Source organism: Phaethon aethereus (genome assembly GCF_964289735.1).
Source record: "Phaethon aethereus genome assembly, chromosome: 10".
Lineage (NCBI taxonomy): Eukaryota > Metazoa > Chordata > Aves > Phaethontiformes > Phaethontidae > Phaethon > Phaethon aethereus.
The window spans coordinates 13,570,395-13,627,772 of NC_138586.1; the positions used below are offsets into that span (position 1 = coordinate 13,570,395).

The 57,378-nt window shown below is 44.3% G+C and overlaps 3 protein-coding genes across 3 annotated transcripts; all 3 read right to left on the reverse strand.

The window, feature by feature from the left end:
- Window positions 1-10,745: 10,745 nt before the first annotated feature.
- On the reverse strand, window positions 10,746-27,640 carry CENPI (centromere protein I; the record flags this gene model as incomplete). Its single annotated transcript, XM_082004294.1, has 20 exons — window positions 10,746-10,877; window positions 11,707-11,748; window positions 13,372-13,605; window positions 13,762-13,810; window positions 14,886-15,010; window positions 16,775-16,910; window positions 17,330-17,427; window positions 17,908-17,972; window positions 18,071-18,188; window positions 18,524-18,615; window positions 19,663-19,783; window positions 20,069-20,236; window positions 20,497-20,625; window positions 22,194-22,283; window positions 22,986-23,032; window positions 23,368-23,416; window positions 24,650-24,757; window positions 25,907-26,025; window positions 27,016-27,153; window positions 27,442-27,640. 20 exons carry the CDS (start codon window positions 27,638-27,640, stop codon window positions 10,746-10,748), a joined length of 2,259 nt encoding a protein of 752 aa, XP_081860420.1.
- Window positions 27,641-33,170: 5,530 nt separating this feature from the next.
- Window positions 33,171-36,648, reverse strand: TMEM35A (transmembrane protein 35A; the record flags this gene model as incomplete). Its single annotated transcript, XM_082003952.1, has 2 exons — window positions 33,171-33,599; window positions 36,529-36,648. The coding sequence occupies 2 exons, from the start codon at window positions 36,646-36,648 to the stop codon at window positions 33,213-33,215; spliced, it is 507 nt and encodes a 168-aa protein (XP_081860078.1). The 3' UTR covers window positions 33,171-33,212.
- A 2,023-nt stretch (window positions 36,649-38,671) lies between these two features.
- Window positions 38,672-46,430, reverse strand: TRMT2B (tRNA methyltransferase 2 homolog B). The gene is made up of 12 exons (XM_082004022.1): window positions 46,223-46,430; window positions 44,844-44,898; window positions 44,241-44,360; window positions 43,719-43,818; window positions 42,943-43,013; window positions 42,344-42,490; window positions 42,109-42,203; window positions 41,355-41,569; window positions 41,125-41,226; window positions 40,807-40,926; window positions 39,709-39,808; window positions 38,672-38,927 (listed from the first exon to the last, which is right to left on the reverse strand). The coding sequence occupies exons 1-12, from the start codon at window positions 46,402-46,404 to the stop codon at window positions 38,801-38,803; spliced, it is 1,434 nt and encodes a 477-aa protein (XP_081860148.1). The 5' UTR covers window positions 46,405-46,430; the 3' UTR covers window positions 38,672-38,800.
- Between the last annotated feature and the right edge of the window lie 10,948 nt (window positions 46,431-57,378).

Genomic DNA, 57,378 nt, shown 5'->3' on the forward strand with positions numbered 1-57,378 from the left:
GCAGTGGCCGCCGGGCTTGGGGAGCGGGGACTGGGGCTGCCTCTGTGAATCAGCAAAGGAGCCCCTGTGACAGGGATGCATGCTGAGGCTGAGCGCTGCCGTCTGCACGCTCCCTGCCTCTCCTCCTCCACCGCCCCGCGCTGCTGTGTTGCTATGCAATCACATCACCAGGAGTAACAGCATCTCTCCAAGCCTGCAAAGAGATACCCTTGACTCGGCAAACGCAGGAGGAACAAGGACGATCCCACAAGGTGCCTGGCCCTTTGGAGGTCTCGGCCAGTGATCAATCCGGAGGAGGGGAGTGCAGATGCAAAGAGAGACACATGCACTGGAGGAGGAGACAAAAAACACATGGAGAGGGAGAAAGAAAAGGGAGGGGCGCAGAAATACAAACGCGCAAAAGGCTCCATGGTCTGACCTCCAGAGACCTGACACGGGCGGCTGGACTCAGACACGCTTCCCGCTGCTTGCTGACATCTCCCCATCGCCTCTCAGGGCTGGCAGCTCTCATTTTAGGTTAGATATGGCCATGCGTGTGCTGGAAAGTGCCAGGCACATTCGCCTCCTTTCTTAACAGCAAATTGGGTGTCTGGCATAAGATTTAATAACTTAAAATAGCCCATTTTAAAATTAAAGTTAAGGAGCAAAAATAGGATAATCAATTTTGGATATGCTTCTTATTCTTCTTAGAAATGAAAAATAAGTAAAGGAAGAGCCAGTTGTCCAAGATGGGGAGAAATCCTGATCCATGATTTTTTAAATGTTAGAGTATCTAGTTTCAGCTCACGAGAAATAGAAGGATTTGAGCTGCTAACTTGTCTGAGGACACAAGCAGACCTGGAGTCTGTATTTCAGTCCATACATAACAAATAGTTTGCAGGTCTTCATTCCAGCCAAGGGTTTCAAACTGCTCAAGATGTCAATGACGTTACTCCCATATTATACAAAATAGAAACAGAGTTAAATGACTTGGTCAGAAAGAGGATTCAAATCTGATCCCAGCCCCATGCTTTAGCCACTAGACTGTCTCAGCCTCTCCCTGGGAAAATTAAAACTTGGGAAACACGATCCTTCTGGTCCTTTTCAGAACAACATTTAATGAGCCTTAGCCCTTCTTTTCCCAGAGCTGACAACTAAAAATGTTAATTTTCTACTCATACAGTCATGTTCAACAGAAATATCACTGTTGTTTATAAAGTTTGCCAATTTTCATACATTTATTCCTCCCAAAGAGTAGGTCGGGTGTACCTCAAAACGCAGCTTCACCTGGCTCATTCAGACCCAGCAAATGGATATGTAACAACAGCTTCACAATTCCACTACATTTCTGAAAATAATTTCTGGCCAAGACAGCTCTCTCACAGCAATGGGAAATGCAACTGGCAAATGACTCGCAGCGGCATGGGGCTTCCTGTGGGCCGTGCATTGAGGAACGCAGGTCAGGAAACGCTATCGCATAGAGCGGCAGCGACCAGCGTGGTGGGGAGGACAAGCCCACCTTTCAGCCAGTTTTTGGACCCTAAGAACAAAACTTTCTAATCCCACACCTTTGTTGGAAGGTGGATGTGAACGGATCAAAAGATTTTCTAGGTCACCAATTTAAACCTGAAGACAACAGTCAAAATACAGTTGATTTTCAGGAAAATACATTTGAGAGAGTCTTCAAGAAACCAGTGTGCTCCTCACGGTGGTGCCAGCTAGAACCTCCAGCAGGCGGATGGCTGACCCCCAGGAAGCTCTCCTTTCATCCTAGGTAGGTGAACTTGTCAGGAGCAGAGCCCATCAGCACATAGTGAGGCAAGATGCACAGAAACCTCATGTAACTACACTGAAAGGAGGAGACTTTTAAATAGCAACCTCCTTACAGTTCGTTCCAAAAGGAGCAACACTGAAAACGTCAAGTACCAACCCAAGAATACGTACTCACTCCACACACCTGCTTTTAAAAGCTTCTTCAATAGCTTCTGCTTCCACAACAGCTGTACTGATGCAACAAAACTCATTCTGAAAAGCTGCATTTAGACTCCCCAAAAAGTAGATATGGATAGGAAGACAGAAACGAGCATAGTCTCTGCTGGGCTATTTTTGTGCATATATACACACACACACAATAATAAGTCCCGGGTTAAGTAAGGAGAGTGAGGGGGCAAAACCAACAGAGTGCTGGAAGGGTTATCCAGGCAACTCCAAACACACCATTCTACAGAGAGATGTGACCAAATCCAACTGGAGCATGCATCTGTCACCAACAGTATCTATAAGGGACATGACAACATGGATAAACAAAGTGAGTACACATCAAGCTAAGTTACACATGCACATGAGACAGACATCAGCACAGAGGCATTAACAGACAGCACGAACCACAAAAACACGGTGCTTTGCAGTACGTGCATCAATTACTGATGGTTTAGAGACAGGAAAATTCGGCAGGAAAAAAGTCTTGTATCAGTTTAGCTTAAATTTTGAGACAAATCAGAATCTGTGGTAAAAGAGTTGCTTCCATGGCTGGGAGCATCTTCCTAAGTCCCCCAATACCTTCTGTTTTAAGGATATAATTAGGACAAACAGCCAATTCAGAACTCAAAGAAAATCAGGGAGACAAACTCAGATTTGACATAAACGCGGCCTTTCACATAAGCACTACAACTTTTTAAAGTGTATGGGAAGGTTTATGAGGTGGGATGCTAAATTTGATATGCTTTGAGTTCTGAAGAGAACTTAATGCAAAAAAATTGCCCAAGGAACTCCAAGAACCCAGCTTCCAGAAGACACAGTGGTACCTACCGTATGTTTTTCCCTAACAAAACATTTCAGAAATGGCAAATATGTACCTCGTTAGCGAAACTAAGAATCTTCACCTACCCAGCAGGGACATCTCAATATGCACAATGCTCAATACAGTGTACAAACATCCAATAGATAAAAATGAAGCCAGGTTTTATTAAGGCATGAACATGAAATTGAAATCGGATTCTGATTTACACCAGAATCACTCCCTTGAACACACTGGAGTTTAAATCAATTTAAATCGTTGAAACGGCTTCCAATTTACACTTGTGAAATCAGAATCAGCCATGCTGACTAAACATACAAAGTCACAAAATGCAGAATACCCTGAATACAAATGCATTTGCTGAAAATGGCTGGTGAAAACTGTGTTGTATGAAGATATCCTAACAGCATTTTTAGTTTGAAAATTTTAAAAAGCTAGAAATAAGGTCTGTGTCTGGCTTGACCCGAAAGTCTCTATTACTTTCTCTTTATTCAAAGTCAGTATTAATTTGGGCAAATCACTTGTAAGCCTGAACATCCATAACACTAAGTAGCCATTACCAACCACTAAAAACATTAACTAAAATTCTAACATTCGCATTTTCAACACAATACTTCAGATGTTGATACAGTTAAATGCTATTACTTTGACATTTTTCTTCCCATAACCTCCCACCCGTTAACATCCTCTTCTGAAATAGTCCTTGTCGCAGAGAATTGTTTCCCAAAATGTGCACTCTCTCCCCTCTTCAAACACTGCAACTTCCCTCCTCGACATCTCACAGCTCCTGAAAGAGGAGGATCATCTTCCCTCTTGTAAAGAAGAGGAAATGTTGTTACCATCCGTTAGAAACTTTGCTAGATTCTTTCCCTTTCTGAGTAAATCTCAAATTTATCAATTTATCCCAATTAAAGTATTTTAGAGAATAAGGCTTTACCTAGGAAACTTAGAATGTAGGTTGTGCAAGAAAGATTACAATCTGCCAGTGTGGAGTAAATTCTCAAAAACCCCTCATATAGAGCACTACTGAGAAGACACCCAGAGAATGCAAAGTGAAGAAAGGCTTCAGGGAGCACAATGCAGCAGCAGCAAGGAAGGCAGTAGGTTAGAGCATGTTCATACACCTGTATTTAGCTGATCTTTGCCGTGCACAAAGTGCTGCGGCATTTTGTCAAGCAACCTCCGATGAGGAACCCACGTGGCATTTCGAGCAGAGAAAGCAGCTGGTGGAGCCTGATGAGCTTAATTCCCAAACTAGTGCTGGAGAAGCAGTTGGAGGTTGTGAAGTACCTACGTGCAGAAACAAGTCATTGATAACCTAACAGCCTCCAAACCCCAAACACCTAAAACAAAGAAGAGAGCTAAACATTGACTGAGAATATACATGAAAGTACATCCTTGCTAAAAGGAGAATACAGGAAGAGACAAAAAAAGAGAGCACTTTCTCTAGAGCCATACACTGACAGTGTCCTTGTGGATCCAACTGCTGAAGAAGGGTTTGGTGAAAGGTTTGTGAGCCGGGATGAGGTCCCTTATGGCTTGAAGAAATCCTATTTGTCCCCAAGAGCATACAAATCCCTGTTTTCCTGAGACACAGGCCTCCCTCATCGGGGTCTCCTCCTAGCTGAAGTAACAGATGGGACTGACTTCTCACACAGCCGTCCGTATCAAAACGACAGTAACTGGGTTTTGACGCAGGATCATTGATCTCAGTGGTTATGCTGTGCCTACCTGCGAAGGGAAAGCCGGAAGGAACAGATCTCGCACAAAGGGCCAGATCTGCCCATCAAGCCCCGTACCTTAGTCAGGCAAGCATGCTTGTGAGTAGAGCACAAAGAGCCTCTTTTCAACAAGAAGGAACCAAACTCTAATTAGGGGCCCTAAATTCAGCTTGAAAAGAATCTAAGAATGGTTGCCTAGATCTTAAACAAAAAAAAAAAAAGATCAGGATGGTACAAGTAACTCATGTCAAATAAATAACCACACCTCCTTTCCTAGCATCAATAAGCCCAAAAACCCTCCAAGCACAGACTTTACCCTGCCAAAAGCATTTAGAAAAACAGCAGGAGACTTTCTAAAAGCACAGTACCTGGGGTGAGAGAAGAATGGGTAGAGAACTGATACAAGCAGACAGCTGACATGCACTCAAAAACAGAATGAATCCCCCTTTTCCTTTGTTCCTGCATAGGGAAGGAAACAGTCCCCCCTGCATGAGAATTTAAGACTATAAGGGAGAGAGAAAATCTTTTCAGAGCAGCAAGCACCAAAAGAGTGGGTGTCGAGAGCGTAAAAGGATTTGGGGGAGAGATGGCGAAAGAAAAGAGAAAGGAGAAATGGTAGAAAAGAACACAAAAGCACGCAGGAGAGAAGGGGAAGGCAGACAGGCGGTTTTCAGGGGCCGTTTTGTTCTTCAAAAGCTGTCAATGCATTTACGATGTACGTTCCACCCCCCCTTATTTACTGGGCCGTGCACACAAAGGAGCAGGAAAGCAATCACACAGGAGCTGCCGAAGATTCACATTGACATAGACCAGAGGTGCCCTAAGAGAAAGGAAACTGCTTAGTGATCCGTGTACAACGAACCGTGATGGGATGTTACCGGCCTAGAGACTCCGGAGGGGTGGGAGAAAACCTGCAGAGAGCAGCCTCGTGCTGTAGGGATCACGCTCAAGACTTACAGGCAGCACAGATACTGGAAGAGAGAGAGTCAAACTGCATGGGGATACAGCTGCACATAAAAATATACATATGTACAAGAAGTTTATCACAAAATTCTTTAAAGAGCCCAAATGATTTAGGCAGAGAAGAAAATTTTCAAAAGTATCCGTTGCAATTTGCACTTAAACCCAGTGCCTGAGGCTCGGGAGCTCAGCCACTTCACAGTGACTTAGTATCCCAGCTAGACTAGAACAGTCCATTTTGTGTCACATTTCTGGCAGGTACCAAAGCTTGCCTGATGCATGTTTCCTCATTAAGCTGCAGAATGGGATCACGTCTGAGCCTACAGATTTCTAAATGCCGTCAAGGTTAAAATAGTATTTAGAGCCTGTGTATGGTACCTGCAGCTTTTTTTGAAGACAAAGCATTTCAGTTTCTACATTTGTGCAAGGCTGTAATGAGCCTGAAAATGGAAATTAGATGCCAAAATAACCAAGGCCCTTTTTTTTAAAATCTTGCCCTCCACTATGCAGACCTTTTACTCTTACAAGACTCAATGATCTTAAAGGTCTTTTCCAACCTAAAGGATTCTATAAGACAGGAAACTGAGAAGCAGAGTCTGAAGCAGCATCACAAGATAAGCACTTTACCAAACATCATTTATGTACTTCAATACCTCCCTTGCCAACTATAATTATTTGGGAGTTAATCAGGCAGGTCTAACAGCCAGATACAGATCTCACGAATCCTGTGCCAAAAACCACGTCACCATATGCTAAGAAGGTCATAAAATACCTTCTTAGTCAAAAAGCAAAGTTTGGTGAAAGCAAACCATCTTCAGACCAAAATCATTACTTTTATTCTAAAAAGCAGGGCCATAATGAGGGAAAGCTATCAGTACAATATAAATCACCTTTCCTGGAAGAAAATAGCTGGAGACTTTGTTCTTTCAAGATGTTCATCCTCCAGAGCAAGCTTGTTACCAACGCCTGTTGTTCTTCACCCAGACTGGATGTATCCTCTGACTAAAGAGCACATAACGCTCTCCCTCACACACTCCCTCAGGAGTCACAGCGCTACAAATAAAAGCAGTCCAGTGTGTATTATTAATGGCAAGTTATCAGAGGATCTAGGACCACAACTAGAGAGGAGTTTCACCGTGCTGTGATTCTGTAGAGAAGATGAACCCTTAGCTAGGCGAGATCCCTTAGTTTCCCTTATTCTTCTCTTCTCTGTGCAAGTATTTGCGATAAACTGTTTTGTCACAGCAGCCGGGAGGCGACTGCCCTGCCCAAAAGGGCTCATAACTGAGCTTAACTAAAAGACAAAGGGGACCAAGTGAGGAGACACTGGGTAGAGGCACAAAAATCTTAAGCATTATATAAAAAGGGCAAAGTGAATGTTATTTTGGTACCAGCTAAACGTTATTAGAAGAGTTCAAGAGCACACATATCAGCAGTTGCTGGAGCTGCAGTACAAGCCTCAGAGGTTCAGTTTTCTAAGTGGCTACAGCTGTACCACCTTCTAAATCCTTGGGTCCCGATTTATTCATGGCATTAGGAATGCAAAATGCAAACAGAGGGAAGTAGGCCAACAAGAGAATAGAAAGCAGGGACACAGAGGAACCAGTTTCTTCATTCCAGCCAAAACCAGGTTGAAATTATTAACTCTTTCAGAGCAAGCTCTCTCCGAAAGCACAACACAGCCTGATGCATAAAAATGCACAAATGAGTCTCTCCCCACAAAATAAAATCATGACTAACAGAAACACAAAGCAAATATGGCTTCAGAAAAAGAATTCAGCTTAACTCTAGCCTGAGGTATTTACATTTTCAGATGCATAATGCTCAGGCCAATGTGTCTGACAGGGGAGGGGTTAATGGCTTTGGTTCTTCAAGCTGTGGACCAGATGTTCAGCTGGTGCAACTCAACACAGATCCATTAGAAATTAGCAGAGCTATGGCTGCTTACCCCAGACAGGATTCTGGCCCTGTACTTCAAAATCCTATCTAAGCTCTGAGATTTTTGTAAAGGGAAAGCATCTAAACAGGCTGCTAGAAAAGCTGCAGAATGTAGTTGAGCTGGAATAAGCACTGCCGTGACCTGCTTGTGATATTACAAATCCCGTAAACTGAAAGCCTCCTGAGAAGGAAGGCCAGACAGATATCAGAGCAAGTCATCAACTTTTACTTTGGGACACAAACTGGCATTCCCTGAGATCAGCTGGTACTAGAAATTTGGACACTGAAACAGCATCCTCTAGAAAGAAAAAACACTCAGGAGAGCAGACTTAAGTGACATGAAAGCACATACTTTCTAGTGAAACATGTTGAATGTAATCCCCTCAGAGGGATGTTACAGGCCTGACCTAACCTTAAATATACTTGGGTGCAGACTGACAACATGAACGTGGGCCTTAAATGAACTTTCCATCCTGCGATGTTCCTATCAAACGGTACCACAAAACAGTTATTTCTGCTACACTTTCATAGCACGTACATATGGCGGGCACCTTACAACAGGCAGGAAAGGGCACTAGAGGTAAATCCCTGATTTGTCACTTACCAGGAAATGGATGGATCTTGACTATCTCTATTTTAGTCCTCAGAACAGATGCTGTGGTCAGCCAAGTCTTTAAGCATATGTTTAGACCCAGAAAAAAAATTTACTATGGATTTACTATGGTGGTTAGATAAAGAGTGAGCAGGGGGAGGAGAGAAGGAGAGTTACAGCAGCACATTCCTCCCTAAAAGGACCATTCTTCCATTCAAGTGGAATGCTAATAAAGTCAGACATTTAGAGAAAAAAAGAAGAAAAAATGACCAGATGTGAAAGACAACAAGAACTATCAAGGCATATAAAGAGCCTAACGGTCATCTCAAGTGCCCAGTAATACTAGGTGCATCAGTGCTGCACGGGAAGGATTTTAGACAGCCATCTTGACCAACAAAGCTGACCTGAAAGGAAAGTTATCTATCTGCCCTGTTACTTTATCTCTGGACCGCTAAGCATCCAGCCTGTGCACTTGAATGACAAAACTGTACACAATTTGTTTAAAGACTTTTGTAATACAGGGTATAATAAAAGACCCGTGATGCTGTGACAACAGTCTTCCATAACACGATTCTGTGTTTTCTCAACCAAACACCAACCTCAAGAGAAAACTGATGTCAGGAACCTATAACTATACAACATTTAGTATATCCTGAAAGATTCCACTATAGGCCTCTTTAGATACATTTACATATATCACACACACTCTTAAGAATCTAGGCACCTTTCACAACTGAAATGAAGCCTCTGGCAGCACCTTCCTCTCTGACAGGAATGCTACAGAGCTCTGCTTCTTCCACAAACATCAAACAGCACCCAGGTAACATGAAGTCCATCTTCCTGGCTAGAACTAAATGCTTCTTTGAGATGCTCTGTATTTGCTCCTTTCCCCAATGAATGAGCCTGCCATACACAGATCTATAACTGGGTCCATATCAAGCCCTCCAGCCCTATTCCTATACAGAATCCCAGGGCAGCAATATGGAAGTACAAGGCTGGTCAACATCTGAAGACAATTGTATGGTGTAAGGACAAAAGTTAAAGATTAAATTGTCCATAAGGAACACAGTACACAGGCCTTCCAGCATAAGTGCTAGCATTTCCAATATCTTTCTGAAGGTAGCTTCATAGAAAAATTATAAAAACAATTACAGAGCTAGAAAGCTCTCCTCCTTGGGTCCTTAGCTGAAACCTTTAACAAGTCTGACAAACAACAGTTTGAAGTCTAACAAACAACAAGCAACACTATGATAGGGATTGCCAGCCAGTGGCATCGGGATAGTCCTCAGTCAACAAGCTGATCTGGTCCAAAACAACAGTACCAGCCTGGTTCTATGTTAGGGCTGCATCTTGAAACACAGCCACTTGGAAGAATTTGTAATTTGTGGAGTTTCCCCTGTTGAGAAAATACAGTCAGGATTTTTGAAAATCTGTTTCTCTTGACAGAAATTACCAAGCAGCACTTACACTAGCTGGCGTAACACAGGCAGATGAGAAAGGGCAATACTTTAGTCTAAGCAGATCTCCCTGCAAATCTCTCTTTCAAAGTCTTCAGTGAAAGATCTTCTTATTCGCTGGAGATAATGTGCATATATATTTATATATTAACTGGATCATCTATTTGAGCCGAGAAGTATGATATTCAACCAAGAGCCAGTCTGATTTTGAGAAAATGAAGAAACCAAACACAACCTTAGAGGCTCTGGACTCACTTCTCAGGACTGATACCTTTACTGGATGAAAGTACAGATTCATGATGCAAAATTCACTTTCAAGTGGTTACAACCTTGTTTTATAGCAGTGAAATAAAGTTCACTCAAATTTTGGAGACCTGAGTTCAGCTTCTCCCAACTTCTACTCAGTATTAAAATGAAATGACAGGAGAAGATACATTTTGTAGCAGAGTTCCTTCAAAATGGCATGTTGGAAACATTTTACAGAATATAAATTATACGTATGTACACTTATACAGCATGTACAGAGCTAAAAACACAAAGAAAGCTACATTTGCGCTTAACAATAGAAAATGGTGAGCTTCTAGTAACATTGTTCAAGTGCTCATCAATTGGTGAACTTGATAAGCCATCAACTGAGCACCAGATTTTACAGCTGCATTAGAAGAACATTATAAGCAGTGTTAGCAAAAAGTCTCTTTTGGAAGCTTCATAATGAAAATGAAGTTCAGGAAGATCAGTTTGGTCATCCTGTTAAAAGCTGTTACATACACAGTACAACAAGGAATTGGGAAACTTGTAGTGCTTCAATCCAGTACATATATGGTATCCTGATTAAATTGTTCCTCATTACCTACTGTTGAGGAAGGCAAAGCAGGTCAGGGAGCAATATTACATATAAATGAAGGAGCACTGCTCATTGAAGTTTTGAGATTGAAAATGTTTGTTTCTCAATCAGATAACGCAACAGAGAAAAATGAGGATGAAAAATGTGAATGATATGTATGAGCTCAGCAGCTTCAGACCAGAAGAGTTCAGCAGGAACAAGAAGGGGTTCAGAGTTAGTGAACCAAGTCAGCCTAAGTATTCCTTCCATGTCTTCACTTTTCTAAAATAGATGTCAGTACAAAAATGCAGACAAGGGCAATTCCTCTGTTTCTTTCCTCCAAGGAAGGAAAAATTAGTGACACAGTCCATTATATTGCTCTGTTTCTTTCCTCCAAGGAAGGAAGAATTAGTGACACAGTCCATTACATTCTGCTTTCCTGTTCCAGATGACAAAAAGGCTCCAGTGAGTGCCAGGGTCACACTTGCACATTCTCTGCTTTACTGCGAGAGGCCTGGGAAACACGATTGATGCTGCTTTCAATAAAGACCTTCAGGCCCTGTAAACCTTGTGCATAGAGATATTCCAGATACCAATTCCATTTCTTTCCCTATAAAAACAGAAAGAATAGTCAGATGTGCCAGACATAGCTTTGTCTCTTTCTTAGGCTAATCTGAAAAGGTCTTCAGATATTACTTTCCACAGTTTGACAACATTCACTCTAGTCTGTAAACACCCACAGGTATACAGGGCCACATCCTGTTCCCAAATGCCCAAACTCTTCACTTACGTATTACACATGCTTAGCTTAAACATGAAAAATCATGATCTTTGTTTAATACTGAAGATGTTTATAAATCCCAGTTCTAAAAAGAGCAAAGTCTATTGGATCAACAGTGAAGATGTCAGGAACCAAATGAACATGGATATTAAAGCCTGCCTTCCATCACTAACAGTGATTCCTCCAGATCAGGTTTGAAGTACACTTGTGATACAGGAAAGGAAACAAACTGCCACTGAACTTACTCAGTGGAGGATCCTTGTTCAAAGCTGTAACCAAGCTACACATTCATCTCAGAAATTTAATATTAAGTTCATTGATAATAGAAATTCTGCTTCAAGTACACCAAAAATATAACTTTTTCTGGAGCTTGCACAGAACAATAAACAATCTTGTCCTGATACTTGCACTGACTTGTGGAGAAAATATGTAAAAATCTTGGACCACTACCCACAGATGGCTAGACACCTAACTTCTCAGACAGATGTTATGTCCTCATGTTTGTCCCTGTTAAGAGATTGAAACAAAGCCTACAGCTGGAATCTTCTCCTTTCAAAATTTTTATAGAGCATTTATGGAATTGGTAAATATTACCACCTCATCCTCTTCTATATAGCTGCTGAAAATTGTCTGTTTTCACTAAAACAAGAAATTTTACCTTAATTAAACTGAAGTTGAAGGTGGTATCATCTGGCCAAGCCTTAAGGAGAGAAAATAAAAACAGTATCAAGTCAGATAAAGAGTATGTCCAGAGTTGCTGGGCCTCTGCTTAGTCCCCTCCTAGATCAGGAATTGCAGGTGTGCAAAGAAATTCAGAGATGTTTAATCATGCTTCAGAATAGGCTTCCAGCATCATACTTTGTCCACAAGTGGCAAGGTAATGCAGAGACCCCCTTGCCTTGTGCTGTAGCATTACTAAACAGCAACAGAGTTAACACATCTTTAACCATTGTGTCTCTACAGTGTAAAAGCTACCCCCTTCAAAACATTAGATAGATAATTTCCAACAATGACAAAGAGCAAGAGGAGAGAACCTACTGACATTTACATTATTGCTTGTGTTCTAAGTGCGCTGCAAAGTAGTGCCCTCTGGTGCTCAGCACTGAAGTGTTTAAGAAAAGAGACCACTGCAGCTAAATATTTTTTCCTGTCTTAAGACACACCTGTGATAGCTGCTAAGCAACATGTCTTTCTTTGTTCTGCAGTAGGAAGAATGCAAAAAATTCTCCACCAGAAGGTTTTGGGTTGGGTTTTTTTTGCTTTGTATTTTTTTGTTTGTTCGTTTTTAGGTTCTGTTTTGGGTTTTTTATTTGTTTTTTACTTAGAAAAGTTAAAGAAGAATCAGGAAGCCTCATGAACAGAAAGTATCTAGACAAAAGATATGAAAAACTAATCCTGCTACAACAGCAGAAAGACCAAGGAAAAGAAGTTGCATATAACAAAAATAAAGTAGCCTCCTCTGGCAAAAACAAAACTTGGGTTTAATCAGCAGTGAACTACCTAGATTCAGGACACTGTGTATATGAATTACGTCAAATTTGTGAAGTGTTCCTAACCAGCATTCTTTGCCTCAACTTTAACCTCAGGTTTCCCTTGCTTCATTCTGGGAGCCACACCTAAGCACACCTTCAGTCTGCCAACCTTCCTCACAACAAAACAGCATCTTCATGCACCCCTTGGTTAGCCTACAGAACGATTTCTCAGAGCAGCATTGCACATCGTGGAACAGTAACAACTCCAGCCACTATTCACTAGCTGCACTGAACACATAATTACACCCAGAATTCAAGACAAGTACTAGCAGAACTCATATCAGACAATAGAAGACAACACCATATTTTCTTACTTCTGTAGTTGAGGTAGCTACTTGTATTTCTTTTTTAATAAGCCATTCTCAAAAGCTACTGCAAGAGCCAGAAAGCACTGCTAGAAGTTCTACCTTGTGCACAAGTATACAATTGAACTACTTATTTCTTGACTTTCTGGAGTTTAAACGTTTAGGTCATGCTCCATATTTTGTGGGGCAGGATACACTATTGGGAAGCTTTTACTGAATTATTTATTTATTTCATTATTTAGCTATTTTAGATCTATCCTCGGAATTATCATAAGCACAAATTCACATCTAAAACTGTTTCATTCATGCTTTCATACCATGCAAACAAGGACTATTCAAATTGTGCCACTGATCTGACAAAAAGACAGAATACCATACCAGCTTTCGAAAGCTCAGTCAGTACACTGAGACACACTTCTCTAGAGAAACTGTCAATGCAGAACATCTGGTGCTGCCAAAGGCCCGAATGTTGGCCTACACAACTACCTGCTGCAGGAAGAGGACAGCATAGCCCATCATTGCTGGGTGATAGACAATGTTAAAGCTGGTTTTGAATTCCTGCACTGCAGTTTTCTTCAGCAGTTCTTCATCCATATGAAGACCTTGAGGATGAATATCCTTCTGGAATGCACTGGATGTCCACAGACAACCCACCATAGCTATTATGTACTGGTTGTACTCCTGGTATGTCTCGCTACTGAACTTGAATTGCAGTATTTTCTGAGGGACAAGAGAATAAAACAATAAATAGCAACCTCCAAGCAGCTGTATGCTCCTTCCAGTCCTTAAAAGAATACCATCAGAACACCTCCCCTCCATTCAACCCAACTCCTTAGTAAGATCCATTCTAGCACATAGCAAGTTTGTCCACAATACCTTTTTACTCAGCTCACTTTCTTTTGCTGCCACCAAGTTGGTTCGATACCTGAAAAAACAAACAAAAGAGAAAGTTAGGTGCCTGTAAATTTTTACTACCTACCAGTGTTGAAAAAAGCTGAAGGAATGTATTAAGAAAGCTTATTTCCCCTGCAAGAGAAATCAAGCTTTACTGGTAAGAGAGACACGAAAATGAATTTGAAGGGACTTTACCACTTGGCATAGACCTACCCTTTTCAGGCAGAGTAGAGAGACACCCGATAAATAATATTAATCTCTTAAATGATTAAGACATTGCCTGGGACAGTCACCTTCATAAAGGCAATATACAAGGATTGACATACAGCCTTAAAATCAGCAGAAAAATGCAGTGTATTTTTAAGAAGGGAGACTTTCATTCACTAAGCAGAGAAACAGAAGTCACTGCAAGTAATGCAACTTGACAGTTTTTCTATATAATAAGCACTAACTCCTCTTATTTCCCAGAAACCATCCTGTCATGTTAATTACCCTGCAGACTCCTTAGGGAAAAAGCCACGTGGAGAGCCCTGCGCCAGCTGTCAGCAACTGGCTACTCTTCTCAGATGCAACCACTGGAACTAACAAGGCCAAGAACAGCAGCCATGTTGGCGGCTCCTGCAGAGCACTAAACAGTGCTGTCTTTAGACCTGCAGGCAGCATGAGGCAGTCCCAAATTCCCAGAGTTTGGAGGTGGCAGAAGTGCCTCCTACTCAGCACATTACAGAATTTGTAATGAAAAGCTCAAGTCTAGGGTCAAAGCACAGGAATGAGAAGTTGTATAGTTAACTACCAGTGATTCCAGCTGGCTGACTTAAGTTCTTTCAAAACAATATAGGAACGCCTTCCTTCACATATCAAAGATATGAAAATAATAATATAGGAAAGAGGTCAGAATCTTGCTATTTTGAATAACAGTCTGAAAAGAAAGAGTAGGAACTACAGCTATAAAATTCTATATCACGAAAGCTGGGCAAAAACTGTAATTTTCACTTTTGCCTTGCATGATAAGAAAAAGTAGATTTCAGGTTTTACACCAATGTAATTCCATTTCCAAAAGAATGGAAGAAACAAGGAGTCCCTACAATCCACACCATTTGTAGTACCTGTACATAATGTAGCAGAGCTGATTCAAGTTGACGGAATCCATGCTGAGAAGTGCTGGGTAGAAAACTCCAGCAGGAGGCATTATCAACAAAGGCAGATTGTACCTCAGATACATGTCACACACCTGCAGGAATGAAGCAAATCCAGGCACATCATTACTGCCATTAACAAACCCTGAAGCCTTGAAGAACAAAAGAGAGCATGACACTGCATTCCAGCCAACTCCATTGACTTTACCTAGGAAGGAAGGCCAGGGTGAAGCAATTCCATTTGTTTCCTTCTCAGTATGAGACATATTCATTGGTCTCTGCTTCAACCATTTGTGTATACCATATGTTTTGACATGGTTACTTGCAGAGTCAAATCTACCCAGATCCCTGTAAAAATGCAGCAGCCCTTTTTTTCCTGATCTTTTAAATCATTCTGACACATGTAGCTGGGATTACACAAGACCTGACCTTGTTCCTAGCCTGGTTTGCCAATACCAGCAAGCCAAACAGACCATACATCTCTTCCAATTGGGAAATTACATCTTTCTATTTGACCTTGCTGGAATTGCATGAACACATGATAAAGCTTTGCCCTAAGAAAAGATGATATGGCCATAAAACATGGTTTTAATATCAGACTCATGTTTAGAATTTAAGGTTGCATTTCAAGTAAAAAAGACATTCTAAAATTTCTGCAGATTTAACAAGATCTTCAGCTATAAGTAATGGAAACCAATATCGCTGTAACTTAACACATTACTGTCCTCTACAGCTTAGCCACAGTAACTATGCCCAAAGCTATGCTCTTCAGGAAGATATGCATCGTTCTCAGAAGAGTAGTGGTCAAAGAATATGCATATCTAGTTACTACAGCTCAGACCATAAGCAATGAATCTGTGACAGCCTGCCATCCTGAAGATGGCTACTTTAACATTTTGTTAAATTAGGCACGATTGTTTTAAGACTCCTTCTTCTAACCTTGTAGCAGACTTTTCACTAAAGATTGTTTGCCAGACCTTCACCTTTCCTCTTGCCCTCAGTACAGCTATACCATGTAAGGTATAGGCAGATATTTGTAAGTAAATGAATTACTGGTGTTTTCAGAAGTCTAGACTCTTTACTTAGTATCTCAGCTGCATCATTTTAGAAACTGCTAAAGAGTTCTGAATACATAAGCAAAACATCAAGAAAAATTTCAAATCCTAGTTGTCTGCTAGAGCACCAATAATCATGTATCGAAGGGTTCATGATTCTCTGTATATGCCTGTAAAATGAGCATTTACTTATTTTAAACACACTATCTTATGCAATGGTTTTGTGCACTTTTAATGGACATTTTAGTTACAAGTAGATTCCAGAACTAAACTGCTTTTTAAACTCTTCACAATTTTATCCAAATTGTGGAAGCAACAACAGCATGGCTGGAGTTCACGTGGCAGTAAGCACATCTACAGAGAGGACACGAGGAAGCTACAGAATTGGCTTAAGCCTATTTGATGCTGCTTAGTTTGTCTACAGGACAAACTGGGGAAAAAAAACTTCGCTTTTTAAGGAAACATAAGAAAAAAAACCAGGGTATGTTGTTTGAAGTTGAACTGAACATTGTTCTTTTCTATAAATGAGCATTAAAAAAGCATGTGACACCATATTATTTCCCCTTCCACAGTTCACCCCTGACTTAAGAGCAACCACTTTCTAGCAGTGTATTTAGTTCTGCCTGTCTATACGACAGCAGCAGCTATCACCTAGATCTACCAAGTATTTGGAACATTCTTGCATTTAATCACAAATTTCTGTAAACTATAACAAGGAAGGTGTTTTCATGCTCTATCTTAAAAAAAATGCAAACAGCCTTAGAGTATTGGGATTTTGAAAGCCAAAATGATTGAGATACATACGGTCTCATAGAAATCCAGGATGAAGTACAGCAAGAAAGTAGAATCGTCTTCCAAACGCAACGCAACAGTAGAGATCCCTCCAACAAAGTGGATCAGTTCAGCCACCACATTCACTATTCCAGAAAGGGTGGTACTCCTGCAGAAACAACATGACACAACATTAGTATATACAGTTCTTTGCAAACAATAAAGAGGAAAAGTGGTAAAAAAGAAAATTGAAGTCATCCTTCTGACCCACCAAGAATTCAGCAACATGCATTTGTTCTTCAATATACACAGTAACATATTGTTACCAACATTATTACAAACATGACCCAGCTGTCAGTGTTACAAGGAATTTGACTTCTGGACATTTCCATTTTCAGTGTCAATAGAAATACTCTTAAAGACAAAGAACAGGATTGACATGGTAGCTTACAATATAACAGAAACATTAGAGCATTACTTACCTTCTAGCCAGTCTTTATGCTAGGTGATAGGGCTAGAATATACATCCAAATACACTAGTGAACAATGCACAGAACACCATATTGCATTTATTTCAGACAAACTTACAAAGCATGGCCTTGAGAGTCAGACTCTGAATCCAGATGAATCACATGCCAATTCAACCAGTTCTGCAACAGCTCTTTCAGGCTCTCAAGAACACTGCACTGCAAGAGGCAAACAGAAAACAGGTTAATGACAAATAAGTGAATAATACTAAACAAAAAATGCTATGAGAATTGACATATACAAGGAAAGATATCAAGGGTTTCTAAGGACCAGAAAAAGCAGTGACATAATTGCATGTCCCATTGAACTGAATGTATGTGCTACATAGCTTTTCCTGGAAAATGCAAGTTTCAAATACTGAAATTGCAGTTAGCTAAAACTGCAATAAAACAAACCAACTATTGTCTTGTGTACTATCAGTTCTTTTTATTTCCAGTGCCACAGTTGAGTTCCATTCAAAAAAGAAAATATCTTAAAAGGCACTCAAATTCCCAAAGAAGTTACTCTTTAAGTATGTATTTTACCCTCATTTGGGCAGAAGCTTCCCCAGAAGTCACCTACACCATCCCTCAAACTGCTACACCTGACACAAGTGCAGATAGCAATATTAACTAGAAATAAACAGGCACTCAAATTACCTTAAAGTAAAGGGATGACGTGAAAAAGAGCTGTGACAGTGGATCATAGAGGTATGACTTCATTTCTGAAACAAATGAGAAAGCAGCATGATACCTGTGCACAAATTCTATCCCCCAAGAGCAGACACTGTCCAGCCACACCCAAAGTATCTGCAACACCTACCAGAGAAGCCGCTAAGGGGGATCCAACTCACAAGCCTGAGGATTTGTGATCGGCAGCAGAAGCCATCCCAGAGAGGAAGGCTCTTATACAGGAACTCTTCACAGGAAGAAAATCCCTCCTACAGAGCAGAAGATGAATATTCAAAAACTCATCTCATATGCCTGCACCTTGCCATGCTCACTTCACCTTGGAGAAAGCAAGAGGCTTACACCTCCTTCCTGCCACACAATTCACAAGGACATTTGATTTATGATTCTCAGTATCATTCTCAAATTATCTTTCCTGCCAAAACCAATGACATCACCAGATTATTGACTCGATCTAGGAACACGTGCTTTTATTACTCAAGATAGTGACAGTATCTCAGAGATACCTGTTTCCTCTAGTAAGTCCCAAAAGTACTTTAAGGGAAGACTTCATGAAACCCTTGGCTTTCACAAAACAGGCACTTACCTGCAAGAAACACTCTGTCTTGTAGACTGTTTCCAGGAAGTCCTTGAATTCTTCTTCATATTGGTTATTATCAGCCACACACCAGGTGCATTCTAACCAGGAGAGAATACTGTATTTGAATATGAGCACAGCGAGAATAAGCACAATCAGAAACAAAATTCATTTCTCTTCCAGTAGTTGTTTTAACACTATGTGATTATCACTATAAATCCAAATAGCCAAGAACCATTATTAAAAGGTGCAAGCCTCAGACATCCTTTACTTCCCTACCATGCAAAGTAATACTAAGTTCTTACAAAGGTTCCTACGAGGGTAGGAAGACTCTGCAGAGGGATCTGGACAGGCTGGATCAATGGGCTGAGGTCAATTGTACGAGGTTTAACAAGGCCAAGTGCCAGGTCCTGCACTTTGGTCACAACAACCCCATGCAATGCTACAGGCTTGGGGAAGAGTGGCTGGAAAGCTCCCTGGTGGAAAAGGACCTGGAGGTGCTGGTTGACAGCCAGCTGAATATGAGCCAGCAGGGTGCCCAGATGGCCAAGAAGGCTAACAGCATCAGGCCTGTATCATAAATAGTGTGGCCAGCAGGAGTAGGGATGTGCCCCTGTACTCAGCACGGGTGAGGCCACACCTCAAACACTGTGTTCAGTTTTTGGCCCCTCACTACAAAAAGGATGTTGAGTTGCTGGAGCGTGTCCAAAGAAGGGCAATGAAGCTGGTGAAGGGTCTGGAGCATAAGTCTTGAGGAACAGCTGAGGGAACTGGGGTTGTTCAGTCTGGAAAAGAGGCGGCTGAGGGGAGACCTTATTGCTCTCTACAACTACCTGAAAGGGGGTTGTGGTAAGGTGGGTGTTGGTCTCTTCTCCCAGGTAACTAGCGATAGAATGAGATGAAATGGCCTCAAGTCACACCAGGGGAGGTTTAGATTGGATATTAGGAAAAATTTCTTTACTGAGAGAGTGGTCGAACATTGGGACAGGCTGCCCAGGGAGGCAGAGTCACCATCACTGGAGGTGTTAAAAAAAAAACAAGTAGACATGGCACTTCAGGACATGGTTTAGTGGGCATGGTGGTGTTGGGTTGATGGTTGGACTTTATGATCTTAAAGGTCTTTTCCAACCTTAATGATTCTGTGATACCTTCTTGAAAGGTCTGGCCCATCCAATAGTAGAGCCGCAAGTAAATAGATTCATCTTTGATGCAATTCATGTAGTGAAGCAATAAAGGGTTTGTTAGCACTGAACCCATCTGGGAAGGAAACTGCAAGAGAAATCAAGAAAAAGCAGTTATTCAGTATTTACATCAGCAAATTGCCAGAGAATCTCATTCTATCATAGCTGTCCAATCCTTTCATTGGCAAAAAGACCATCTCCAGGACTCATTCATCACGCTCAGGTAAGACTAGATGCTCCATCAGAATTAGGTAGCTGACAAATTATTTACATATAAAAAGGGCATAGAGAAATATCCTTTGGTCTCTCAAAACATTATCCTTTGATCTCTTAAAACATTCAGTGAGCTTACCCAGACCTTCCTGAAACTCACCTCTAGGTGGTGGATATTTTGTAGGAGCTGAGAAAAGGTCTGCAGCTGCTCTACTCGAAAAGCAGACTCTTTCGTACTGTACAAATCAACATGGTTCTTTTTCCTGTCCTCTTCTAAATTAGTTCTGTTTGTACTGCTTGCAGGTATAGTCAACTGGGTATTCCATTTCTGTAGAAAAAACCCACAAATGAATAGCAATGACTGTTTCCAATTCAATCAAGTGAACTTGTGCCAGTTTTCCCATAAACACCCTGTTTTGCAAAAAAAAGGTATCCAGACTTTCATTATAATGGGAATGCTGCATTTCTGTATAGCTACTCCACCCTTCCCAGTGCTGAAATAAAGCCCAACTCCCATTATTTTCCAGTATCCATAATGAAAACAGCTGCTTGGCTCCTTCTAGGGTCTACCTTAGGCCCATAACCTACCCTTTTTCGTGACTGAGGTTGAGATGTGCCTAAAATCAGTAGCTGGGACACTGGAGAGCTTGCCTGGTTTCTTCGCCTTACTGTGTTGATTACTGCTTTCCATGGGCCCTCTGAATTCTTGAAGTAACTCTGAAAACATAGATCAGACATCTATGCAAAAAGCCAAACTAAGACAAAGCAACGCAAAGATCAGTTCTATTATAAATATCACCAGTGATGCACATACACTCAAACCTGCTTGACAGACCAAGAGGCTAGGTTTTCCAGCACAAAACTCTCGTCATTCCTCAATTTCATTAACTTTTGACTATAGTTCAACAGTTAATGCTTTTATTTCCTTCTGAAATGATGTCCCCTTTTTCAGAAGGGATCTCCCTCACTTCTGATTTATAATGCTTTTTCAGATCAATCATCAATTCATAGAGTAAATCTCAAGTATACATTAAAATAAAAAATGATCAAGGTATGCTTACGCAAGTTACTAGGAAAGCTTCCCGAGTTCAGCATCAGTGACATCTGCCCAACAGAGCAATTCAATGGATAATCAAATTCTCAAATTAATGTAGATACTACAGCTAAAAAGAAAACTGAAAAAAAGGAACCCAACACCTTTTCCACACAAAACTTACTTTTTGTCACTTCAATTGCAACCAGTCTTTAAATCCTAATCAAGTGCCAAACCATCACAAAAGTATTCAGACTCGTTTGGGCCTAGGCAGTCGAGATTTTATTATAACAAGCTAACACAGTCTGTTCATAAAAACAGTTGAAGATGTATTTGGGTTTTAGTTGCTAGTTTTACTTCACTTATATGCATACCAAAAAACGTAAGTTCTCCAACAGATGACTGTGCAGCACAATGCAAACTATAAATGTATAAAGCAATGCAGGTACACAAGCAGATTGAAATAAAATAAATTTGCTTTTATAGAAACACAGCGTGCCTACATATAAATTAAATGTCTCTTCCAGAAAAAAAAAAAACACACCAACAAACCCTAAGGCTATCCCACTGAAGTACCAAAAGAAAATTTGTTGCACAATTTAGGTCTCACCTGCTATTTTCTGTTACATATTCAGTTTCTGCTACATATATTCTTGGTGGATATATGTAATATATTCTTGGTGGATATATGTAATATATTCTTGGTGGATATATATACACACTTGATGAAAGAGCTAAGCATACACACACGCCTCTCAAAGTGGAGTCATATTTTTTGCATTTACCTCAAGGCCCTGACAAATCAGCGTGCCACATTTTTCCCCATTTTTTTTTCCTCTTTCCTATGACATAGACTTTCCAAGTGGGAAGTTACTTACTGACTTCTATTGTTATTTGTACTTGAGAAAGCAGAAAAAAAATTGGACAATGCCTTGCACAAATAAGACAGTTTGTTTCCTGAAGAACTTAACATTCTCCGAAACAAGTCAAAACCAGCAAGAACACCAAAGAAGGATTAAAGTAATCCTCATCAAGATAAAGGTAGATGCTATTCCATTCCAGATCATCTCTTTGTGCTGAAGAGGAAACAAAACGCAACACAAGGAATCCTCATCTAAACCTGATTTTATTCAGTGAAAAGAGGAAATAGAATTAATCTTCACCGCTAAATCATGCTATAGCTTAAATGGAAAGCTTGGTACAAATACTGCTGTAAGTACTGCTTCCAAAAAGATTAAATCTAATTCTTTACCTTGATTTTTCCAGGAAGGGTTATGGTCACCAGCTCAGGACAGAAGAGTTTGTAAAGTGATAGTAAAGCCTGCAGATGAGACTGCATTCCCTGTCAAATAGCAGAAGAGGAAAAACATGTGGGGAATGTTTTTAATATAGAAACTGAATACTGTATTCTAGAAGCAAAAAAACCCCAGTGATTACTAAAAGCTTTCTAAAGCTACATGTCAGTAGCTTTAGATGAATGGTTACTAACCATAGATGAGCAACTGAAAATGAAAGGAAGAACAAAAACTGTGTCAATGAAATACCATAGGAAGGGGATTGAAGGAACTTTCTGTAGTCACAACAATAATAAAAAGGAATTAACAATCAAAAATATGAATACAGTCTTCTGCTATCTAAATGCTCCCCAAACATATTACATTTTTCTAAAAAAGGGAGCAAAATGCTCTACAATCTTATATTTCTCAGTCATTTTTGATACCACTTGAAAAAGGAAGATTAATAGAAAATTAAAGATGGTAATAGATAAATGACGCTGCCCCTTGCTTCAGAGATTTTTGCCACACCTAGCCATGAAACGTATAGCTGTGCATGTCATTGCAAGTGCTAACAAAACACAAAGGAAAATTAGGGATGCACATGCAAGCTAGACAAGCCCTGATGCTACAAAGATTACAACCTACAATTCCAAGTGTAACCCTGTCCTGAGATACTAGCCACTCTCCTCCATCCTGTAAGGACATTAGTCTTACAAACTGCATTAACGACCACAGTTCAAACTCTACAAGATTTGAAATAAACTCACCATTTTTGCTTGGAGGTCAAGCAGTCTCCTAACCCGAAAAGGCTTGACTAGAAATACAATTAAGAACATAATGGATTTAAAAACCACTGTATCAGACATTTAAGCAAAAATGCAATGTGACTTTTAGTATATAAAGTCATGGCAAAGCAAGCAGAACCAATCGGTCTTATTTCTAGGCTAATAGACAGGTTTCCAATTCAGAAAGTGTTACACAAATCAGGCTGAACTACTACTCATGCTGTCTTGCCTTAAAAGCAATATATTGGCTAGTCATTGTATTAGCTCCATCGGAAGAAAAGGCAGTGCCAGCAAACAGAATAACAAACAAAATGGTATTGCATCTCATACCATATTCCATCTCCATCCAGTTGGAGAGACTCACCGTTTTCTTTCCTGGTCAGCAGGTAGAGCAGGTGGCAGACATAGGGGCACTGCAAAGAAAAGGCAGCAATGAACTATCCTACTGGTGCAGAACCAGGATACACTAAAAGCAACAAACAAGCTAATACTGTTCGTTCAGTTGGCTGCCTCAAGTCATCACTGCATCTCCATTGGGGCAGAGCATACGTTACTTCCCTTATGTGAAAACCATGCTACTTAGTATCACATCAATTTTATTTAGAAACATTATCTGCACTATGAGCAGTCCCTATAGCAATCCAGCTATTCAGTGAGCTTGGATCTTGTTTTTTGGAACATGGTCTAGATACTTCAGGAGTCAGCAGTGAAAATACAATTACATTTTCAAAAAGAAAGGCACCTTTGAACCAAAATAATTTATTGTAGCTTCTAACTACAGCTGAGGCTGTAAGGGTCTTAAATGAGTTTCACACCAACTCTCCTGCACTTTCCAATAGGCCCATCATGCCTGAAAATGCTATTTTAAACAGTAAGAACTTAAACCCAGTTTTATGAAAAGACTATAATTAATGTTAACCTAAAACCATTAAAAACTTTGCAAGAAATATAACTCAGAACTTTGTGAACTTTAAAAGTCTTAACGACAAAATATCCTAAACTGAAAGAATATTAACATTTTCATATATATCTAACTTGACTGCCAAGATCAGCTTCATATGAACTGAATCCAAACACTTCAGTATTCCAGCACCTGGATTTTACAGTTGCCATAGAGTAGAAGTCTCCTGATGGCTTGTTCTCATTTAAGCTACATTTCAAATCAATTAAGTAGAACAGCATTTAGAGCTTCTCACCTTTAAATAAACATTGTTCTAAATTTTTTTTTTTTTTCCTTTTTGCCCAAGGTATGCAAGTCAGTTTCTCCCCAGGAGCAGGAGACTTCACTTGCTGACGTCTGATATCAAAGGCAATCCCACAGACTGTAGCATGACAGTTACTCTTGGGAATTTAAACAGAATATACTGTTCATACTGTTTATGATGTAAAATAGAAGTTCTTCGAAAAGTGTTTGAACAACAAGGCAAAAGCATTGAAACTAAAATAATCCTACAGTACCTCCCTGTTTCTGAATCTAGATTACCCAGCAATCTTAGAATGCAAAATGAAAGAAAATAAATTACAGCCATCAGAAAATAGTTTCTAACCAACAGCTACTCCAGACTAATTCTAGCATTAATATGCATACTACTAATGAACATGTAGGTTTATTTTGTCAATTCCATATATTCTTCAGCTCTCCTTACCATCTTCTCATCTTGCAGGAAGGAGAAGAAGAAACCATAGAGGGCATGAATTTGTTCCTTGTGATCAATGAAGTCAAACATTGTGATCAACCATCTTAAAAAAAGCAGCTGCAGATCGGAAAAAAGCCATATTACATTAAGTGATGAGCAAAAACAAGACAGACCAGTCACTTGCCAGTTTAAGAGACAAAATCATTAAGGATACATGCCACTCAAGTACAACCAGTTAGGTACAGATGAACTGTACAGGGATAATGCAGCTGTGGAAGAAAGCCTGCCAAGAGCAGCAACTGCCACATCAGAATGGAAAAAGCAGCTCAGTTCTGAATATGTGCTAACCCTCAGATATGATCCGAGGTCCTCTCACTACAAGACAGACACTGAGGTGGCTGGAATGCATCCGAAGCAGAGCAACAAAGCGGGCAAAGGGCCCAGAGTCTTATGAGGAGTAGCTGCACGAACTGGGGTTGTTTAGTCTGGAGAAAAGGAGGCCAAGGGGAGACCTTGTCACTCGCTACAACTACCTGAAAGGAGGTTGTAGCAAGGTGGGTATCTGTCTCTTCTCCCAAGTAGCAAGTGACAGGACAAGAGGAAATGGCCTCAAGTTGCACCAGGGGAGGTTTAGACTAGATATTAGGAAAAATTTCTTCACTGAAAGGGTTATCAAGCATTGGAACAGGCTGCCCAGGGAAGTGGTTGAGTCACCATCCCTGGAGGTATTTAAAAGACATGTAGACATGTCGCTTAGGGACATGGTTTAGTAGTGGACTTGGCAGCATTAGGTTAATGGTTGGACTCTGATCTTAAAGGTCTTTTCCAACATAAATGATTCTGTGATTCTATGATGTAAATCTTTGAGCAGACTACATGAAGATGAAAAAGACTGTTTTGCTAACATTAAGTCATGTTGCCACAGCCAAGGTACACAGAGCCTAAGAGATACCTTGCTGAAGTTGGTGAATAATGTCTCACATAACTGAAGTATTTAACAGAAAAGTTGGTGGAGAAACCATTCCCAAGGAATTCAGAGATACAAGACAAGCAGGAACTGTGCAAGTTTCCACTTGCACTTAAAAAGCGTTCCTCAGTTCCCACTGCCGTTCCATCAATGGGTGTCTCTGCCAACATTTCTAATGACAGTATCTTACGTAAGAACCTTGTACATTATTTTCAGGGAGAAAAAAATCCTGAGGTTTTAATCTGTCCTCATCATTCCTGTGCAGCAGCGATAAATACTTTAAACATTTACTAAGTTACCTGGATGTTGTCTGAGCATTTGCTGACACAGAGCCAAGATACAGATGAAATGACACAACTTTCTGGTATTACTGAGGCTGGAATCAGGCTCTTCAGTAAACGAGTATTCACTGTATCAGCTGGAAAACAAACAATTTAAAATAAGATGGTACTCATGTACCAGCTTCTTTGATATGGTTTTGTAGCTTAGGTCAAAATTCCCTCTGGACAAGATTATTCAGGGCTTCATTGCTTAAAGTAACAGTGCACAAGAATCTAGTAGGGACTTCCCTATACCACAAAAAAATTGTGAGAAATATTTTTTTTCAGCTTAAAGAAAGAAAATGGAATGTCAAGTATTTCAGTACTGAAATAGCCTTTAGACTCTTGGCAAGACAACCAAAAGTAGCACAAATTTCTGGTAATAAACAACCAGTTACTTCAGCAAAACAGTATATGACTGTCAGCCAGACATCAGCAGATTAGCGTTCTGGAGATAAGCTAGTAACTTTAAATCAAGAAAAGCACTAAACAACTTGCTTAATGGAGAAAGAATCCTGTGTGCTCCTCTTGGGTTGGAGGGAGGGAAAAGTTTAAGGGTTTTTTTAATTGAATATTTTGTTATTTAGAAGAATAAATGGTGGCCACCATTTCTAAAAAAGCAGCATGAGGGTTGCAAGGGCTGCACTGACACTGCCGAATTGATTTTTAGGATGACTTTTTAATTTTAGCACATTTCCGTAATACAACTATGTCAGTTTGTTCAAGTATTTTGATTTTGGGGAAAAGAAACCTACATAAACAGTTACAACAAGGAAAAGACACAATGGTTGCTAAGGTCACACTTTAAGCCTTTCAGAGACCTGCAATTATAAACTAAGGAAATATGTTTTTCAAAAAAGTATTTGTAACAAGCTATAATAATTTTCTGGATATCACTGCCCTAGAGGAAGAACTGAGTTTATTTTTAGCATGAGCTCAGAAATTACACTGAAGCATGCCAGAAAGATTAATTTTACACTAAAGTACATAACAATACAGTCACCATAAACACTATATCTCAAGCACATTTGTTTAGAGCGGAAAGAGACATTCACAGAAGACACAGTAGCAGTATATAAACATTTTACCAAGTTTGCCACTAAGTGCCACATTTAGCAATACATCAAATCCTTCAGGGGGTAACCCTTTTTGCAGGGCCGTGCTTTCCACAGCAGCTAAGTGTTTCTGCAGAACATTGCTCTTTTTCAGTGAAACACGGTCTTGAACTAGGGGGGGGAAAAAAAAAAAAAAAGATGTCAAAGATGAAACAACTTCTGAACTGAAAATGAACTATTTTAAACTTCTCTGAATTGTCCCTACATATATTCCTTTTTGTTGGGTTCTTCATACAGCAAGAGGAAGAGAGGAAAACCTTTTAAGACAAAGAAATATTACAAAGCTCAGGCATTAAAGATAGAAAAGAGCAGGTAAAATTAGATTTTATTATTATTACTGTTAATAATAATTCAGTTACCTTTTCAATCCTAGGTAGCTAACCTTAAAACTGCTCTTACCTTTCTCAAAGTAGCTCAGAGCTTGCTCAAGGGAGACTTGCTCACTGTCATTTTTCTGATCATTAGGAGATTGATGATTCTGGACACTATTTCCAGGGTCAATTCTCCCTCCTTTTCGCCATGCAGAGAGATCAGTTTGATTTTTATGGTGCACTTGCAGAGGCTGCTTTGGGGTCTTAGAACTCTGTCTTCGCTGCATCTTTTCAGACTCCCAGCTGAGACTGGAGAATTTTACTCATTTGTCATGTGGGTTCCAATCCTTCATTACAAAGAGACAAGAAAATAGGTCAACCTCCAACAGCTGAAGAACATCAGAGAGCCAGTTCCCCCCAAGAAAAGATTAATTTCCTCACAAACAGATTTTAGAGGGATCCTGCATAATGTAGCAGAGTAACTTCAGAGGAAATAATTTGAGCCACTTGCCCCCCAAAAGACCAGATAGTATCCGAAGATGCACAGACAATAGCGTATCAAAACTCCATTCTTTCTTTTGATTCAAAGAAATCACAAACTTAAGAAATTTAAACTCAATAACATCAAAGTGTTATTAAGCAGACATCTTTATTACAGTGCTGGACACATGGGGAGTATCTCCTCCTAATGTGCATGCGCTGAAAAAAAAGCTCATCCTTTATATACCTTAAAGACATGAATATTCACACATTTTCCAAGAAATCACCACCTCCTTGCTTATCTACTACATTTACATAATGCTGGCATTGCAAAACTACACTATGCGTGCGCGAGGGTCTCAGGTAGTTGTCGGTGGTCATTTGGGGAGTGAGCCCCCTACTCCTTTTTCCCTTTTATGGTCACAGGTCTCATGAGGATAACTTCTTCTCCTTGGATGCTTGCCCCTTCTGTTGTTCAGCCAAGCAGTTCCTTCTCATCACCCTTGTTAGAGCATTCCTGCTAGGATGTTTCTATTCTCAAGGTTAAGATATCTTCTCTGTACTCATTAATTTCTCAGTCCTTGCTCTTAACTCTTATCGGTTCTCTCCACCTCTCTTCTCCATTCCTACCTGTTTTAATTTTCATGAGGCCTGCTTTCCTCATGATTAACTGTTTACACATAGTTACAATGTTAGCATTGAGGTAAATACAGCCTAAGGACTATGAGAATAGGCCATTAAACATAATCACACAGTTATTAGGCTAAAGAAATCTATATAAAAGTTAAACTAATCATCTAATCAATAGCCTTCCAAAAAGTATATATATTGAGAAATTGACCTTATAATTGTTTTAGATCCTTGTTTCACTGTCATTAAAAGAAAAAATTCACAAGTAAAAATTGACACAAACTCCTTTCAATTTAAAAATTATCTGATAAAGTTTTAGATAGAATTTTGATCCAAAAATTAACATAACCAGAAAGTTAGCAAAACACTATCAACAAATTTCTTCCAAGTTTGTGCATTATCAGTTTCATTACTTGTATTGCATATGCCAATGTAATCAGTCAACAGGTCATGATTTCCTGCAAGATAATGCACAGATTTTAGAGGATCATAACAACACTTACCTTCCTATTTTACCAAAATTAGATTCTTCTGCTGCCTTTCTACCTAACAGCTAGGATTGAAAAAAAAAAATAGGAAATTTTGGTAAAGTTCCAAGTGAAGCACAAGAGCGACTAACTGCCTAGCTCTGGGTGAAATACAACAGTTAAAAGTGGCATTTTCTCCTCAATATGTTGGAGAGAACAACGTTTCATCCACAAAATGTGAAATTTTGCTACAATTTCCTGGATTTGGTAAAGTATGCATGCATGTCCCTGGATTACTGGAGCCTATCTTTTGCTTTCCAGCTTTCTTGACAGAATAAATCAGAACGATTTTCAATTCATATTCCCTCTTCAGCTCTCACTTCCTTAAGATGTTAGAATCATCCCCATTTTCCTACAGGTTTGTTTGTCACTAACTTCCCTGTGCGGCACACCAAGAACAAATCTCTGGCTAGCTATGCCAAGACCTCCTCTGAAGCACATACTGATATACACACACAGACGGCATTCACTTTTACAAATGAAATCTACTGACTTCAGGTGAAGCGTGCCCCCTCAGTATTAAAGGGCAACAGAATGGTATCAGAACTCCTACAAAGATGCTTAGCTTGTGAGTAACAACAACTGAGATGCTTCAAAACTGAAAATTCCTGATAGCAACTATACTGTGGTTAGATTGACATGAGCTGGACTGACATGTAACCGTTGCAGAAAACCCCAAACGCTCTGGAAACTTGCTTGTTGTATCTTGAGTCACCTGAGCACACTGTAAGTGGTTCAGGAAGCAGATGGAGCTAAAAGTCCTCGGTTACCACACTCTGGAGTACACTAACAGCTTTCTCACAGACTCCTTAACACCTGCTCTACCTGGGGTGTTTTTTGCTTTTGTCTTGCAGGAGTTCTACCAGAAAGACCTGGTGGGGAAGACAGTACCACCAGACCTTCAAGCAGAACTAAGAGACAGGCTGGAACGCCAGTTCCTACTAACAGCGAGCCCACCACTGCACAGCTCTTCAGTACTAGTCACTTCCACACGGAGATTTGGCACGAACATCCGTTCCCCTCCTCCCCAGCCGATGCACGCACAGCCTTCTCTCTCCAGCTGCTCACAGCGGCTCCCCCCGGACGCCCCCGCAGAGCTCACTGTGATATTCCGGCTGTCCGACGCGGGGAGCGGCCCTGAGGGAATGGAGGGAGCCGAGCCCGTCCTGGCCCAGCACCACCGCAGCACCCAGGCACGCCTGCTCCGGGGCCCCAAGACCAGCGACAAGGGCCTCCCGTCCCAGGGAGGGCCCGGCCGTGAGGCTCGCTGCCATAGCTACAACCCCGCCACGCTTACCTCCCACCAGCGCCGGCTCCAACCGCCCCGCAGTTCAAACGTCCTCCCCACATCCCCCGCATGCGCACTGACCGCCACTACAGAGCCGCGGCGGCGAATGGGCGCGCCGCCACCGCCTCCTCCGCCCGCGCATGAGCAACTCCGAGACCTGCGGATGGGAACGGCGGCGCTTCCGCCCTGTCCCGGGCGGTTCCGAGTATGCGCATTCTCGAGGCGGTGCGGAGCGTGCGCATGCGCAGTGGCCTCGGCGTGCGTGCGGAGGCGGCGCCGGCTGAGGGTGGCAGGTGTAGGTTGGGACGCCTGTGGCGGATGGGGCCAAAAAGATTGGAAATGGAGTGGGGTTGGTGATGTGCAGTGGTTCTTTTCATCCCTCCTTTAACAGGCAGGCAGAGGTGCTGAGGCAGGTCCTGCGGTGCCGCGGGCGGCTGGGCGGTTTTCGTGAGCCCGCAGGTAGGCCGCAGCTCGGCCCGGCACGCCGGGCAGGCCGGCCGCGCAGCAGGCACCGCTCCTCCGACAAACCCCTGCCCTCACAGCAAGCTGCGGCTGGGAAGACGCTGGCGCTAGAAGGTGCCTGCCATGGCAGAAATTGGATGAGACTGACGGGAATGAAATTATGGGCTTGGAGATGAAGACAAAAAAGCAGAGGGGAAAAAAAAATTAGGAAGAGTAAATGAGCATCTCGTGGTCTTACAAAAGGACTAAATGAGATCATGGTGCCTTATCACCTCTAGCAAGCAAAGATGACTGGTAGCTTCCAAAAATAGTTTGCTAATGCTGGGGGGCAATGATGGAGGTCAGCCCAATACAGATAAATACAAAATTCTTCTTACTGGGTTCCAGGCAGCGTCTTGTCTGTGATAAAGCACATGTAGTCACCACTGCGGATCAGTAATTTATACTGTTGCAAATGTAAAAAGATTTTTTTTTCAGAATTCACTTACAGTCTGAAGTTTTTGCAGGGACAAGCTTTGCTGTGCGGAGTATTTTATATTTATTATTACGGCATCTATACAGGTTTCAGTGAAGAACATTACAAAACAGAAACACTTGTTTCCAAAAGTTTACTGAGCTAAACGCATATGTGAGGAGCAGCTGGACAAAAGGTTGCAGCAATTCAGCTGTGAGTACTTTGTGTAGGAATACACATCATGGTGTGGTTTTTGAGTTGGTGGTACTTTCATTTGATTTTAAATTAAAAAGCGATTTAATAACTCCAGTCGAGGCATGGTAGATGAGACGCCTCTCTGGAAGTAAAGCAAATTCTATATACATTTGTGATGACCTTGACATAGTCTATAAAGATAAGAGATTGTCTAACAAAGGTGGCCTGTTGGTAGTTTCCTTTGCTCAGGGTGCACATCTGGTAACAGATAATTAGTCACTCTTTGGGGCTCCCGGAGGAGAATTTTTCAGCAGCAGACTTAACATAAGAAGAAAACTGGATATACTGCAGATGAACATCCATCATCAATTTTTATAGTGATATTACACAGACATTTTACTGGAGTTGTAACATCTTTTGTCCCTGTCACATTATTCTGAAGCAGAAATTTAGCTGAGATTGTTTCATGAAAATGTTCAAATGTCTCTTTTTAACTGTCCGTGGTTATTAATAGCCCAGTAGTGTTCATATGGCTTCCAACCTGCATTACCTAGTCTCTCCCTGAAATTCCCGTGACATGATTCTGCCCATTTTAGGTGCAGTGTTTAAGCACAGGAAAAATATTCTTAGATGCATCTTTCAAAAAATAAATTTTTTCCTGTCAAGACATTTTTCTCCAAATTTCAAAAGTTTATTTTCATGAATAGTTAAGAAAATAAGGAAAAACTGAAAACAGATGAACATCAAGAAAAACAAACAAACTCAGAGGTAACACATGCTTCTTACAACACTGTAAGATTTCAGACACAACACACAGGGATTCAGGCTCTGGTGACAGGACTTCCCCTCAGCTCAACCAAGCTGTATGTGGGACGAACAATGAGGTACCTGGACACATTCAGACCCTCATCTATCAGCAATAACCAACAATTCTATGAAGTTGCAATAGTTGTGGAAAAGGATGGTTTTTTGCAAGGAAATAGGGAGCATTGCCAACAGCAGACGGATATTTTGGACTTCTTTGGGCAGTTCTGCTCCCCATTCCCTCACCAGGGGGATGCTCTCTGCCAAGAGGGGTAAGGAGATGCCATTGCCTCGTCTGAAGCAGGCAAAAAATTACTGTTATCAGGCCACTGTCACAGTTTTAGAGCCTCTGCAAAGTGTGTAAATCCAGGGAGATGCAAATAGCGCATCCCATGTTTTCCCTGGCTAACCAGTCCAAAGGAATGACTGTGCACAAAGGCAGCAAAGGCTAAGGGACCCCTCCCTCAAACACAACAAACAGCACTTTTATGCTTGGTAGGGTCCTTTCCCCCGATGACTATGGAAAAGGAAACACAGATTTGTGGATGGCTGCACAAGCCAGCACAGGGACACGCTGGTTATGTTCTACCCAGCCACTGTTACTGAGACTGCCACACAGCAAAAGCGCATCCAGGCTAGGTTTCAGCTGCCATGGGGCTTGGGGCTGATGCTCAGGGACTAATCTGCCCACTGCAGCAGCGCCGAGTTAGCATGACTACCGGTCCAAGTCTTTGCCCATCCTCTCAGGCTGCTTTTGCAGCTACTGCTGAGGCCAGCGCTACTCCAGCCAGGCTGCTAACTGCCTCCAAGCTGTCCTGGTGAAACCTAGCTTGTCTTTTTCTCCAACAGGGCAGCAGCAAAAGCAAGACTACAGCGTAGACATACCATGTGTCTCTCAGACCCCAAGTGCAACTTTATTTAGACAGACAAAAAATATAAATAGGTAATTAAAAAACAAATTTTCTGGGTGATTTTGGAGAGAGCTGCCTCGAGGGTCCATATTTCTCACATGCACTCAACTAGGATACCTTCATTTTGCCTTTCTCAGGAGCTGCTTCATGGATGGGTGGCTGCTCATCCCCATTCACTGAGAGGATCCTCTTTTCTGGAAGCTGCTCCTCAGGCTGGCGGGCAATCAGCAGACGACAGGTAAGCAGGATCCCAAAGACTAGGGCGTGGGCGTAACGCTTGAGTGGATCCCCCACAAGCTGGTGGAAAAAGAGCACAGCCAGCACAAGGAGGAGGAGGAGGAAGTTGGCCATGTCTTTGGGGCGACCAGGCACCAGTGTCATGACAATGCCACATGCCACTTCCAGGACACCAATGCTCTTGCGGAGAAGGATGGAGCTGACTCCCATCTTCTTTAGCATGGGGAGGGCCCGCACGTAGCTTTTGTATGCTCGTTTCTGAAATGAAGCAGTAATAGCATAGAACACCATAATGTGAGAAAGTAAAGGCAAAGGTGACTTCCACTGAAATAGACTGACGTGCAATATGACCTAAAGATCACTTCAGTCATCACAGACCCCTCTGGCACAATATCCAATCTGTACCCCTAAAGCTTCTGTTGGAGGGATATTAACACCATCAACCTGCAATTCCCCCTTTATAAGCTGTTGTCTCCTCACTGGAAAACAGTTCTGCAACCTAGCACACATCTTTGAAGCTAGGACCAGGCCAGGTGTACCTTCTCCTGAAATCTGAAGTTACAATTGCTAGAATTCACAGTGTAGAACCATGTTGTTAAACAAAATACCATCTTCTAAGAGTAGCACATCCTTTATAATTAAATAACACACCTAGTCCCTGCAAAGCCAAGACATAGCAGGTAAAAACAGAAGTCTCTTTCTACCTCAAAGCAACTTAACAAAATCCCAGTGCTTATGGGCCATACAATCTTAGCATGGGACTGTACATCAAAGCTGAGATTCACCAACCCTAACCTGTGTTACATACCCGTATGATCCTTTCTTTCCTCAGATGAAAGCAAGCTGACATTTGACATCCTTTGCTCTCTGGTTTATGCTGGATTTCGAAGCAGTGTAAATTGCAACACTCAGCCTCCTTACATGGCTGCCTCATTGTTTCGGGGAAGAAACCTCTGTCCTTACACACATTCAGAGTTCTTGCACTTGAATGTTAGGTGCTCGTGGGCTTATTGTTTTTGTTTGGGTTTTTTTCTTTTTCAGTCAAGTATTTCCCTTATTTTAAAATATTTTAATAAAGCTCCTAGTTACTGGAGACACTGAAATTATTTCCACTTACACTTGAGTATACTATCCCTGCAGATATTCTTGCCATTGTGTTCTCTACTTTCTAATCAGGAAAAGGGAAAGAGAAGCTGAATGTCAGGTACGGAGTTGTTCAGCTCTCACGGGTGCTAATCAGATTGTGGGTTTACTTCCATGTGATTTTGGAAGTAACTCTACAGGCACACAGAACTTTCCACTTCTGTAAATTTTGCTGCTTCCTCCTAAGAGGAGCTGACACTTCGCATGTGGTTAAAACTATACAGCATTGTCATTTTTGCTACAAAATAACTGAAGATCTCATGACACGTTTACTCTAAGTGTATGCATTGTAAGGATGCATTTTAAACCTCCAGTGAATAAAACCTCTCCTCAGGTCAGAGTATTTTTGAACAGTCATGAAAAATAGACCTCTATAAAGAAATATACTTTATAAGAAATGTCCTAGAGTATTCTGGTATTTTAAGTATTTTAATAGGCAAACTAGTGTGTCTGTTTTTTGCTGAATGAAAAACTGCAAGTTTGATGTTGCAGGCAGATAACAGAGGTTCTCTATTTGCTCGGGGCAAGAAGCCATGCTTTCTGATCGGCAAGATCAGGTTTTCGCTGTTTCCGTTACACAGAATCGTAGAGTAGTTTGGGTTGGAAGGGACCTTTAAAGGTCTCCTAGTCCAACCCCCCTGCAGTGAGCAGGAACATCTTCAACCAGATCAGGTTGCTCAGAGCCCCATCCAACCTGACAGACCACCCTGGTGTGCAGCACAGCAAAAGCACGAAAGCCTAGTGAGTCATGAACATGTTACACTATGGGCTATTAAGAATGACGGTGCTGTATCCAAGTGCCTCTGCTTTTTATTTGTAAAAATGGAGATCATTCCTACCTGTAGGCCTGACTCTTGGTAAAGCAGAAAGGGACAGAGAAGCAAAATATTTTACAGAGCACAGATTTTGCAAGGCTTCTAATGTCTCAGTGCTTTTTTTCTATCCTTTATGTAGCAGAAACTTAAGAGCTTTGTTTTCTGGGCATTTTCTCTGAGTCTTTTGCTCCTGAGTTACTTCTTGGTGATTCTTCTCTGTGAGATCCCTGTGCTGAGCTACAGACAAGACACTCTGATTCAAATGTTATTTGAGACCTAAGGAAAAGCAGCTGGGCAGGTGGAGCAAAGGAGGATAACCGAATGTGCTGGAAACTTCCAGCACTGTTTTTTTAGGGGCACAAAAATTATACCAATGTTTTTCAGCCACTGCAATAAATATAACCAGGGAAAAGGGGACAGCAGCAGAATAAACAAACATAGACAAGGAAGCAAAATGTGGCGGCCAGTCCCTCGCCTGCCTGCAGCTCCGAGCCGGCAAAGCTCTGCAGCAGGGCTGGCCCTGAGCAGAGAGGAGCACAAACTAGCTCACCAGCTGAGAAACGCAGACCCAGACTTCTCCTTCCTCTCTTCAACCCTTTCCCATTAGGCAAGAAGAGAGGCTCATTTCCCAGGCTAAAGAGAATAATAAGGTAACTATCAATAATATCTTCTTCTGCCAGCTAAGAATATCAAAGCATTTCATGGTCGTGAATAAACGCCTGCACAAGTCTGGTGAGGTAGGGACAGTCAGTGTCGTTAGCCTTGCTTTAAAGCACAGATTTTGAGGATGATCAGCTGGCTGCTAAAGCAGGCATCAGCTTTTCCTGCCCCCAAGTCCAGGGGGTAGGTGTTCTCCCAGGGACCTGCTGTACCTGCCTGCTACATGTCTAGCACTTCTTCACACCCTGCTCTTCAGAGACCCTTGTGTGCGCTGTGCTATCCCATCCTCCTTCTTCCCCTCCCCGTCCTTACCTGCAAGAGGTTTCTCCATGGCCTCAGACAGAGCCCAGGCGAGGGCTGCCAGGATATCCTCGGCACTGCGCATTATTTGTTTCTCTCTGTGTCCATCAAATAAGGAGACAGATAAGCTTCTTCCCTCTCCCTCCCATCGCTCGGGGCTCCAGAGCGATCACCCTCTGTGTATCCCGCTGCAAACACTGCTTCTGCTGCAAGGGTGAGGGGAGAGGGCCCTAATGCATCTCCCTCCGTGCTGCCACTGCCGTACTCACCATCTCATTGTAGGCATCTCTGCTGAGCCGAGGGGTCAGTTTGATGGTCCCCATAAAGACGAAGAAGAGTCCCAGGGCCACCGAGAGGGCAACGATGGTGATAGTCCTGGGAGATGCCATGGAGCCGCTGGGAACCGGTCCTGGGAACCGGTCTTAGTGAGGCCTTCTCGCTCTGGCTGCCAGCCCGGGAGGGAGGTAGTCAGCCACCATTGAAGGAGACAGGAATAAAGCTGCAGAGGCAGCGAGGATGACAGCAGGAGGGGGATTCAGCCTCCTCCACTCAGCAACCTCTGGGTCCTAATGCCCCGCAGCCAGCGCCCGGCAGCTCTAGCACCTGCTGGGCGATGAGCATTCCCACCGGTCCTACCACCAAGTTATCCTCTATTTCCTTGCACGTTCCATGAATTACCCACAGAAACCCCAAACTGAGCCCGTTCTAGGGATGCAGGATGGCAGCCAACCGCATGGCATGGTTGCTCACTAGTGGGAAAATGAGGTGAGCAGAGGGCACAGGAGTAACCTGCTATGGAGGAACAGTGGTCAGAGGTCTCTTGTACATTGGCAGCTTTCAGTTTCAGATGCTCAGACACTAATGCACAGCAAACAACATGTTAGTTAATATATTTGCCCCAGAACAGCAAAAAACGTGTCTTGCCCCTGTGGGTCTCCTGGAACCTGACGCCCAAAAGGGATGGTGAGGCCACTGTGCCACCCTCCCCCATTGCAGATAAAACCTGTCCTGTATGTTCAGCTCTCCAGAGACAAACGGAAAGGTTCCTGATCCTCTATTACTTTCTGATTTAAAGTCATTATCTCTCCCCCTCCAATTTGCAACAAATTTCGTTTTGACAAAAGTGTAGCCAGGCCATTCAGCGAGAAGCCAAGGTATAATTATACAAAACAGAACTGCTGTAAAACTGCATCCCTCACTATAAACAAGAAACAAGAGGCTGTAACAGTGTGCAAAAATCTTAAGCTTGTGTTATAGTACAAGAGTGATACTTCCAATGCCTGTCAGGAATCTCCCCATCACCTCCTTTTCTGGTATAGTAAGTCTCGAGTCCTAAGCCCCCATGGCATGAGAACTGATGGTTGTTCTTACTGTTACAAGCTCAGGGTTCCTTAGGACTGGAGTTAAAAGTCTGAAAAATACAGGCAGCTCTCCCTGTTTCCTTGGGAGTTTATCAGCCTTGGTTCACCCAAATCAGATAGGGAGCTCCTCTTTCAGAGGAAAGAGTAAAATTTAACAGGCTCACTGTAGAAATGTGTTCTGCTACTGGCCTGGCCTAGTTGACCACGATAAACCAAAAGGTAATTTCAATACAACATATAAGTAAAAATAAAATAAAAAAAAAATTAAAGGAGTCCTCAAAGTGGCGTTCATAAAACACATGGCAACCCTGCTCACTCAGACCTACCTCCAGGTTGTAGCAGCTCCATCTTTTGAAGAGCTGGAGAGAACTTCATGTAACATTTGAGGTGCATAGCTTGCCAGTTAGTGAGCATGGCAGGACAGATATAAAACACACCAAATTTTTGAGCTAGGTATTGCAGAGCAACCTGATGAGGAAATAACTTGTCGCTGCTGACATTTTCACAGGGCACTTCATATTTAGGTATCGGCAAGCATTAGCAGAGAAGGGGGAGCCAGGTGTGGAAAAAGAGACACTGAAGTCTGTTCTCTCTTAATTTTATAGAAAAATCTTTCTCATTGCCTCCAACTTATCCACATGACTGACAGTTGTTCAATATTGGTTTTGGAAGTTTATACAGATAATATTTCCCTGACTCCAAAAGTCAACATTTTCCTAGTGAAGCATGAGGATTTCTTGTTCCTACAGTTTCTTTATAGCAAGTTCACTATCAACTTGAAAAACACTTGAAATATCTTTGAAGCAAGCAGAGAACTAATGGCATGGCAGTATTAGAAAATACAGTGGATTTTAGTGCTTCGTATTTGCATGTTGGTGGTGAAAACCCATAATACTAGTGAGAGAATATTTTCCAGGCTGCTTTAACCAGCAGCCCAAGAAGAGGTTTGCAGGGGAGGGAATGGTGATGAAATGCTACAGAGAACCTTTTCAACACAAAAATCCAAGTGTTTCCTTACCAAACAGTGTAGTTAGGCAACCCAAAGTAAAAGCAAAAGCAAAATTATTTATTTTTATATATCTTTCAAGAAAATAAGTTAAAATCCTAACTACATTGACTCCAGTCAGGACAGAAGGAGGTTGCTTGCCAAGCTCTTGGAGCTGGCATATCTGCCTCCTTGTCAGCGGGTGAACAGCAGCACCAGCTCACAGTGAACAGTATGAGGGAACATGTCAAAAGGTATAGCCAATGTGGGGGCAAATGGCTCTCCTGCCAGCTTCTTCCCCGGGTCAGGTGGGCAGCACAGACTGTGGAAAGCAAAGAGAGCATCCTTTAGACCAGTAGCAGAAGCCTTCCTACCATTATTGGTAGCACAACAGCACAGCGGATGCATTAAGAAAGTATCATGTGTTTGGCTAACATCCCTCAGAGTCTGCAGCTGACACTGGCTGACGTCTGGAACCACCAATACTGAATCCCAAACCAGCTCTGAAAATCTCGTGGACAAGCTGAAGAGTCAATGTCAGGTTTAAAGCTCCCTTTCTCACAAGCCATCCCAGCTGAAAGACACTTAATAGCCATAGGAGATAATCTTCAGGTTTGCATTACCTTCATTGGTTACCTGCAGACAGATTTATCACCTGCAAACGGGACTGCACAGAAAAAGGCTTAACTATATGATTAACCCTAAGCAGGTGACTAATCCCGTTGGCTTCAATTTGTTGGCTAGGGGCCAGCCTTCCTGCAGTGAACCCGGTGGACTCTGTATCCCACATCCAGATGTGCTGTTTCGTTGCAGAAGGATGCACAATGCCATTACAGCATGTTTCCATTATTTTCTATTCCTTTTCTGATGCACTAAAGCGGCCTGCTGGAACATAAAACTCAAAGAATACCCACTACCTTAAACAAGCAAGTGCAGCTTGTAGGTAAACCAAAAGTAATGCAGAAGCATAAACCACTTCTGACCAAGTACTGACTAGTCCTGGATTGCAACAAAAACCTTCCTAAGTCTCGGTCAGATATTTATTTCCTTGTCTGGACATAATAGGGACTGTAACTAAGGTCAATGGAAAGGAGGGTGCTCACTCAAGAAAGTTCCTCATGGCTTCAGCCTCTGGCTTGCAGGAGATGTAGAGCAGCCTTCGGATGGACTTGCAGTTTCGGATGGCTCGCACAACCCTGTGATCTGCAAAAAGATACCGTGCTTCCCCAGTGACCCACTACCACCATGAGCTCTCCAGAAGGAATGATTGCACACCAAGCACCACAGAACTGCACTGAACTGTCAAAAATACAGGGGAAAAAGCATATACACATTTCGCCATGTCCTGTCTCATATGCAGACTCTTGGGGAGGCCAGGGATGTGACCCATCTGAGCTAACAGCTCAGCCAATTTGGCAGGGTAGAACAGTGGGAGAAATCCCTCTGTTTCCCAGGGGGATGAAGGATGAGAGAAAAATTGTTAATTAAGCAGAGGAATGTAAAGCCTTCCACACACACTTGTGAGACTGCATCTCGGCACCAGGACCAGTTTGGGATTTCCCAGTGCACAGTGGAGCAAGTCCAGCAGAGACTACTAAGACGGTTAGAGGGCTGGGGCACAGCATGCACCCAGAGAGTGTGAGGGCTGGGATTATACAGCCTGGGGAAAAGAAGATGAGCCAGGATCCATTTGCTATCTTCAGGGGCCTCATGGGGGATTACAGAGAAGATGGAGCCAGAATTTTCTCAGACGGGCATGAGAAGAGGATGAGAGGCAACAGATGCACTGCAGCAAGGGGAAATTCTGATTAAATATATTAGGGAAAACATTTTCAGGAGAGGGTATCCACCCTTGGACACATTCAAACCTCAGCTGGGCTTTATAGCCCTGTGCAACCTTATACAACTCTGAAGTTGGCCTTGCTTTACGTGGGAGATTGCACCACAGGCCTGCAGAGGCTCCTTCTCTCCTAAATAATTCTGTAAGCCTATGAAAGATGGAAAAAAGAGTCTGCTTTAAGGAGAAAGCATGATAAAGGCACTGAAAACAGCAGACTTTATGGGATTTTAGCTGCTGACAGCAACAAGGTAAGAAACTAGAGACTAAGTAAGCAGAGGGTTTGGAGCTAGTGTAACAGATCTCACAGAACTTGTGCAAAATTATCTGTTTTCAAAATTAAATAGATAGCATATTCTCTCACGGAGCCCAGCCCGAGATGGGTTCACCACAGCAACAAGGGGTTGGGCATCCTCCCACGATGACAGGAGTTGTGGTAACACAGCCTCTGCCTTTCCACTGTGAAACTCACAGTTTGAAATTCCTGTGAAGCAAAAAGTAACCACACGAAGTGAGCAGAGTCAGTCTCACCAGATGTGAGGTATAACATGAAGTACCGCACTTTTCTGTGTGGAGGTAACTTGTTAGGATCCCTCCACTCACTTCTGCTTCTGATTTTTCAGCAGTTAATTTGAAACTTTCTGCGTTTTAACTCACCATTGAATGGTGAGTTTTAACTCACCATTGAATGCTGCATTCCACCTGGCATCCTCTATTGCCTTCTCCACCACCTCAATACCAATAATCTTGGACACTCGGTGGGCCAGAGAGAGACCAATTGTACCTGGAAATAAGGAATAGAAAAATAGTCCTTACAACCATTCTGAAGAAACAAGTGTTTAGATAGCAGGGATCGTTTTTGGCACACGAAGCACCAGCCCTGGGAGCCAGGCTCACATGGTCACTGCTCACCCGTTCCACAGCAGATGTCAAGGAGGACAGTGTCCCCACCAGCCTGACTCAGCTCCCCGACCGCCTGATACAGAACTTCTGCTCCACCCGTGTTTACTTGGAAAAAGGCATCCGGAGAGATGCGAAACTTCAGGCCAAGCAGTTCTTCAAAGATGTGCGGTTCTCCGTGAAGGAGCTGGAAGGGGGACTGCTCGTGGGAGCAGCGTGTCATGGTGCTACAAGAGCACAAAAAACCCAGCTGTTACAAGGCAGCGGAGAGGCAGCTGATTTCCATTTCCATCCCTGGGGTGCTCATGTGCAGGGGACAACAGTTGTCCCTCCACCAACTTTTATTTCATGTGAGCCTTTCAAGAGGATCAAAGAATTTTGATTCTTTGTAAGGGACCAGTAATTTGCACAGCCTAGAATTCATTAAAAGGATCAAAATGACTTCACAGAAGGCAGCAGTCCTGGGTCTATTCCCCAGTTTTGCTGCTAATGATATTTACTGTCTTGGGAAAGTCACTGTAGGTTTTTTTCTTTAGCTTTCCAGGCTCCTAACTCCCATGAGGTAGAGCCATAGTGTATTCAAGTATTTCAGGTCTAGAAAAACAAAAGATGTGGTCATTTTAAAACCACATCTACAAGAAGCATCCAAGCATCTGTCATTCTCTTTAATCATTCCCTGAACTGGTAGAATTTTAATTTGATCAGAGAGGGGGGAGAAAAAGGAGGTGGCTTCGTTTCCACTCCTTCCCTATGTGAAGGCATATACCTCTCTTGGAAATAAAGTGAAGTCAAGGCACAGACTGTTCCAGCCCCACACGTGAAGAACTCCTTAAGCAATGCTTTCTGAGTAGCCAGTGCCTCCTGTCAAGAGTGAGAAAGGAAAACCTGGCTGTTCAGGTAATCTGATGAGACGCCTCTCCCCAGTGATATACCCAGAAAGCGCAGGTCAGCCATATACCTGACACGCCTCTTGCCAGGGGCCCTGTCCCCCACCTACTCACCTGGCCCAGCTCCTGGGGGTGGAAGGTGATGATAGCCATGGTGTGGCCGCAGCTGGTGGTGCGCACCAGGAGCTCCCGCCAGTGTCCACCTTCATGGAAGAGGATGCAGGGGTCCAGGGGGGAGTGACGGATGAAGTCCTCATAGCACTGAGCAGAGAGGAAACGGCACTTGTAGGACAGCGAAGACAACTGCCCAGGTCTTAGCATAACTGTATGTCCCAAACGGGTGGCCCTTCCACCAGTATGATCTGTTTTCTTCTGTTTGACTTCAATATACCGAGTGAAAGCTCTTTCCGAGTTCTTGGAAGAACAATTATTGGAAGTAATTTCAGTTTGTGATTCTTATGTATTTTAATAGATTGGCAGGAATTAATTGTCACTTGATTAACTTAATTCTTTGGGACAGTTTAGAGGCTGCAACATTAACATGCAAGTTTAAAAAAAAAAATGTATCCATCAACCTGAGTCAGGCCTGAAACTTTTCAGAACATGAAAATGAACTTGAAAACCCAGCATAACTAAAATTACAATGTTCTCCCAAATAAGGGTTATGGCAGTCCCTCTATTCCAGAGTCTAGGAACAGATATGATTTATTTACCTGGGCCACTTGTTTGTGTTTTGGGGGTATGTTCTCCAGGTGGTTGGCTTTCACACAAACAATATTTCTTGCTGGAGAGAGACAGACAGGTATTAAGGAAGGAGCCAGCACAGAGCCAACTGGTTTTCTAACTGGTGTGGGCTTACAGCAGCAAAGCAGTTTAGGTTGCTGGAAGACAGCATTCCCACTTCAGTTTAAATGCAAAACTTCTGCTGTCAGAGGTGAAATGCATCCATGGAATTATTTTTTCACGAGAAAAGTACACAGCGACCACCCCAGCACCTCTTGCAATGGATGTTGAGAAGCAAAACCCAGTATTGATGGTGTGAACAAGCACACCACTGAGCAGCTTGCAAGAAGCACACAACTCTCATCCTTGTTGCACAAAACCAAACTGCCTCACACATCCCAAATGCTCCAGCATTGGTCTGCTGCCTATGGACATGCACAATCCCCATGCTCTCCCTGCTCGGCACAGGCTCCTGGAGCACAAAGGCATGGGAACAGCATAATTAAGAATAACAAAGCTAAATCCTGGAGGGGCTGCTACCACAGCTTGTCGTCCTTACTGCTATATTTAGCAAATTAGAAGCTAGTGTTTTTTAAGAAGCTAATGAGCCGAGCTTTTAAAATTGCTGCCCTGGACTTAGTGGTGTTTCTGTTGGCATCCTCCCGGATTCAGGCTTCTAACTCAGGTGGAGGCTGTCACAGCAGAGCCTTGCCCCAACCCAGCCCATGCCAGCAGTTTTCTACTCAGCTCCTTGTCCTGCACTGACCTCTGCCAGATCCCACATACAACCCCACAGTTTTGGGGTTCCCATCTGGTCCTCGGTTCACAGAGAAAGAAGATTTGTTTCGGTAGCCATTAATGATGGGCTGAGGGGGAAAAAAAGGAAAAGTAAAGCCTTGGATTAAAAGAAAAGGAGAAAGTAATGGAGGAAAGCCAAAACCCAGCCTGGCTGTTCTGTTGGCAACACGGGAAGACACACATGAATGTGCAAAACACAGAAAAGGAGCTTGTGCACGAGACCCCCAGTACTTCCCCTTGGGAAGAAGTAGTGGCTCTCTGTGACAGAATGGTGACAGGTTTATCAGGGAACGCTTGGGCACAAAAAAGGATTCCTAATCACTGGGCTTGTTTCACTCTCCAGCAGTCACAGGCTGCAAAGCAGAAGCTAGCAAGGACTGCCAGAGACACATTCTCTGCAACCAAGTAATCCCCACCATGAGACTCTTCAGGAGTTGAGTGAAAGACTGTTAGTGGCTCAGAGGGGACAGCATTCCCATGGGATACTCACCGAAGGGACTACAGGCCGGAGAGGACAGCAGACTCCACCAGGTTTCTGTGCATCTATGCCCAGCTCCTCAAGACGAGATGTCAGTGTCTGAAAAATCTTCCTCTGGCTTTCATATTTCACCTGCAAAGGAGTCCTAAGCCAGAAACACTCTCACAGGACCACACGACATCACCCACCTCTGGGAAAGCCAACAGGAGGGAATACTGCAAGTGGGATATAGCCCCAGAAGAACTCTGCCTTTCTCATCACAGCAGCCACTTGGAGCAATGGGGAGAGAGAGATATCCTGTGTCTGTGGTCCCCAAGCACTGGCCTTGGAGCACTTGGTCTAACCTGAAGCCCCAGTGAACCACAGCTAACCCACACTGGACAGGATCACTGTGCAAGTCCCCATCCTCTGTGCTGTTGGTGATCCCACACACCACCCACAGGGAAGCTCCCAGTTCTATCCTTCACCATAGTTGAAGAATTAAAGCAGGAGTAAATGGGGTCTGAAGAGTTTATAGCATTAAGTGACTAAGAAGCTAGGGGCTGTTGCTCAAGGGGGATAGGAGGGACAGCTGGGGCAACACAACAAAGAACAGTTCACATAAGCACATCTTACCTGCAGCTGCTCTTCATAGGGAAGTCTCCACAGTGGAGTCACTGCATTCGCTAACCTGGAAAGCACAATATCGTGGTAGTGCCCAGAGCTACTCACCTCCTGATACTTATGGCATAACATCCCCACCAGCTGCTTCATGGGCAGGACAGTTCTGGCACGGGCTCTGCACCAGAGCTGGCTGTGAACACCCAAACTCCCTTTTCATAGCACTTTCCTGGTGCAGAATACTTGTGGCTGGAAGAGGGACCCAGGAAGCACCATGACCAGCTCTCCAGAGGACAGGCTGAGCCTTTGGCAGAAGATTGAGCAGCGATGCCTCGGTGTCCTGGGTAAGCCAGGTATCTTTCTGATCTCCCTTTAGAGGACAGGGCCAGGAACACTGTTTCCCCTGCACAGGGACCCAAAGAGGCCCTGCCAAATCCTGGGTGAGATCTGACTCCAGGCCAGTAAAACTAGGGGAATGAGTATTCAAATGTTACTGGGGTCAGAGTGGAAAAAAAAAAAACAACAAAACAAAATGCAGACAGACAAGGGGGGAAAAAAGACCATGTTTTAGCTTCAGATGGGCTCTGTTGCTTTCTCCCAATGAATCAGAGGCTTTGGCCATCCCTTGCTGCTCTGAGTCTGATGCCCAAGTCCCATCTCCCTGGAGTTTTCCCCTAAAAGAGCAAGATGCTTCTCTCATCACTTGATGCATCCATCCTGCATCATTTACCGGTTCACATTTCTAGCCACTACTACATCTTTTTTACTAATGCTGTACTAGATTAAATCTACCACAGTGAAATGCAGCTTATGTGTAGCAGGCAGGGAATTACAGATTGTCCACTCTCACTGACCTGGCCACTCACACAGCGGCAGTTTAGACATAAGCCTTGGAACTTGCCACTACTTGGATCTGAGGCAGGGTGACCAAGAACAAAACACAAAAAAGCTGATAAAAAAAAGACAGAATGTGATGGATATGATCCAAACTATCATAACTATCCATCAACTACTGACTCACTGAGCCCATGGAGAACCTCACCCCACAGCTGGATAAACTGCTGTTATTGCTTACTGGGATTTTTGGAGCCGCTTCCAAAGCACTCTGTGCTAACTACTTTCAGGCACAGAAGTGCAAATCACATGGACTATTACTTTTTGCTTGCCAGTATGGTAACCACTCTGCCCCTGATCCTTTCCTCTTGGACCTCTTAATTTGTCTTTTCTATTATTTCTATACCCAGGCCAAGCTCCAAGGGAAGCCAGCTGAGCCCTGTCTCTTCTATTCCTACTGGGGAGAGCTGGGTGGAGGTGAAACCCCCAACCCACTGCTCTAACCACTTCAGGTGCTTGGTGCTTTGGAAGAGTGCCTGGTCATTTTGGAAGAGCTGTACCTCTCCTCCCACGAGGAATCTGGCAGGCTGCAGCCCTCCCTGGCCTTTTTTTTCTCCTTCAACTTTGCTGTTGTCTTCTTCTCCGTCAGCAGGCTGCGGTCCCTTCCGGGCAGGCTGCTCAGGAGAGCACTGGAAGAGTGAAGGTGCCGGCACGGTAGCCTCAATGTGCAGGACAGAGCCATGATGGGAAGGAGAAGGGCTGCAGACCTGCAACCGGCACAGCGAGCCCACCGCCAGCCTCCCAGAAAGCAGCACGTCAGCTATGCACCTGGAGCCAGGTCGAGAAAAACACCGTACTCGTGGCCAGCTCCGCTCCAAAAAGTAAATCGTTTAGTTTAAAAATACCCACGGCAGGTCTGAGCCAGCGGGTGCGTTCAGCCTTTGCTCGGAGCGGCGGGGACGGTGCCGGCAGCGCAGCGAGTGCCGCTGCCCCGGGCCGGCGGGGCAGCGCGGGGGGAACCGCTCGCTGGAAGCGGCGTTTCCTCCTCAGCCGCGGGCGACCGGCCTCCGCTAGGCAGCGCGCCGGGGCTCGGCCGGCAGCGCTCGCGGCCCGCCCTGCTCGCCCTGGGCCCCGCCGGCACTTCCGGCGCCCGGCTCTTACCTCGCGTGACAAAAAGCTCGCTCCTTCCACTCGCGGCCGATCGCCCCCGCCGCGGGCGGCCGGGTCCCACGTGGCGGGAGGCGCTGAGCCGCCTCTCCGCCGCCGGGCGCAGGGGTCACGGCTGAGAAGCCTCCCCGGGCTGGCGAGCTCCCCGTCGCGCTGCGAGGCGGCCGAGCCCCGCGCCGAGCAGCCAGGGCCAGCTCCCCGCTCGCCACAGGGGCCTCTGCTGGCCGGCACGTCCCGTCGCGCTCCCGGGGCCCAGGCCTCACCTCCCGGTGCAGCGCCCCAGCGCCGCTGGAAGCTCCCGACCCGGCAGCGTGCGCTTCCTGGGCCCGGGGGCACCGGGGCGGCTGTGGTGCCCGACCCGCTCCCCCGGCACAGCGAGCCGTGCCCGCATGCGCCAGCCCTGTGCGGGCGGTGCGGAGCTCCGGCACGGCCCGGGGCCGCAGCCCGTCGTGCACGCAGAGCCGCGCGGTGTGCCGGCAGCTCCGCGGCAGCCCCGCACCGACTCCCGGGGAACGCTGCGGAGGATGGCGGCAGCCACGCGGGGTGCGAGACTACCCCGCGGGGCAGGGCAAGGGGCGCCCGCCCGCGGGAGCGGCACCGGCCGGTGTCACCGCCGCGCGCCCCGAACGATCTCTTGCCCCCGTAGGCACCTGGAGCAGAAAGAGCAGCAGTGGGAGCGACCAGGCCGCCATCCGCTCTGTCCCGGATTTAAGCGTCCCGGCGGATTCTGCGGAAGAGCGGCCCTGTAGCTCCCGGGAGTGTGGGAGAAGGAAACTGCCCCGGGCCACGCCGGGCACAGACCCCAGAGCCGCTCCCGGGGTCCTGCTGGCGGGCAAGGCTGCACAGCAGCGGTCATCTGCTCAGTCTTGCCATCACAAATTGCAATTATTGTAGTGACGGTCGCTCTCAGACCTGGTGCCTCGAGGAAGGTTCTCGTCAGTGACCAAAAATTACCTGTATGCAGTTTTGTAAGTATTCCAATTTCAGATAACCTAGGCATCTTAGAGATGTCCCTTGTCTGGGAATTAACTCTACATGGCTATCACTCTAGCCTCTAAATGTTGGAGCACAACAGTCACTTTTTTTTTATAACCACCACATAATATTCTAATAACAGTTTCATCTATTTTAATTGAAAAGGAGAGGGTCATAACTACTTTTGATGCATGGATTTTTATTTTTGCTTCCCAGCATGGCACATCTGTAGCTGACTTAACTATAAAATAACATCAAATTCTGAATTAAGTATCAACTATAATTTTATCTAGGCTAAAAAAGCTTTGTGGTAACTAACTCTTCTTAAATATTGTGGGAATTAATGTTTGCATTTCAGCTAGGAAAACTGCAGGTTCCAAGGTATTTAAGTGTGGAACCTGAACAACATTTGAAAAACAAATATTGAAAAAGCTTTGTCTATATTCAAATATTAAGATCAGAAGTTCATGTAATACCACTGTTACACCAGAATACACTGTTAACACTCTTGCCTCTGGCTTCTCTCCCTGGTGTGCAAAAGGGATTGCTGTCTCTCCCAAAGTCCCAGCCTTCTGCAGGGTCTCTGGGGAGTGTTTGCTGCAAGCGTTTCTTTCATTTACCATTAGCTGGGTGCACTAGAATTGCTCTTTACTTACGCGATGCACAATTATTTGGGGACCACCAGGGCGTCACTGGCTTCCAGAATAAAGCATCCATGTCTCGAGATTGCATCTTCACGCTGCAGGAGTTTGGCTAGCCGTCTAGGCAACAGCTGGGTGCACCAAAGACAGGGAGTTAATTTCTTTTCTGATCTAAACACTAGCCTTCTTCACCTAAATACTGGAAAAGGTTCCAATAAGCAGAAAGCAAGAGGCAGAAGTGCCCAAGTGCAGACGGGAACAGCAGCTGAAGAGAACTGGGCGAACAGTCCATTCCAATAACTCATCCTTCTCCACCTCCACCATTAATTTAATTCCTAACTCCCTCAGCTGCAGTGGATTTGCCATCTTGCAGTCTCAGTTCTCTAGGTTACCAGCTGCACTACAGAAAAGGTAGTCAGGCCACTGTTATGGATTTATGCACGCCAGCCACCGTAAGAGGGTCTGACCCTAGGATCCCGCTGAAAATGCAAAGTCCAAGTGAAGGTTTCTGATTGCTCTTTCTTTACTTCTCAAGTTACAGCTCAAGCTGGATGCCGCCGGAGCACCCGATCCAAGTCCAATCATTTAATTCTTGTTGGTGGTCTCTTGATTTCTTACTGGTTTTCACCGTTGCTGGGCTAGCCTTCTTCTGAAGTTACTTTTTTCTCTTGGAATAGTTTCTGTGGTCCTTATCTTCTTCATTCTGCTTGTATCTGCCGGATTCAGCTAGTTCTGTGTCAGCAGCATTAGTTTAATCAAAAAGTTTACTCTCGGTCAGCTCCCGTGGCATAAGGCTTCAACTACTTTCGCTACTAGTGCTAAATTACTAATGCTAAATGAGATTATTCAGAGAGAAGAATACAGTTAATCACATTTCTTCTGTAAAAGTCCTCCCTTTGGTTTTTTTGGGCATCCCTGCCCATCTATAGTTGGTCTTGTATGAGGACTTTTCGATACCCTTGTACAGATTTCATAAGCATATTCTGTAAACAATTCCAAATACAAGTAAAAACACAGCAGGCAATCAGAAGTATGTTGTGGTTTAGCCCCAGCCAGCAATTAAGCACCACACAGCCACTCCCTCACTCCCTGCCCAAGGTGGGATGGGGAGAGAATCAGGAAAAAAACCTCATGGGTTGAAATAAACACAGTTTAATAGGACAGCAAAAGAAAAGGAAACAACAATGATAACAATAATAATAACACTGACAAAGGAATGTATGAGAACAAGTGATGCCCAGCGCAGCAATTGCTCACCGCCTGGTGATCGATAGCCTGTCCCCGGTTTCAATCTTCAAGGTAGGATTGACAGAGTCCTGCAGGGTTGATGCTAGTCCATCTAACTGATGTTCTTTTGGCAGTCGTTTAACATGGGAGTGGTGAATCCAGTTATCCTTTTCTGCAGCTTTCACAGCAAAGTAAGAAGTTAGTAATATACTATACAGACCCTCCCATTTAGGGTCCAACTTTGTTTTGCGAGAGTGGACTTTTATCATTACTGTGTCTCCAGACCAGATATCACGTACTTGCATTCCTGCTGGTACTGGTTGAAACCATTAGTATTGCACCCTATTTTCCTGTAGATGTTTTTGCATCCCCAATACAAATGTGGTAACTCATTCATATGCATCTAAGAGGTTGTTCCTAGCAGGGACAAAGGTCACAGGTACAGCTAAATGCCTGCCAAACACTATTTCTGCTGCTGTCAACCCTAGAGGTTGGTGAGGGGTATCTCTGATATTCCATAGCACTATTCCTAAAACTTCAGGTGATTTCAAACCCCCTTGACTACAAGTTTGAGCAATTGTGTGTTTAAGTCCTATTCATTCTTTCCACCTGTCCTGACAACTGCGGATGCTATGGAACATGTAGTTGTCACTGTATTCCTAAACTTTTATAAATGTTTTTTAGTACTCCCACTGAAAAATAAGAACCCCAGTCCAATTCTGTGGTTTCAGGTATTCCGTATCTGGGAATGATTTCCCACAGAAGTGCTTTGACTGCTCCAGCAGTATCAGCCTTCCTGGTGGGAAAAGCTTCTACCCATCCTGAGAGTTGGGCCATGGTTACCAGCAGGTGCTTACATCCACTCATGGGAGGCACATCAGCATAATCAATTTGCAGTCTTTGGAATGGGAAGTATGCCCGTGGTCATCCTCCAACTTCGTGCTTGAGTTTTGCATCGGAAAACTTCCAACATGTGGGACAAGAACTCACAATCCTTTTTAGTGCCGTAAGTATTCCTGAAGCTGGCCCCATTCTCAATCTGGTTAACAATGGCTGTCATCCCTCCACGTGTTTTATCATGAAAACATCTAGCCAAAGTCATTAAATATTTTCCTGGTAAAATGGGTTTTCCTCCAATCGTACAAATTCCAGTTTAATCTTTCACAGCCTCCCAACTGTCCCGTCAAGCCCGTTCTTCCTGAATGACTGCTGTGTGTAATTTGGGCTGGATTACTGGTATCTGGCCAATCATTAGCAGAGGGTGTTGTTATGGTGGTACCCTCATGTATAGGTTGGTGGGCAGCAGCTTCATCAGCTTCATCTGCCAATTCATTATTCCCTTCAGGTTTGCTGGTTACTCCTTTGTTCTCATGCACAAATATGGAGTAATCTGTCAATTCCAGTGCCAGAGCAGAAGCTAAAGCTCCTCTTATGACTTGGACAGCCTTTTCTCTCTCAACCTCACTGTATAGGCTCCACTTCCTCCGCCTTGGTAGTTTCTTCCATGGCTCTCCTAGCCCTGATATCTAGGGTCTGCAGTATCCTAATGCACCTAAAAATTCCCACAATTATTTCTTTGTTACCTGTCGAGCCTGGACCTGTTCTGGGTCTACTTATCTTTGTCCTTCTTTTAATATGAATCCTAAATATTTTACTTCCTGCTGACACACCTGAAGCTTAGGAAGAGATGCAAGATGACGTTTTTCTGCTAAAGCAGTACATAGACAAATAGTATCTTTCAAGCAATCTTTGTATGTCTTGCTGGCAACTAACAAATTTACATATTGTACAAGTATAGAACCTCCAGGTAATAGAATATCTTTCGACTTTTTTCCTTGCCACCCCAGCATGTGATCCTTAAAATAGTTGCAGATGTCAGAGGTGGCTTGGTCCACAAACACACTTGCTGCCATTTCATTATTAAAATTCTGGAGAGTCATTCTCCTATAGGTCAACAAAGCCTGGTGCAATCTTCTCCAGTAGTCACTGGGACAGTCCTCTGGCCTTGTCTACATTCCTGTACTTTAGTTCCATTTACTCTCATCTTCTTGAAAGCTCTAATCACATTTATGAGATTTCTAACCAGTGTTTGGCAATTATGTCTGTTTGATTATTATAATCCCAACTGGGATCAACGTGAGGCCAGGCAGTCCCATTTCCCCCTGCCTGTAGAGTTAATTTCACATTCTTTTTAATTATCTTTTCTTTCTGTCTGGAGGAACTATTCTCTCAATAATAGGTTGGGGGTGAGAAATTAATTTTAGTGGAATCTTTAAGATAATCACTGAAAGGAATTTTCATGCCATCCCTGAGATCCTGGAGGTCTTGAGGTTTTCTTGCACCAGTTGCCCATACTGCTGCCAGATGAGTTCCTCAGGTTGCCTCAGCCTAAAGTGACCCTAAGAAATACAAGGAAAAGAAGGGTGTAAATTCCTAAAGAAAGGAAACAGGAAAGCAGGGGAATAAGAGGAGGAGAAGAAGAGAAAGAAAGTCCACCTTGTTCTGACAGCAAGTTTCTCCTGCCTTGTGGGAATAAAACTGCTCCTGACCGGGCTATCGGAAAGCCCCGAGTGCTGTGGGACGTGGGGAAGAGGAGGTGTGGGAGCTGCAGGTGCTGATGCGACTGGCTCCAGCCGCTGCTCTAATACTGCCAGCAGGAAAGAGCACAGCTGGGCAGGGAGCAAGGAGAGAGCTCTGCTGCAGCAAGGCAGCCCAGCCCTGCCCCTCACAAGGTGGGTGCTCACAGGCAGGCAGCTGATGCTGCCAAAATGAATCCCTCTGATCCCAGAAGCTGTTAGAGTCTTGCAGCAAAACTCTCTACTGCGGAGAGCAGAGAGACACTAGAAACCCTCCTTTTTCTTGGATCTGAGTGTGCTTTGAGGCAGGGTCAGGCCTTCTTCCCGGTGTTGATGTGCAGCATCCAGCCCCTCTCACTCCACACATGCCACTTCCCTCGCTCTGGGGCCACCATAAGGAACTTCAGCCCCAGGACAAAGCCAGTGCCCTCTCTGCAAACCAGCTTTACTTGTGCACACAGCAAGTGGAGGAGCGAGCCTGCTCGTGCACCCATGTACACAGAGGACGAGAGGGTCATTTGGGGCAGCACAAAGAGCGTTCCCTGGTCAGGGCTGTGGGGTGCCTTGTCTGCTGCAGGCTGAGGCCAACAGGGTGGACAGGGAGCCCACCCCTCCAGCATTGAAAATCTTCATCCTTCCCAAGAAACTTCCTGGACTGAAGCTTCCCCCCTGGGCTGAAGGTCCTGCAGGGGTCTCCCAGCCAGGGGAGCCCAGGACTGTCCCGTAGAGCTAGCTGCCTACCACTTTCTGCTCCAACAGCAGATACATCAAGTGGATGGGGATTAAGAGGCAGAAACCCATGGCTCTGCCACTCAGAGGTGGTGGGAGTGGGCAGTCAGTGCAGCTCAGGGCAGGCTCTTCCCATCAATCCCTCTGCTGTGGCAGCCGTTGCACACTTACGTGGGATCACCCGGCTGGAGTCTTCTGCATCATCCAGGTGTAGTTCCAGATCCACTTCCTGCCCTATCCTCAGCCTCACACTGCCCTGCTGGGAGGTGGCCTTGGGCTTTGTTGAGGGAATTACACCACCTGCCAGGACTTGTGCCATCATCAACAGGGCTCGGCCCTAGGTTCCTGCTCGAAGAAGACGAGTCGCCAATCCACTGAGTAGACAAGTGGTTTATTTATCCGACATGCAAAGCAGCTTGAGCTGGGTGCCTCCAAAGAGAGACCCCGAACAAAGAAATCCCTGGGCAATTATAGCCTTACAATCAAAGTTCCCCACCCCTCACATGACAGTTCTGACCAGTAGTAATATTAGGGTCTGGGGTCTCCCCGTTCTTCATTGGGTCCCTTCATTGTCTCTAGGCAGGCAGTTTCTCCTCTTATCTCCAAGACTGCTGCATCAGCTGATGATGGTAGCAGCCTTCCCTGCTTCCTTATCTTCCAGCTTGAACCAGCTCTGGGGCCTTCTTTTACTTAACTAGGTAAAAGTTCAGCATATCTGGCTAAAAGCTGACAGCCTGTGGCCTAAGGCTTGAGCAAATTTCGCTACTAATGCTAAGCAGGTTCTGTATAAGTAGTACACCAGATCGCACAACAGGCTTGCAGCGACAGCAGAAGATCAGGGCAGTCAGCACCAGGAGTAGAAGACAGACAGCTATGAGGGCCATGTGGGGCCCTGTGGCCCAGACTTCTCTGTGGGGTTCCCTGGAAAGCCTGTAAAATCAGATTAGGGTGAGAAAACAATGGACTACATTGAGGGCCTAGAAAAGTCCCGGGGTGCCTGACTGCATTCAGCACCAACAGACACGGCCACTAGACTGGAGGACGCTGCTCGGACCATCATCTCCCCCAGCCCTGGACGGCTGACCAAGAAGGATCTACGGAGCACTTTGGAGGATCCTTACCCAGTGGCTGAGGCAGCCTGGGAGGAGAAGTGCCCATGGAGAGCAAGCCTCGCCTCTCCTGGAGAGAGTGGGTTAGGGAGAAGTATGGACATACAGTGGGATCGTGGGGCATGGCTTTGAAACGTGCTGCCCTGATCACATCCTGGAGGATGCCTTGGCTCCAGGCTCCTCTTACGCTCACGGGCTGGAAACAGGCTGGTAACAAGGTGGGGTAGGAGGCAAGAGATACGGAGAGCAGAGAGAAGCCCTGCAGTTCGCTGTGGAATACGTAGCAGGAGGGAGAAAGGTGACGAGAGACACCTGACAGACAGAAAAGGGAAGTGTAAGTCTGTTCATTCCCTCCTGGTTACGTCCTGGAGCTGCTCAGGGCTGGTTGGTGAAGGCTGCTTGGTCACCTGCAGAGATTTCAGCCCTGTTTCCTCTTTGAAAATGATGCAGAGAGGGCTTTGGTGCATAAAGCTTTTTCTCTGATCTAACCCTGTGTCACTGGACTGTTGGGATCACCCTGCACGGCTCAACCTTAAGGAGAAGGAGCTGTGGTGTTGATCTGCATGGCTCGACCTTAAGGAGAAGGAGCTGTGGCACTGAGAAGCTGGTAAACAGCTGGATATCTGCACGGCTCGGCCTTGAGGAGAAGGAGCTGTGGTAAACAACTAAGAAGAAGCGAGGAAGACAGGAACACCTGCAGGCAGCGAATCCTGACTGAGAGGCGCGTGGACAGCGCGTGATATTTTGTACATAGCCAGTTGCAATAATGTGTGTAACAAGCTGTAACCAATCATGAGTGTGTGCAGTGGCTAAGCAAAAATTATGATATATATTGGAGTCAGACAAGACAATAAAGGGCTTCGGAATATAACTCTCATAGAGTTGTGAAGTCCATCCTTCTCCCGCAACTGGTGACCCCGACGTGATACGATCTCTGGGATCGGAGAGATCGGAACACCGGTCGAGCGCAGAGGATGCTGTAGGAGAAGCCCAGTTGGAAGAATTGCAGTCAGCAGGACTGATGCAAGGAAAAAGAAAAAGGAATACGTTGCAACGGAAAAGCACCCAGTGAGGTGAGGTGATCAACCGGGGCGGCATGGGGCAGAACACATCGCATGAAGAAGGGGCGATAGTCAGACTCCTGCTGCATATGCTCTCTAAGAGAGGACTGAAATATGATGAATATACACTTAGAAGGCTTCTAATTTAGAGCCGAAAGAAAGGGTACCCCCCCCGATCCATCTGTGGCGTTTAAGGCAGAGACATGGGAGGAGATAGGAAAAATGTTATGGGAACATATTGAGAAAACCGCCGCAGAGTTAGTGATGGCATGGAAGTTGATATTAACCACATTAAAAGCCTTAAAGGCAGAGAGAAAAGCTGCAGCTGATATGGAGGAGGCTGTTCAACTGCCTTCAACCAATCCCTTCTTAACCGAGTCAGAGGGTCCAGGACCTTCAGCGACTCCGACTGCACCTCCTGAGGGTGAACTGGCTGCATCAGATAAGTCAGAGAAACGGGTCTACAATGATATATGTGAGGGCAAGACGGGACAAAGCTGCCCAGAACAATGTACTCAATGTTCCCCTGTGTGCTCGTGTGAAAGATTGATGGGGCGGGCTTCACCACCCCCGAAACCACCCAGACTTAACCGATCAAAAGCCGTAGTTTTGAAGCCCTCAGACGAGCCCCTGCCACCTTTACGGCCTCCGTTGCCTGATAGCAGCGACGAAGAAGAGCCTGTTTTAGAGACTATAGGGAGACAAGAGCCTAAGATGAAAGGTGACCCTAGGGAGTGGTGGAAAGACATTTTTTTAGGAGCAATGAAAGACGAGGAAACAGAGTTACTGCTGGCATTTCCTATTAGTGTACAGCCTCACGGGCCAAATCGCTGGGACCCATTTCACTGGGACTTGATTAAGAAAGTGCGGAAGGCAGTACAAAATTATGGCTTGCAATCACCTTTCACGCAAGCTCTATTAGATAACATATTCACGGGAATGGTTCTTACACCATGGGATTGTTGGCAGATGATAGATATGTTGTTGACACCAACCCAAAGGTTATTGTGGGCAGACAGATGGTATAAACTCTGTATGCAAGAAGCCCTGAAAAACCTGGAGCGTCAAGACGGCGATCCGCTTCAGAACATTACTATGGAACAAATGACAGGCCAGGGACCGTTTGTGGATGTTAGATTGCAAGCTCGGCTGCCCTTAGAAGCCTTGCAATTAGTTGCGAACAGTCCCTTCGAACAGTCCCAGTGGCTAAGCAAAAATTATGATATATATTGGAGTCAGACAAGACAATAAAAGGCTTCGGAATATAACTCTCATAGACTTGTGAAGTCCATCCTTCTCCCGCACTGGACACAACACAGCAGCCCATTTCTGGAGTCAGGATGAGCCTGAGCATCCACTAGTACAGGCAGGGACCATCTCCCTGCTTCACCAAGCAGAGCTGAGTACCAGCCCTGCATATAGGACAAGGCAGCCAGGACCATACGGAGCAGCCCATCCTGTGTGTCTTACTACACCTGCGTCTGAGCCAGATCCTGGGTGGACTTGCGATTCTCACCAATTTTGCATTGCCCAAACCCCTGCTATCAACCAATCCCCCTCAGCCCCTCACCCTGATGGGCATTTAAGCTTCAGCTGGTCAGGCCCAGGCTGGCCTGCAGTGGCAGCCATGGGCAGAGGTTGCAGAGGTCTGCCCTTGTCCAAGGCCATCAACATGGGGGACTAGGCCAGTTCCTCAGCATGAATGGCTGTCTATGGTCCAGCTGCTCTTTGGGGCTGAGCTGCTGCCTCTGCTCTTTCCTCTCTGCCATCAGGCTCTTCACCGTGCCTGGGATGCTCCTCTGCACTGGTGGCCTGGAGACTGCAGCACTGGCCACTGCACTCAGGAGAGATGCGGTTGCCTTGGAGCTGAGGAAGGTTGCCTTGAGAAGGGCCCAAGGTGGCAGGTTTTGTTCTCCCAGACTGAAGGCTACCCTGCCTCAGCAGGGGTGTTCCCCTTTGAGATGCTTAGGGCTCCAGCTCCTCTCTTCAGGCCAGCTCTTGCCAGGCAGCCTCTCCTCACATCTGTGCCTGGCTATTGTCAGAATGCAATTAAGCCAAAGGGCGACTGCATCTCCTGCTTGGGGCTGTAACACAATCACTGCCAGGGCCACAGCAAAGGCTCCTTGTAGAGCAATGTGGAGCCAGGCAGCTGCATGAGGCTTTTTCAGCCCTGCTTCATTTGAGACACCAGCTTCTGCTCTCTGCTGGGTGTAGGTTCCCGGACAGGTCAG

Coding starts and splice junctions, on each gene's coding strand:
- TRMT2B (XM_082004022.1), bottom strand. CDS start 46,404: ATGGCTCTGTCCTGCACATTGAGGCTACCGTGCCGGCACCTTCACTCT. Junction 42,491..42,942: donor AACACAAACAAGTGGCCCAG/GTAAATAAATCA, acceptor CTCTCTGCTCAG/TGCTATGAGGACTTCATCCG. Junction 40,927..41,124: donor GTGGAATGCAGCATTCAATG/GTGAGTTAAAAC, acceptor TTTGCTTCACAG/GAATTTCAAACTGTGAGTTT.